A 72089-nucleotide genomic window follows, 5' to 3' on the forward strand; every position below is an offset into this window, starting at 1 on the left:
ATTGAGAATTTCGCAAAAAGGAGCTTAATTTGTGATCACTACTATTGGTAGAGGGTCTGAACCTCAAAATGGTATATAGATTGTGGGGTCTAGGTGCCAGGAAAATTTCAGATATTTCGAGGAATCAGGGGAAAAACTTTAAACGCTTATATCTCCGTTAATATTGAGAATTTCGCAAAAAGGAGCTTAATTTGTGATCACTACTATTGGTAGAGGGTCTGAACTTCAAAATGGTATATAGGTTGTGGGGTCTAGGTGCCAGGAAAATTTCAGATTTTTCGAGGAATCAGGGGAAAAACTTTAAACGCTTATATCTCCGTTAATATTGAGAATTTCGCAAAAAGGAGCTTAATTTGTGGTCACTACTGTTGGTAGAGGGTCTGAACTTCAAAATGGTACATACGTTGTGGGGTCTAGGTGCCAGGAAAATTTCAGATTTTTCGAGGAATCTGGGGAAAAACTTTAAACGCTTATATCTCCGTTAATATTGAGAATTTCGCAAAAAGGGGCTTAATTTGTGGTCACTACTGTTGGTAGAGGGTCCGAACTTCAAAATGGTACATACGTTGTGGGGTCTAGGTGCCAGGAAAATTTCAGATTTTTCGAGGAATCAGGGGAAAAACTTTAAACGCTTATATCTCCGTTAATATTGAGAATTTCGCAAAAAGGAGCTTAATTTGTGGTCACTACTGTTGGTAGAGGGTCTGAACTTCAAAATGGTACATACGTTGTGGGGTCTAGGTGCCAGGAAAATTTCAGATTTTTCGAGGAATCAGGGGAAAAACTTTAAACGCTTATATCTCCGTTAATATTGAGAATTTCGCAAAAAGGAGCTTAATTTGTGATCACTACTATTGGTAGAGGGTCTGAACTTCAAAATGGTATATAGGTTGTGGGGTCTAGGTGCCAGGAAAATTTCAGATTTTTCGAGGAATCAGGGGAAAAACTTTAAACGCTTATATCTCCGTTAATATTGAGAATTTCGCAAAAAGGAGCTTAATTTGTGATCACTACTATTGGTAGAGGGTCTGAACCTCAAAATGGTATATAGATTGTGGGGTCTAGGTGCCAGGAAAATTTCAGATATTTCGAGGAATCAGGGGAAAAACTTTAAACGCTTATATCTCCGTTAATATTGAGAATTTCGCAAAAAGGAGCTTAATTTGTGATCACTACTATTGGTAGAGGGTCTGAACTTCAAAATGGTATATAGGTTGTGGGGTCTAGGTGCCAGGAAAATTTCAGATTTTTCGAGGAATCAGGGGAAAAACTTTAAACGCTTATATCTCCGTTAATATTGAGAATTTCGCAAAAAGGAGCTTAATTTGTGATCACTACTATTGGTAGAGGGTCTGAACTTCAAAATGGTATATAGGTTGTGGGGTCTAGGTGCCAGGAAAATTTCAGATTTTTCGAGGAATCTGGGGAAAAACTTTAAACGCTTATATCTCCGTTAATATTGAGAATTTCGCAAAAAGGAGCTTAATTTGTGATCACTACTATTGGTAGAGGGTCTGAACTTCAAAATGGTATATAGGTTGTGGGGTCTAGGTGCCAGGAAAATTTCAGATTTTTCGAGGAATCTGGGGAAAAACTTTAAACGCTTATATCTCCGTTAATATTGAGAATTTCGCAAAAAGGAGCTTAATTTGTGATCACTACTATTGGTAGAGGGTCTGAACTTCAAAATGGTATATAGGTTGTGGGGTCTAGGTGCCAGGAAAATTTCAGATTTTTCGAGGAATCAGGAGAAAAACTTTAAACGCTTATATCTCCGTTAATATTGAGAATTTCGCAAAAAGGAGCTTAATTTGTGATCACTACTATTGGTAGAGGGTCTGAACTTCAAAATGGTATATAGGTTGTGGGGTCTAGGTGCCAGGAATATTTCAGATTTTTCGAGGAATCAGGGGAAAAACTTTAAACGCTTATATCTCCGGTAATATTGAGAATTTCGCAAAAAGGAGCTTAATTTGTGATCACTACTATTGGTAGAGGGTCTGAACTTCAAAATGGTATATAGGTTGTGGGGTCTAGGTGCCAGGAAAATTTCAGATTTTTCGAGGAATCAGGGGAAAAACTTTAAACGCTTATATCTCCGTTAATATTGAGAATTTCGCAAAAAGGAGCTTAATTTGTGATCACTACTATTGGTAGAGGGTCTGAACCTCAAAATGGTATATAGATTGTGGGGTCTAGGTGCCAGGAAAATTTCAGATATTTCGAGGAATCAGGGGAAAAACTTTAAACGCTTATATCTCCGTTAATATTGAGAATTTCGCAAAAAGGAGCTTAATTTGTGATCACTACTATTGGTAGAGGGTCTGAACTTCAAAATGGTATATAGGTTGTGGGGTCTAGGTGCCAGGAAAATTTCAGATTTTTCGAGGAATCAGGGGAAAAACTTTAAACGCTTATATCTCCGTTAATATTGAGAATTTCGCAAAAAGGAGCTTAATTTGTGATCACTACTATTGGTAGAGGGTCTGAACTTCAAAATGGTATATAGGTTGTGGGGTCTAGGTGCCAGGAAAATTTCAGATTTTTCGAGGAATCAGGGGAAAAACTTTAAACGCTTATATCTCCGTTAATATTGAGAATTTCGCAAAAAGGAGCTTAATTTGTGATCACTACTATTGGTAGAGGGTCTGAACTTCAAAATGGTATATAGGTTGTGGGGTCTAGGTGCCAGGAAAATTTCAGATTTTTCGAGGAATCAGGGGAAAAACTTTAAACGCTTATATCTCCGTTAATATTGAGAATTTCGCAAAAAGGAGCTTAATTTGTGATCACTACTATTGGTAGAGGGTCTGAACCTCAAAATGGTATATAGATTGTGGGGTCTAGGTGCCAGGAAAATTTCAGATATTTGGAGGAATCAGGGGAAAAACTTTAAACGCTTATATCTCCGTTAATATTGAGAATTTCGCAAAAAGGAGCTTAATTTGTGATCACTACTATTGGTAGAGGCTCTGAACTTCAAAATGGTATATAGGTTGTGGGGTCTAAGTGCCAGGAAAATTTCAGATTTTTCGAGGAATCAGGGGAAAAACTTTAAACGCTTATATCTCCGTTAATATTGAGAATTTCGCAAAAAGGAGCTTAATTTGTGATCACTACTATTGGTAGAGGGTCTGAACTTCAAAATGGTATATAGGTTGTGGGGTCTAGGTGCCAGGAATATTTCAGATTTTTCGAGGAATCTGGGGAAAAACTTTAAACGCTTATATCTCCGTTAATATTGAGAATTTCGCAAAAAGGAGCTTAATTTGTGATCACTACTATTGGTAGAGGGTCTGAACTTCAAAATGGTATATAGGTTGTGGGGTCTAGGTGCCAGGAAAATTTCAGATTTTTCGAGGAATCAGGGGAAAAACTTTAAACGCTTATATCTCCGTTAATATTGAGAATTTCGCAAAAAGGAGCTTAATTTGTGATCACTACTATTGGTAGAGGGTCTGAACCTCAAAATGGTATATAGATTGTGGGGTCTAGGTGCCAGGAAAATTTCAGATATTTCGAGGAATCAGGGGAAAAACTTTAAACGCTTATATCTCCGTTAATATTGAGAATTTCGCAAAAAGGAGCTTAATTTGTGATCACTACTATTGGTAGAGGGTCTGAGCTTCAAAATGGTATATAGGTTGTGGGGTCTAGGTGCCAGGAAAATTTCAGATTTTTCGAGGAATCAGGGGAAAAACTTTAAACGCTTATATCTCCGTTAATATTGAGAATTTCGCAAAAAGGAGCTTAATTTGTGATCACTACTATTGGTAGAGGGTCTGAACTTCAAAATGGTATATAGGTTGTGGGGTCTAGGTGCCAGGAAAATTTCAGATTTTTCGAGGAATCAGGGGAAAAACTTTAAACGCTTATATCTCCGTTAATATTGAGAATTTCGCAAAAAGGAGCTTAATTTGTGATCACTACTATTGGTAGAGGGTCTGAACTTCAAAATGGTATATAGGTTGTGGGGTCTAGGTGCCCGGAAAATTTCAGATTTTTCGAGGAATCAGGGGAAAAACTTTAAACGCTTATATCTCCGTTAATATTGAGAATTTCGCAAAAAGGAGCTTAATTTGTGATCACTACTATTGGTAGAGGGTCTGAACTTCAAAATGGTATATAGGTTGTGGGGTGCAATGCAACATACGCGAGGAACCAGCGGAGTTTTTTCAGATCACTCAACGAATCAAAACAGAGCGTCCAGACAGTACAGTTTTCGGTAAGCGAAAGAGTATTGGGGTGGACTATAGTGGTTATACGCCCAGCATGTTGAGTGAATCAACGCCGAAAGCACCCGCCGCGCCAAAACGCCTGGCATGAATTTTGCGGATGTTACCGATGAGGCAGTTTGACGAGTCATAAACAGTTCGAACATCTGGAGGGGCCCAGGTCGGGATCTGGTGCAGAATTTCTGGTATAAAAAATTTACAGCGCACACAGTCAGTTGGCACACAGCATAAATCAGATCATGAGGCGGCCGGAGGAATTTCCACTGCGAGCGTTACCTGCTTTTTCTCTAAGAAGGGCACAGTGCAGGACCCCGCAGACACAAGACCGATTACTTGCTTACCAACATTAGTGGAAGAGTCAATGCATATCTCGCAACCAACGACATTCTGTCCGAGGAGCAGAAGGGCTGCCGAGTTGGGTCAAGGGGCTGCAAAGAGCAACTCATTATCGACTCGGTAGTTGTGGGATAAGCAAATAAAATGCAAAGAAACCTCAGTAGTCGCAATATCAATTATGCCAAGGCTTTCGATACCATTCCGTATACCTGGCTAATCAATGTCCTACATCTGTATCGCATTGAGCACAAACTAATAAAGACAGTCATGAAAGGGTGGCTTATCGGTGCCTTCATCTGAGGGTGTCAATACTTCAGAGCCCATCCATATACGGAGGGGCATTTTGCAGGGGGATTCTTTGAGTCCCTTTGGTTTTGCACCCCCTATCATGGCTACTGAATGATACTAGAGGGCAGGGTTTCACAATAAAGTATGGCCTAAGTCTTAAGTGCGAACTGACGCACTTGATGTATAATACTTAGATGACATCAAGTTGTATGCTGGTACTGACGACCACATTGGAAGTCGGTTGCGAATAGTAGACATGTTCAGCCGTGATATTCGGATCGAGTTTGGATTAGACAAATGTCGAATCCAAACCCTCCGCAAAGGTCATCCCGAGCCGCATGCCGGACATAGCATTGATGATCTCCACATCGAAGCTATGACCGAGACAGACTTCTACAAGTTCCTAGGAATTCTGCAAGGAACCTATGCTCGAGTTGGTGAGCTAAAGGATATTCTGCTGTCCGAGTTTCTGCAACGTGTAAAGCTGGGACTGAAATCGTATCTATCAGGGAAGAATAAAATAAACGCGATAAATATATTCGCTATCCCTTCACTGGCTTATGCATTCGAAATATTGCCGTGGACGAAGATATATATTTAGGTACTTGAAAAAATATGTATTTCTCCTCCTCCTTTACCCCGCAAAACCTTATTAGAAACATCCTCCCAATAATGGTCTGAGAGTGTCAAGGATGGAAGGGAACTTCAAAGGCCGCACTTCAAGAGCTCCCGGTATTCCGAGTTGTTTTCCGTTGCCAGAGATTCGCAGCCCAAAGGGCTGCATTGGAAGCTACACCCGAGGAGCATTTTAGACCCGAAAATATAATTAAACGTATGGTGAAAGCAAAGGGGATATGGGCCAAGGTCGAAAAAGTGATTGCAGCCATCGCTAAGAAGCTTAAGCAGAAAGAAGTCATCCGCAGAATAAATTCTGATCCAGCTCCACGGCGTAATACCAAATGGGAGTCCCACGGGGAGAGTGAAAGGAGAAGGAGATGATTTTAGTAGGTAAGAGTCTCACATAACCGTGTGGCAGAAGCTTGCAGTAGCTTTTGAAGCAAACGGATAGACAGATATTGAATGGATTTTAATAAAGTTTTGTTTCACACAAAACCTTAAAAAAACGGCCGAACGAATCGCAATTATCCTAGTCCTAGTTAAGTGAATAAGTCGTGAAAATTTCGAAGAATTTCATAGCACAGATTTTGAGATTTTGCGCTACAGTTCCAGCAGATTTTCAACAAGCAGTTTCGAGAAAAACGCATTTAAAAATTAGAATGTGATTATTAGTCATGAAATCTTAACTGACCATTAATCCGCTATACCTAGTCAATAGTCCTTCGGTTTTTTAAAAAACCTATGTAAAGCCTTGACTTCCATTTTCGCTGGTTTAGCAAAGTTATTCAAACGTCATTCATAACCACCTTCTGCCGCAGTCAGTTATGTTAAAGCTTCAGTGCTAAGATTATTAACGTGACCCCACGTCCATGCGTGGAAAGAGCGTCTGCGCATCTGTCAGCTACCAATCGCTGGTTGTAGTTCAAACTAAACGGAAAATGGCATAATGCTAACTTAATATTATTCCGGTAAAAGTCAAAATTTGACAATTTTGTTGTTTATTAATTGCGCATTTCACAATATTTAGTAAGAGTGGTATTGGTATGTAAACGGCAATATATATATATACGCACGTTTCTATATTGCTGTACATTGTGGACGTACCGTGTTTATATCAGATTTAGGTTGGAAAGTTCTCCTACATTGACTAGTAACGTGGAGTTTTATATGTGCAACTAACTGTGCTCTAAACAGAATATTATTAAGTGGTAAATTCTGTGTTAATTCTAAAAGAAGGTAAGTGGATTTTTGCTAATTTATTAATTTTCTCTTAGTTCAGATGTGATTCAAAGTGTTATTTAAATTTAATTTTATTTATAACATTATTTTGTAACAGTTTATTTGCTTGCATTGCTTTAGAATTATAGAATTATTCACTAATGAATGCAAAGCATGTCTTTGAAAAGTAAACGGGAAAAAAGACCATTAATTCCAGCATAAATAGCCTTAAATTTGGGAAGGAAAACTTCAAACTAAACTGATATACCGCCTCCAATGAAGTGAAAAGTAAAGCAATTAATACTATATTGCGGGACATAATCTTCTCTTATATTCTGTTATTATGTTATTATTAGGAGGTTGTGTCTGGGCACAGTATTCAATCCATATGATTGATCCGTCCGGTAATCAAGGTGCTTCAGAGGAATATGATATCTATCAATGTGGATGGAATTTTTCTACTTCTTTAGCCCTCGTTCCGTTCAGAAGCAGGGTCGCCTCGTCTTGATCTGTTGTGCCATTTTATTCTGTCAAAGGCCTCATCTGAATTCAGTCGCGAGGCCAAAAGCCCAAAGTGAAGTCCACCAGTCAAGTTCTCTCCCTGATACTATTCCTTTTTGGGACATCCTTCAGGCGGCTTTTTCCGCAGGATGTGGAGAACTTGACTAGTCGACAACAATCCTTTAAACATCGCACTGTTAGCATCTACTCGCTCTTTTATTAAGTCATAGAACTCAGCAAAATAGCTAGCTTATCAAGGGAAGTGGCATCACGTCCTAAAAAGAAATGTTATTCCCCTTTAATGATTATAGTATACCCAAACTTTAGTATGTCGTTTAAACCTATCACCAACAGGAACTTTATTATTTTCCCTAATTCCAAGTGCTGTTTTTTTATGAGTGGAGGTGGAAATCTTAAAAGACGCTACTGCCCCAGGTTGCAGCAGTGCGTGGGATTCTCACCTAGTAAAACCACCCCCACCCACGAAGTATTACTTCGCGATTAGGGCTGTGGTTTACACCAGCAAAACTAAGTCACGGGTCCATCGCGCTTTCCGGGCTCGTTCCAGTTCCTGCAACTTTTCCAGTATCACAGTTACTGTTGCGTTTATTGCACTTCAATTTGCTTCGAACTTCAGCATCTCCTCCACGAAATTATGGGGTCCGATAACTGTGTTGAGGGCGTAGTTTAACTTCCCTCTTTCATTCGCGAAACTCGGACAATGGAATATAACATGCTACGGTTCTTCGGGTGTAGCGCCTAGTCTGAGGACTCATCCAATCCGAAGCGATGCAAGTACTTCCTATATACACCGTGGATCGATTTCACCACCCCTGCGATATTCTGATTTTGAGATTTTGGCCCTTCAATATTAGACATCATCCTTGCTTGAGATGAGCTAGCCTTTGCTGCCTTTTCGCGTGCATAGTCCAGGAGCCCCTTGAAGCTCAACTTGGCATCGACCATTACCCCCAGGTATCTAACGATTGATTTTGCAACGACTTCGTGGTTACCAACCCAGATTTTGACAGTAATAAGGACCGCCTCCATCTTATCTTCCGCCAGGCCCATTTGGGGCCATGCTTTGATAGTATGAATGATTTCGCTCTCATACAGTTCCACGTCCTGGTGGTGTTTCGCAACTACTACCACTGCCAGGTCATCTGCAAAACCAATCAATGTTGCTTCCTTTGGCACGCGAAGGTCGAGCACTCCATCATACATTATGATCCACAGCAGGGGTCCCAGCACAGAATCTTGGGGAACACCTGTTGTTACAACATACTCCTTCGACCCGTCGTCCGGCTGGTACCAAAAAAGTCTCTTCGAGAGGTAACTCTCGATTATCCGAACTAAGTAACCGGGGACACCCAGTTTAGCCAGGGCAACCTTTATACAACCCCAGTTGGCTGAGTTAAAGGCATTCCTGCCATCCAGCGTTACCACCGCGCAGCACTTACCAGCGGCTAATGCCTCCCGGGCCAGGTCTACGACCGTGGCAATGACATCGACTGTGGACCGCGCTCTGCAAAACCCGTACTGCCGCTCCGATAGACCACCAGCTAGTTCGCCGAACGGAAACAGCCTGTTGTACAGAGTGCGGCAGCATAACTTCCTTCTTTCAAAATTCAATAAAAACTATTGTATGCATCAGAAAATATTTATTTATTTTTTATAATGTAGGTACATGTCTAAAGTTTTTATTTACATTGTTTTGACGATCAAATCTGTTAGGTGACGTCCCCCATTCTCCATACATTGCGTAAACCGATTTCTGGCGTTTGTCATGGCTGTTGTTAGCATAGCAGGTGCTATGTTGGCAATTTCGTCTTGGATGTTGGTCTTCAAATCTTGTAGGGTTCTTGGACGGTTCACATAAACACGGGATTTCAAAAACCCCATAGAAAAAAATCACAAGGGGACAGATCGGGAGAGCGTGCCGGCCATTCCAAATAGCCTCTAATTGAGATAAGGCGCTCTGGAAAGTGTTCCCTCAAAACAGCCATCGATGCTCTTGAAGTGTGTGCTGTTGCACCGTCTTGTTGGAACCAAGTGTCCCCCAAATCCAAATTTTCTAGCCGTGGGAAAAAAAAATTCTGTAGCATGTTTACATACCGGTCCGAATTCACTGTCACTGTAACCTCATTTTCCTCAAAAAACCAGGGACCAATAATTCCAGCTGAGGAAATTGCACACCACACTGTGACTTTAAGTAAATGCAAACGCTTTTGATGCAATTCTCGAGGGTTGGTATCAGCCAAGTAGCCCATGTTTTCTTTGTTAACCGACCCACACAAATGAAAATGGGCTTCATCGCTAAAAAAACAATAGCACTCTCGGGAACAACTTCAACAAGAAGCTTACACGCGTTTATCCGAGAATTTAAGTCACGTTCTGAAAGTTCCTGCACTATCGCCATCTTATAGGGATGAAAATGAAGATCATCACCAAGAATTCTTCTCACAGAACGATCGAATAGTCCAAGGGCAGATGCGTGTTTGCGCGCAGAACGCGTGGCGATCGCAACATTGACGCTCTCACTGCTTCAATGTTCTCAAGTGATCTAACGGGCCGAGGGACTCCAGTTCTTCCTTCTGTCGCACTTGCAGTTTGTCTGAATGTAGAGACCCATGTAGCAATTGATTTGCGGTCTGGGACGGAAGCCAACGGGGCTAAATTAAAGCGATTCCGAAATGCACGCTGTGTTGCAATAACCGAACATCCGCTTGAAAAGTAAACCTCAACGACAGAGGCACGCTGCTCACTATTCCAACGCATGATAGCGACTGAACCGTGTCGGGACAAAACTTTACAGTATCCCCTCTTGAACGAGACCACTAGCGCTCCGCTATGACATCAACTAACTGAGTGGCGCGCATTTTAAAAAAGGAAGTTATGCTGTCGCACCCTGTATATCACCCTCTCCAACATCTTCTTCATAGTGTCTAAAATATAGATAGGGCGATATGAATAGGGTGCGCCAGGTGGTGTTTGGGGTTTCGGTAGCAGAACTAACTTCGCAGGAAACACTCTTTCCACCACGCACGATTTAAATGTGCTTATGAACCATCTTGCCTAATTGTTACTGCCAACTTCAGGGCTTTGTTCGGAATCCCATCCAATTCCGGAGCCATATTTTCCCATGTTCGTACACGTACACGATTGTGAAGACGTTCTGTTGCACCGTCCATTTTCCTCCTGTTGTTGGAAAAGGATTGCGATTACTTTAAACAAGAGTCGCGGCCGCGTCTTGTTCATTACAACCTTGTAAGCAGCGCCCCACGTATTCGTATTTGCATCAGGGCACAACTGCTTGCAGCAATTCCGCTTACTTTCCGGTATAGCCTTCTTAAGGCTTCTTCGGAGATGCCGGTATTCCTTCTCCGACTGCCGATGTTCTGGCTTCCATCTGGTCCTCCTCGCTTGCAGACACGATGCTCTCAATAGCGCAATGTCCTGGTTCTACCAGTAGTTTGGTTTCCTACTGTGATGGAACTTCCGTCGCGGCATTGTAGAGTCGCATGCCCCTATTACCCGTAGACATAACTGGCTCACCTTTTCCAGCGCTGTTCTTTTCGGGTCGTAACCACCTTCTAAATCCACCAGGAATGTCTCTTCCTCGAAAGCTCCAATAGACCACCCAGCTATCCTAGTTTTTTTGTTTCTGGTGCTCGCTCGACTGTCGCCCCCTCCGTTCCTGATATCGAGAAACATGGCTTGGTGGTCGCTGTGGGTGTAGTGTTCACTCGCCGACTAGGTACTGAGGTAGGTTAGATCGACGATTGAGCCTAGCCCTCTGCCTCGGAAGGTGGGCACGTATCGAACTTTGGCTAGTACAATATCCTGCTCCGCGAAGGTTTCAAGCAAGATTTGGTCCCTCTTGTTTGATACTCGGCTTCCCCAGTCTCAGGTACATGCGCTTAAATCGCTGGCAGGTGTGACAATGATTTTGGGGCTGTGGTCCCTAGCATCTAACACCAAGCTGTCTAGCATCTCCTCATATTGCGCTAATGTTGCATTTGGAGGAGCATAACAGCTGTATATATGGACACCGTTGACTTTTGCCCCTACAGATTAGAACAATATTGTACTTAGTATTTCTAACCTCTTTCATCAATGTGGCTACTTCCCCAGACCTCATGGTGGGCAGCCGAGAAGAAGTAGTAGCGTATTCCTCTTGCAGAACTTCGCCAGTCTAACTAATAATCCTAATAAGATTTGGACAATTACAAGGTCTCCAGTTAGAATCTCTAAAGGAAATATTTATCTTAAGTTTCTTTTAAGAATGATACAAGCTATTGGTTTTTCACAAAAGGGATCGCCAATTATCTACATGCTTCCTCATTGCAGACCGCGAATCTGCTCCCGGTGCATCCACAACTCTTGAGGCAGCACTATTTCAATGTTATAATTGGAACTTGCCCTTGCAATTACTGCAGATGCAACTTTTGCATGGTGGAGATTTACCTGGCCTATTTCAGTTCCAGCCATCGGCTCCATCGGTGCTTCGCGTCTTTATCCAATGCTGGAGTATTGTTCTTTTTTTACTCCGATATGGCACTTGAGTTTCGCTCGCCGACTTGAGAAGGTTTAGGACAAGGTCGTTCAGCTTCTCCTAGTTTGTAGGTACTACTCGGAGCAGCAATTTCAGACGGGGGAAGATAAGCTCCTTATTCCGTCCCTGACACATCACCATGACGATTAGGTCCTCAATTATTTCCTGCCTCCCCCCACCCACAAGTGAGTATTTGCTCAAGAAATACTCTCGGCAGTATATTCTGTCGAATGCTCTTTACCGCATTAGTATTGCTCCTTTCTCTTTTCTAGAGCTCGGGTTGAGGGCATCTCCCTCTTGCAAGCTGATTTCCTCTGCTTTGATGCTGAAGGTTTAGATCTGTCCTGTTGAAATTGTTTCCGACCGAGGCTTTGTCCAACACTAGAGGATAAGTACCAATGATTGGGTCTTCTAGTGGGGACTGAGCATCTCCTAGGCATGGGCGCATCACATGCTTTATGAGGCATGGAGAGCTCTATTCACATAGGTGCCTGCTTTGCTAGGCAGGTCTAACCACACCTCCATGAATGTTTGTTCATCCATCGCTTTTACGGACCATCCTGGTGTTCTTTTGGGTTTAAGCTTCTGGAGTGTGGGTCTCCTGCTCTGCGGCTCGGCCCTTGATACAAATTGTCTGGTGATCGTTGTACGTGAAGTCCTCGCTAACTTGCCAGGGGATATCACGTACCATCGCAGGGCTGAAAAAGTCAGATGTACAATTGAACCAGACCCCCTTCCCGATAAGCGTTTACGTCACGTTCGTTGGCTAGAACTACATCCAACTGGGCGAATGCATCTGATAAGCGCCGCTCCCTTGTGTTAGTCTCATTGCTGCCCATCTCGATGGCTTACGTATTAAGATCGTCTATCAGGTCTTCAAACTCAGACAGTATAAGGCACGGTGGGGCTGTATACGAACATACCGCTTATTTTTGCCCCCATATCACAGATCCACCAGTCGAGTCTGTGACTCATATACCATCGTCAAGGTTTATCTACGGTTCACTAATGATAGCTATCTCCACGCGAATTCGTAAATGGTCTGCGCAAGCAAATCCTGTGCGACCCTGCAATGATCGAGGTTTATTTGTATTAACCTCATTTTTTCACTGCTGTTAACGCCTTCCTAATTCCAGGCATTTACCACTTCCGGCAATATGCCGATTATCCCGTCCCTCCTCTCCTTCGCAGAAAATGCATTTGGGGTCGCTTTTGCACTCCTTGGAAATATGTCCTTTCTCCCCACACCTTCGACATAGATCAGACCGATCGATGCCGCTGGTGCATACCTTCACGAAGTGTCTAAACCTTAGGCATTTGAAGCACCTCTTTAAAAAGATCTGCTCCCTTAGTCGACAAACAACCCATCCAATCCAAACCTTCCTTACGGCCAACAACTTCTGCGCTGTCTCCACTGGCAGTGGCATTATGGTTGTTTGAGTACCGCCATAAGCTTTTCTTAGGCTCACGATAGATTTTTCCCTGAATTCCCCCATCTTGAATTGTTGCTTCAAGGCAGTGCAGATGTCTTTTCTGGATGTTACCTCATCAAGATCCTTGCATTGTATATAGACCTCATGTTTTTGTGGAAGAACTGCGACATTCTCCCCAAGTAAGTGTATAACTTTATTACCAAAGCCGTCAATTTTTCCTATGGTGGATTTTTTCAACCCAATCCCCTTTCTGGGTCCTCCGGATTTTGCTGATATTTCCGTCTAAGCCTTTTAGCTCAGGGTCAGGTTTCACCTTTTTCAGTATCTCCGCATACAATTGATTTTCTTTGCTGGAGTTTACAATAGCCCCCAGGCGAATTCATACCTTTAGTTTCTTGTTCCTTTTTTTGTTTACGACCTTAGTCCAACCACCGCTTTCATTTTCTTTCGGTTTCGCTTCGCTATCCTGCATTCCCACTTTGGGCACATGTTTTCTTTCTTCTGAACTTTTAGTTTCGTTTGTTGGACTGATCAAGACGCCTTGTTTTCTTTTTGGCACCTGTTGATTCCCTAAAGCTTCCCGCTGTTTGCCTCGTACTCTCTTACTTGATCGATGACCTTGTGCTTTGGTGTCACTTAGGTCGCTTGTGACACTGTTAGGGCTGGAATGTTCGACTTTTCCTTAGGTTTCCATTATTCTTGCTGCGACCTATTGTAAGCACCCTGATGGCTCTCACCACGCTCTTAATAGCTTGGTTCACGTTGTGCTTGTCCCTGATGAATTCGGAGAGATCAACTATTTTAGGTCCAAGCTGCATAAAAGGTAGTTCTTCTAGGGCAGGGCTCTGTGTTCGGTTAGTCTTGGCCAGATTACTCCTTTTACAGACTCCTTCACCTTTTTTGTAAGCTTTCTGTTTTCCGTCTTTGGTATTGGAGGAGATCGTAAAACTGATGAGCTTCTCCTGAATGGATCTATTTGCTGCTGTTGAAGTACCTCATGATCAAATCCGATGTGTGCCGAAATCGCCTTTTTTGGCCAACTATCTCCTTTTAGCCCATCATTCTTTGCCTTTGCAATTGGTGTTTTTGGCAGAGTTGTGCTTCATTTGAGAACCTCCTCCAAATCTGAAACACAGAAGGCCCAAAACGCCAAATTTGGTGTTTCTAACTTTAAGCTGCAAAAGGATACTGATTGCAAAATGGTGAATTGAATCTAATTTGTCTATTTAAGGTTTTGTGTAAAACTAAACCTTATCAAAAACCGTTTACAATCTGTCTGGTCTAGGTTGTCCAATTTTCAATGACTTCTTCCTTCATTTCAGTAATATACAGGAAATATCAACGGATTCAAATGGAAGTGGAATATCCAGCTACAACGTCAAAAAGGACCATATCATTTATTGATCTCAAAGATGATTGCATGATAAAGATATTTTCCTACCTCCATCTCTCCGAGATTCTTAAATTCGCTCTGTTCAGCGATGTCTGGGATCCACTAATAGAAAAGGTCATAGCCTCAGGACAATATCTAGATATCAAATTCCTCTACGAAACGTGCCCGAAAGACCAAGTAAGGCACATTTTAATGCAATTTGGTCCACGAATCAAGGAATTGGTGATACAACGAACTAGAATGGAGTTTTATGAGGAACTTCTACAAGTTGCCGATTATTTTAGCAGTCTTGAGTATCTACGATTTTGTGATATGGACCAACCCCGAATAATCACTCAAAATTTTACTGCGGCGGTACAAAATCTCAAAAGGTTAGACTACCTATTCACTCGATGTGATGACGATATCCTGTCTGACATATCAAAGTGGCAAACTTTGGAGGCTGTCAATTTCTCATGCAGCAAAACTGTCACTGGCAACCATGTGCACGCTCTGAAAAATGTGGTTGATTTAAACTTGAATAGCTGCAAAGGTATAACATCGAAGGCTTTCGTTGAAATATGCAACTCTTTAAAGCTGAAGGCATTGAATATTTTTGGATGTGACCAACTCGACGAGGCATCGTTTGAAGCTTTGGTCAATACACAAACAGAACTGGAATCTCTGAGCATAAGCCATATGTACGAAACCTCCAATATGGAAACTATCGCTCAAATAACGTCCTTAAAACATCTTCGCATTCACCAGGATCCTGAGTTTGACAACGAAATGCAGTTACTGACAGACTTCGCAGAGCAACAAAACGATTCTCTAGAGTTCCTAGAAATTTATGAAGATCCCTTTACTATGTTGGGATTTAATATCACCGACGAAAATCGCGATCAGATTATCCAACTTAAAAGTGTAAATAAACTGTCTTTATGCTTCCTCACGAGAGTGCCTACACGAATGATCACCGAGATTGCGGAGGGTCTCCCCAATTTGACTAGTTTAAATCTCATGGGTGTGTCTGTTATAGACCTAAGTGCTTTGCTGGATATTATCAGGGTTGCTAAAAATTTGGTAAAACTGAACATCTCACAAACCCGTGAATTCAGCAATTCAGACTATAAACCAATTTTGGATACTTTGGTGGAAAATAACTCCAAACCAATTCTAATGAATGTATCCTTCACCGGCTTTACGTGGAAGTTTCTTCAGGTAAGTGATACAATACACAGATTTACAGATTAAATTAAATTAATATATAAATTGGAAGTGTTCCCTGTTCGTTCCTGAGTGAAGCATAATCACAAAGTCAAAGAACAACATCCATGACCCAACTAGGATTCGAATCCGGAATACGAGGTGGACAGTTTGACACTAAACCAAGTCGGCCATGGTACCATGTTATTGAGAATTTTAGATATCTGGAGTCTCTACTGATTACCGTGTCACCGCTCCATGGATCGGGGCTTTCACTGTACTATTTCCTTAACTTAATGTCATAAGCCAACACGCTTTGGTCTATTCATTCATTTCAGTCGTTTATAAGGATCCGGTTAAGTCTCTTTTGAAGGTTTTATGTCTGTCTGTCTGCCTTTGTTTTTGTTTTTTAGGTGGTGGAAATCTTCAAAAGATACTAGTCTGGACACACCAGCGTGTCGGATTTTTACCCAATAAAACCACCCCCGACTCCCTCTCTGTTCCGCGGAACCACCACAAGGTATCACATCACGGAGCGGAGTCCCTTCTAGCTTAGTCACCTTTTTTCTATACGCAGCGTACGAGACCGCGCTTTTCTCCTCTCCTCTGCATTTCACAGTTTGTTTTGGGTAAATGCGATCGTGGAGTTGACCGCATCCAAATTCTCCATTTTCACCACCAGATTTTCTGGTATCAGCACCTCTCCCAGAGTCTTCTCTAGATTCCTCCTTTCTTCCACAAATCTCGTACAGCGGAAGAATACCTGCTCTCTGTCCTCTGGGACTCCATCGCAATTTGGACAGCCGAGTGAGGCCTCCAATTTAAACCTGTGCAGGTATTGGTGATATCCTCCGTACCCCGTGATAAACTGGATGAAATAATAATTAATCTCACCGTGTCGTCTCTCCAACCACTCCTTGAGCCTGGGAGTCCACCGACCTTTTCCTGAGCGTTCCCACCGCTCTTGCCATCTATGTAGGGATCTCTCGCTCTTAGCGCTCTTCATCTGCGATGGGAGAGATTGGCTTTGCATTGCATATGTTCGCCATCTCATCTGGCACAACGCCTCCCTCCAAACTGGGGTCGCATAGAGAATGATTGAGGTTACCACCCTGACGATAAGCAACCTAAAGGTATACCGTGACCCTGCTACGTTCGGCATCATTTTTGCCTGGCCCACACTTGCAGTGGATGATTTGTCACAAACATACTGCACGTGTTGCCTATAACTGAGCTTCCTGCCTATCACCACCACCAAGTATTTGATGATCGGCTTGAAAGTGAAGATATGATTTCCGATTCTAATACAAGCGTAGTTTCTCATCCAGGGCTTAGTGCTGAGGATCGCTTCCATTTTTTCTTTCGAAAGTGTCAGACCAGAGCTCTCTGGCCAACTTTTAACGGCACTGATTGTCTCACTTGAATACAACTCAGCATCTTCGAGATATTTGCGACAACAACTAGCACTATGTCATCAGCATAACCCACCACCCTGGTTTCCCCCGGAAGGGGAAGATTAAGTACATCGTTGTGCATGATGTTCCACAGTAGTGGGCCCAATACGAAGCCCTGCGGGAAACCCGTGGAAAGAACGTACTCCTGAGGTCCATCATCTGTCTCTTACCGGAGCCTCCTTTCAACTAAATTACTATCAACGACAGCAGCGAGATAGGCGGGAATACAAACCTGCGCTAAGGATTTGCGTATCAGATTCCAATTGGCCGAATTGAATGTATTTTTCACGTCCAGGGTTACTAACACGCAATATTTACTGATCCTACCCTTCCCGTGAATTGCATCTTCAGCCAAGCAAGTAACCAATTTGATGATCTGGCTCTACGGAACCCATACTGCCGATTTGAAGGGCTGCCTTGGCCCTAAACAACTGGGAGTAGTCTATAGGTTACCCGCTCTAATGTTTTCCCCACAGTCTCCAAAATACATATGAGTCTGTACGATTATGGTTCACCTGGACATTTACCAGGTTTGGGAAGAAGTACCAACTTCTGCCGCTTCAATGCCGGTGAAAATATTCCCTTCGACAGGCACGCTTCGAACCACTCTAAAATGTCTAAATTCACGGCAAGAAGTGCATACCATTTACACTGACTTCGCTAAAGCCTTCGACACTGTAAATCACAACCTACCTCTATCCAAACCTTCATCTTTAAACGTTCCCATACCACTTGTTTTATGACTTGCCTCTTTCCTTTCCAACCGATCCTATCGCGTCTCTTTTAATGGCTTCCCGCTCCTTCTCCCCCTCTTCTGGCGTCCCACACGGATCTATTCTGGATCCTTTGTTATTTTTGTTTTTTATTAACGATCTTCCACCCCTCCTTGCTTGTCCCTGTTTGCTCTATGCAGACGACCTTAAGCCATTTTTCGCTATATCGTCGCCTATGGACTGTGCTTCCCTTCAATCTAACCTGGACACTCTGGTTCGTTGGTGCTCGACTAATGGTTTAGCGCTAAACGTCAGAAAGTATCACTCTATTTGCTACTCCCTAAAATCCTTACCCACTTCCTTCTCCTACTCTCTTAACGGGCATTCCTCATCCTGCTTAAGTTCCACTCAAGACCTTGGAGTAACTTTTAACAATAAGCTCCGCTTTGACACCCATTGCCTCGATGTCATCAATCGGGCAGCAAAATTGTCAGGCTTTCTACTTCGCTCCTCCTCTGATTTTGACTCCATCCAACCCTCCTTAGCTCTCTTCAATTCCCTCGTAAAGAATACCTTCGAAAACTGCTCCGTGATATGGTCACCCTGCCGTAACTGTGATTGTCTTGCCCTTGAAAATGTGCAACGTAAATTCACCCGTTCTCTCTTCTTTGAGAAAAGCTTCCCTCGTGTGGAGTACCCCTCCCGCCTCCGCTTTCTGAACCTTCCCTATGCAAATTTTTAAACTTTCCTCTGGTCTGATGGACTACTCCGCCGCTGACGACACCACCTGCCGCCCCGCGTCTTATAATACACGTAGCGCAGACATTTTCAACATGCCCTTCACAGAGCTCGAAGTCTACTTTCGTTCCCCGATTCCTAGGCTTTGCGGAAATTACAACATGGAACAACTTGGTCCTTTTATCCTCTCTAATTTAAGTACTTTTAAAGTAGTAAGTAGGACAAGATTTTTGCTTTTTCCTCCTCCTGAGGACAATAATTGATTGAGTTTACTCTGCTTGTTGTCCGTTAAATTAAATTAAGTAAATAAATAAACTCAGGAAAAATGTTCTCTCTGGATTTCACGGCAAGCTTAAGGACCTTATTCGGTACTACTTCCAGGCCTGGCGCTTTATTTTCTCCTATTCTATCACAGAGGTCCAACAGCTCGTCTCCGGTGAATGGCAGAGTTGCTGCCACATTCAGAGGTGGTTGGAATGTGTCGGCGCCCTCCTTTTGCTGGGGGCTAACCCGTGGAATGATTTTCAGCAAGAGGGTAGGACACGTGATCTGCGGAGATGAACGGATTCTGAAACGTCCCATCACGATTCTATAAGCACTGCCCCAAGGGTTTACGTCCGCTTTTCAGCAGAGCTCCTCAAAGCATTTTCACTTGCTTTGCTGGATGACGAGCTTGAGAGTTTTACGGGCTATCTTATAGGCGCACTCTTTTTGCCCCTGATTGACACTACTAACGGCCCACTGAGCCGCTCTTCTGGCTCGGCGGCGGACTGCTCGAAGGCCGGTTCACCATTCCACCAGTAGTTTGGTCTTCTGCTGGGGAACCATGAGATTGCCTTGTAGTTTTTGCAACGGAGACGACCCTTTTGATCCCTGTCTGTACACTGCACAAATTACCCTTTCATCCAATCGCGAGGTATTTGTACGGCTGTCCAGATTCTGCTGATTAGTTTGTAGATTCAACTGGTGAGCTCTGCTTCCTCTTCCTTTATGATTCCAGGAGCTTCAGGTGAGTTAACTTCAAATAGAGCTATCTCTACTTCGTATAAATTCGGGGGTGTGGGAATTTGTTCTTTTGTGGTCGTCCTGGGAATGACAAAGTCGTAGGAATGTGTAGTCATTGGGTTCAGGGGGTCTTGAAAATACTGACCCTATTTGGCATTTATTTGTGTCGCGTCGTTGATGATATTGTCATCCTGATCTCTACACAATGCGGTACGCGGTTTAAAACTTATCCTCCTTATTGTCAAATGTTAAAATTCTTTTGTTATTGAACTTTCGTTGTTCTCGTCTGCAGATCTTTTCAGTGTATCGGCTTATCTCGTGATATATATCTTTTCTGGCTCGAGTTCGTCTTTCGGTTAATAGTCCGTGAGCTTCGTTTTTCTCGTGAATCGCTTCTAGGCAGGCCTCAACGAGTGTAGTTGCAGTTCCTCCGTTCTACCATCCAAAATGTTTGGCCTTATTTCGTCACTACTTTCCTTAGGACCAGCATGAGGTAGTGCTTCGAAATGTGCTTTGATTGTGCACATGAACCATGACCTTATCGTCTTTCAGCTTTTCCACTGTGATTTTAGGAACTCAGCTCCTGTGGTTGTGGCCCTCTAACCAGTAAACGGTCTGAGTCACAGTTAGCACCTCATAGCGTCCTCACGTCCAATATGTTTGGAGCGACAAGGACGTAACCGATTTGATTGAATGTCTGCCCGTCTGGTGATGCCAACGTCATTTTATATATGTTCTTATGGGGGAAGCAGCAATAATACTTTGATGTCACTGGAGGAAAACCCTTTAAAAATTCTCTCCAGATGGGTGTAGAATTCGTCTTTAATGTCTTCATCTTTGTCCTCAGTTGGTGCATGACAGTTGGTATACCACATATTGAAAAACTTCATCTTGAAGCGGATTAAGCAGATTCGCTCATTAATCCGTTTGAAACCAGTTACCAGCTGGCTAAATGTGAGGCTCTGTTTCCTTGCTCTTTGCCACCTGCAAAGATTGTCTTAAGTCCGCAATCGGTCCCGAGCCATTTCGTTTCTTAGAGCGCGAGGATGCTAATGTTACGAGGTATTTCCTGGAGAAGCTCTCGCATTGCACCCGTTCGGAAAAGGGATCGCAAATTCCAAGACCCAAAAGAGTTGTCACTTTTACGTTGCCGTAGTTTTTGCTGCTTTATCTGTATAATTCGAGGCTGTATCCTGGGTTCCTGGACATGGTAATATTTTCCGAGAAAGCGTTGTAGGCGCTTCGCTCAACGCTCTACCAGGGGGGCCGGTCTGGGTTGGGTTTTTCCCGGTTTAAGGCGGGGAAAGCTTGTCTCCATTCTCGTTCCTTTGTTTTTTTGATGGCAGTGGTCATCAAGTGGACGTGGAAGCAGGATTCGATAGCAGAGCTATCGATGTTGAAATACATTAAATGATTCGCAGGATTTGTGACTTTCGTGTGACCTAGTTTTATCATCCTCCGCCACACTTTGACAGCTCTGATCCCTTCTGGTCTAGCAATTTAAGAACTATCGTTCTGAGCCATTCCACCGTGTCCTCCGTCGCGTAGTCTACCAGTATATCGTATGCCGCCGGAAACCCAGTTGCCCAAAGATAAGGGTTCCCATTATTTTTTACCCCTCACGAATGAATGTTTGCTCCGAAAATAATGCGGATAAAATTACCAATCTAATGTCTTTGACTACGGTAGCATGACTACCCCCTAACGATAACCTACTCAAGGTTTCCTCGCTCTCGGATTCGAGGTTGGGTCCCTTCGGCTCTGCTATTGAACACCTGGGTTTATTTTGGACCTCAAGAAGACTTTTTCGGCTTGGCTCCTGCGCCATTGACATACTTCTGTTGATCCATGAATTCTAGTCAGAGATCTTTTCTGGTTATAGTCTTCGCTGCAAGCCAATATTGAGTTGGGCTTTGCAGCATGGTTCCTTCCTTATTGAGTATTATCAGTTGGTTATCAGTGTTTTGGAGATATACTTCTGGGTCACATACTAACAGTCTTAGTAAACGATAAAGGAACATATATTGAAGGGAATACATGACCGTCAAGAATGACACCCCTTCTAAAACTGAGAAAACCTTAGTAATCATATCTAGGATTATTTAACTTGAGAAGTAGGTAGATTTCATGGGCAAAGGATCAGAAGGACCCCAATTAGCTTACTGCCACTTCTAGCGCAAGTTGTTTTAATCCTTTTTAATTTTTCGGTCTGAACTTGCTTTTTCCTTATTTTCTTGAATGGAAGTTGGGAGAGATACGGCAAGGATATCACAAAAATGTAGAATGGGTTGTGGTTAAGTAAAACTGGTCGAAATTGTTGTCGGATAGTGACTTTGGTTTCGATTTAATTTTCAGAATCTTTAAATACTTTGACAGTCATGGAATAAACCCCAATTCTGTTGTTGATTGAAAGTTTTTCACACGACACTTATTCGGTCCTTCTAAGGATATACTGAATGGAAGTTTCGGCCTCCCATGGCTAGGACCAAAGTGTCACTTTGCTGGAGACAGTTAAACTGCAAAGCTTGAAGTTTTTCATCACCTAGACATGGTATATTTTATAAATTTTTCGAAACTCTGGATAAAAATTAAATGAAAAGTTTTATTTGGTGATATCTGAGAAACTTTTTCGATTTGACATTTCAAAAACTACCACTTCCTTCCCATCTTTTATCTCTTTCGTAAAATTCATTATGCTCTGTGTATCTTCGAGGCAACAAATTCTATTACGTCTACCTCCTTCCTCGGGACCTAATTGGAATATGGAGCCAACATCAAGCTTCTCCTTTCGGGTTTGCCCTATTCTATCGCGAGGATATTTATCCAATTTTCATACTCCATTATCAACCCTGACTTTTTAAATGGGATACGGCTTACTGACATTTCTTTTTACCGTCTGATTGTCAGTTTGGTACCTACTTTGTTATTTTGGTTACTGGCCTTCACAGAGTGTATCAAATATATTTGGGTCTTGCAATTAAGACTGGCGTCGGTAACTCCTCTAGGTCTTCTCCTAGCCACTGATTTTTTCACTTTAGCCTGTTTAGCTACCGCTCGAAAGGGTCTATTGTAGATAGTTGAATAATCTGAATTCTTTTCTATAGTTTTGTTGCGACTCAAACTTTAACCAAATAGAGTCAAAATAACGAATATGGAGGACCACCTTCCATCACGATATTTATTTCTTCAAATACAAGTATACATACTCTTAAGGTAAATTTAAAGATAAAAGGCTACAACTTTGAGATCGTTGATAACTTCTCCCATCTAGGGTCGAAAATAACGAGCTATGACTATGAAATCCGAGCACGGTTGTTGGCAGCCAACAGAGCCTATTTCAACTTACAAAAACTGTTCCGAAACGTCTGACTATATGGTCAAAACTCTTACTGTACAAGACTACGATCCTGCCAGGCCTTATGTATTCCTTGGAGACCTGGGTTCTTAGCACGAAAGATTGTGAACTCTTGGCCACGTTCGAGAGAAGAATCCGAAGAATCTTTGATCTCCTACATGAGGAGGACGATTCCGTAGCCTACATAACGACGAAATCTATGAGTGATACCACGACCATCTGGTTGTGGATAAAATCCGGCTCAACAGGTTGCGGTGGGCGGGTGACATAATCTGTATGGATGAGGATGCTCCAGTCCGGAAAGTTTATAAAGGCAGTATTTACGGTAGAAGTAGAAGGCGAGGCAGACCCTGATGAAATGAAGCGATGGCATAGGTCAAGACGTCCGGCAGATTTTAGGGACATCGAATTGATAGACTTCGGCATAAAACCGGGGTGTCTGGAGTTCCTTACTAAGGCAGGCCTAGACCGGATACCGGTTGTTGCGCTGTTGACAATGATGATGATGATACATACTCTTGAGACGATATTCCCCTTTTCGAATTGAAAAGATATAAAAAATGACTGAATTATTAACAAAACTTTTTAATATTGATTTATTTATAAGCACCAGGAATTTTACTCATATTTTCATGTTGAATATTTTATTTTTGTGATTTCAGAGTCCGGAATACCAAGAAGGTCAACATATGTTGAAGTTATCATTTGGAGCAGGGCATCTATTTTGAAAAAAAAACGAACTGAGAAACGATGTACGATGATATTTGAAGGGAGCTTCCTCAACTTGTATTGTCATTTTATATTTATTTTTCCATTTTAATTAAATATCTACGTCACGTCGCATATAATGATTAGAAATATTTATGGAATTACTTTTAAAGAGAATAAAAATGTTTTTCCCAAATTCACAAAATAAGATTATTACTTTCTCCTTCAGCCTAGGGATTCCTTTGATTTTAAATCCCTCCCTTTCCAGCTGCACAACTTGTTTTCAACCCCTAGTTAGTAAGCGATAAAATAACTTCAAATAAATATAAAACTTTCAAGCTATAAATTTTCTAGTAAAACAGATACGTCCGGGGCCGAAGAACGGCGAACGAAATAGTAGCTAGCGTACAGTACTCGCTGATTATACTGTCGCCTCGCTGTCAATTCGCCAAACTCATATTGCTTTGTCTCCACGTTACTCCCCTCCGACTGAGTTTAGAGATGCGAGGGTGCTCTCGTCGATGCTTTGAATATTGATGCTGCTGGGAAGGTTACTTTTTTAACCTACCTAGGTACGTCTTCTTTAGGGGCCCGCTCGAACCCAAGCCGGCTGATCAACCTCGAAGTGGACCAGTACTTCCAATTATGAGGAATTCAATCGTTCGACGTTAACCTTGATGTCTTTTCCACGCAAATCTATAATGAAAACTCGTTTCGATAACTTCACACCACTCGAATGGCTCTAAGGGATACGTGCGAACAGGTCCTCAGCTAATCGTGAACATTATAGGCATCAGACAGTCTTACGTATTTGCATTCTGAATTTTCCCAGGGGCAGCTGAAGGGGTGACAGTGCGAACTTCCGTAAGCAAATTTTGGTGACAATACCCTTAATCTCCCCGGACGGCATTTTTGAGTCCCAGAAGTATCGTCAAGAGATTGTTGGACCTGTCATGACTTCTACCGTAACACATTATCGCTGCTGCGACCTGTACCCATTGGAAGATGGGTGGTACGCTATTTTTCGAGCCTCCTCACATGCAACCAGCCTCGTAAACACGCCTTGAATAGCGATACTTTGGTACCCGCCAGTTTTGTCAATTGACTTGACAAGCAACACCGCACCCACCTGTTAATGTCTTTTAACATGGCTGGCCAGACATATTTACCTTGAATTTGGCTTTGCTGGGCTGAGTCGTGTCGAGCACTTATTTCCTCAGACTAGCGGGAACGTAAGGACGTACCTTGTCCGCCTAGGTGTCACACTAAACAAAAACCCTATCTGTCAGCTGAATTTTGTGTAACTGAAACTACTTGGCATCCATGATCCCCGGAAGCTCCAGGTTCTCCCATTGGACTGTACCGCGTTTGGATTTTTCCGAATTCCCTCAAAAAGTGAGCCAGCGACTCCTATTGTTCTCCATTTAATTGTCCTCAAGCACAATCACTATCATCGGACTCAACCACGGGTGGTTTAGCGCCTTTAAGTCCTTCAACTGGCGCTCGCCCGCTTCAAACCCCTACTCTAACTCTTGCGTCGATTTGAATGAAGTCGTGTCGTTCCTGCTGGTTCCTAACAAAAGGTTATATAACAGTGCTTTCACGCCCGCTGCATTTGAGTCCTACCAAAAGGTGGTAAAACAACCCTTTCGCGCAGGCAGCATTTGACAGGCAACACCTGTAGAAATTTATAAAGCCCAAGAACCTTCTTAGTTGGTCAATTGAGGTTGCTATGCTAAAATTCTGTACCGCCGCTACCCCTACGCGTCAATTTTAATTCATCTTTAACTCACATCGACCGAACAGAGTGATCACCGGAGTGTCACTGGGATCTTATAATAAGCTGGGACTAAATCCAGCGTCGTGATACCTCGTACTTCTAGTTATTGTTGTTTTCTCATCGACTAGTTGACGCCTACCCAGATCGTCCAACAAACCGTGATTTTTTAAAAAAATCTGCTCCTGGAATAAGTTGTTCTATATCTATATGATGAATCTCCAATGAAAGAGTTACTTTAGAACGAAGTCAAGAACTAAGAGTCTGCACCGATAAGTGATGATCCGATAGCGATGGTGGTGTCCTCGCAAAGAAGCGCGGAATTAGCGACACATCTGCTCCCGTATCTACTAAAAACTGATAACGACTTCCTGCTATGAAAAGTTGTCCTGGCCGCCTTAACCTCGGGCGATCTTCCTAGTTTTTCTGCCGGCGTCTCTTTCTCCCCTTCGCAGGACGCTTTACTCAATATTTTTATTAATGATATTCTTAGATGCAGGTCTGATATAGTTAGCTAGAAGAAAGTGGCCCTTATGTGAAAAACCACAACTAACGGAGTGTTTTGATGTTTTGGTGATTCAACCTTCGATATCATTGCCCTCCAATGGATTTTGAATCTTAAATCCAACCCCCAGAATTCAGAAAAGTTACCACCCAATCCGCCTTAGAGTTAAAGGTTTCCATACGCTCGCCAAAGAACAGTATACCTTGCGTCCGTTGTCTAGCTCTAAGTAGACATGGACGCTCCCAGAGAAAGTACTTGTGGTTCTTACTTTCCTATCCACATCTTCATCAGAGCGTATTATGAGGTATGTTAGGTCAGCCAACATGGCCTTCTATTAGCCAGTGCCCGATATTGAACATAGTAATCGTCCATGGATTCGCACGAGTGTAGCTCCTGTGTGCGGGCTTTGTCGAAAGGACTAAATATTCCTCGATTTGGTATAAGTAGTGAGTCTGCGTTTTCTGGAATGAGCAACCGCCAAGTATTATCTGTAAGCTCCGCTCTACAGCATAACCAGCAAGACGCAGGCTGTAGCCTTCGAGAAGCCGCCAGCAGCAGAAGTCTATTTAGCCAGTGTGGCCACACTGTGAACATATCTTAAGTGAAGACATTCATAACAGATATGCTTGGCACTCATCTAGAGAAGTTGCAAGAAAGACATCATCAAAATATAGTCATGAAGTTCGCATTGAGAACAACGAGCTAGCTAAGATTGGCCAGTACATCAAAGTGGATGTGAAACGGAAAGTCAATTCAAACGGCGACCTCACTCAAACCTAGCTTAGGACCAAAAGAAAATCTTGAGGTCTTGATTCCGCGTCCGAATTTGTTTTCTTTCTGTTACCTCGTGGTTTTGGCCAGTACCTAACCTTGCAGTGTATTAAACAGTATTGAAAAGAGCTAGAGAACATCCTCATTTGACTCCTGTGTTCAGTAGTAACGACCCACTTGCCATTGTACAATAAGACTTAACTCTTTCCTCGGTCTCAACTTTCACTACCAAAGCTTGGTATATCGAGATTAAAACGTTGCGAAAGCTTACTCGAATTCCACAAATGTAGTGCACAGAGAAAAGTTCAATTTCACAGACTGTTCTATTCTATTCAATTGGTCCAAGGGTTGATTGAAGGATTCTACCTGTCATATTGGTACCCACTTCGAGTAACTCTATTGGGATTCCTTCAGCGATCTCCGCTTTTTGATCCTTAACTTTACAAATGGTATCTGATATCTTACTATTTATTGGAACCTTACATAATACTACTACTGTTAATACTCCCAATATTTCCCGAGCAAATACTCACTCGTGAGCAGCAGGGAACCATTGAAGACCTTGTAGTCAAGCAGATGTGCAAGGGATGAACTTCGAAACTTTTGTTCACTGGGATACGATTTCGACTAGGTCTTATACTGGTGGACTGTGCGACGGAAGACACTGCACAATGAATTAGGACTATAGTTCCTGAATTGCCAAGCTGGGAAGGGGCAGAACTGTCAACATGTGCTGGGGATGATATACCAGGAGCACACATGGTGACAGCTTTTCTCCCAAAAGCCGCGACAATAGAGACGGAAGATCTCATGGGCCTCCTAATCGCTCAGAATGAGGATCTCCATACGCGATTATGGAGAGTCTTCTGAAGCAAGGTGGAGGGAAAGAGTACACTCCTCACGATCAGGGTGGATGACCGATTCCTGGAGGCAGCCAAACGTCGTAGTTGCCGTATCAACTATCGATTTGGCAACATACGTGTTCATGTTCATGTTCAATCACCTGCGAGGAGACGGGAAAAAGCATACCGACGTACCCGAAGAAATCTCGACAGCCATAGAGGCGGAAAGGACTGGATCAACCAGGGAAGTAGACCTGCTCCCCAGTGAAGAGCAGAAGCTGGAATCAGGGTGGACAGCGACGCTCAGGAAAGCGCCATGCCGGAGGAGGAGAACTATACTCCGACAGTGGAGAAGAGCTACAAACAATAACGGAGCCAACGGTCAGCACTAAGATAACCCAGATAAACCTCCCCCATGCAAGTTCCGAGGAGAACATTGGAATAGTGCTGGCTCAGGAGCCCTGGGTATACCGGGGTTCGCGGTCTGCAAGAATGAATCATGCGGGTAATTTGGGGCTCCTCTTGTGAAAAACCAACAGCTTGTGTAATTCTTAAACTTAATTTAAAATATATATGTCTTTCAGAGTTCCTGATCGGAGACCTTGCGGCTATCCAAGTCTCATTAGAAGACGGGAGGAGCACTCGAGAGGCAGTCGTTGCATCGGGATACTTCCCATGGGACGAAATCCGGGTTCCACCGAAACAAGTCGCTAAAACTGGTGAAGCACTGTGAGAAGAGGGCGTCACTACTTCTCCTCGGCTGCGATGCTAACGCCCATCACGAAGTCTGGGGAAGCAGCTACACCAACCGAACAGGTGAGTACCTTATTGAATTTATTCTTAGCAATAGGTTAGAAATATATAACTTAGTAAACACTCCAGCATTTGTGACTAGCACTAGACAGGAGGTACTAGACATAACTCTAGGAAATGCTATAATGAACGGGATGGTCAGTAATTGGAGGGTGTCGGATGAGCCCTCTATGTCTGATGGCAGAACCAGATTCGACATTGAGGGTAACTCCGAAATAAAAAGAATAATAAGGAATCCCAAGAAAACGGATTGGGAATCCTAGGCAACGCACTTGAGCGACAACATGCAACACCTTCAAGGGGGCGGTGACATCAGGAGCGAACTGGAACTCGAAACAGTGGTGGAAAACCTCAACACAGTCATCATTGACGCTTATGAGGCCAGCTGTCCGGCTAAGATAGTTAAGTCATTAAAGTATGTAACATAGTGGAATAGGAACCTGGCCAGAATGAGAACAAAGGCACGAAAACTCTTCAACCGGGCAAAACAAACCGGGGACTGGCAGAGGTAAAAAATGCACTGACTGCGTATAGTAACACCATCATTGAAGTAACATGGGACAGATTCAGGGAATTTTGTGGAAGAAAGGAGAACTGGAAACTAACAAAACTTTTAAACCACTGTAATCACCCGAAGAAACAAAAGAAATAGCACTGTGCCCGTTTTTGGATATTGAAGGAATATTCGACAACACATCACACACAGAGATACAAGAGGGAGGGAAACACCCTGGCATTGTGGATGGGCAAAATGCTAGAAAACAGGCAAATAGAAGTACCGACAGATACAAATTCTATTGTCATGAACACTATTCAAGGTTGTCCACAGGACGGTCTACTATAGCCGCTTATGTGGAGTATGGTAGTGGACGAACTCCTGGACGTGCTAACAAACACTGGAATACAGGCCCAGGGTTACGAAGACGACATTGTTTTAATCTGTAGGGGCAAATATGAAGATAGTCTATGTGATAGAATCCAAACTGGACTAAGGGTTACTAGTGCCTGGGACTGCGGATCAATCCAGCCAAAATCACCATAGTGCCATTCACTAGGAGACGTAAGCTTGATCATCTGAGAGCCATAAGGCTACATGACATGGAGGTGAAACGAGAAACAGAGGTCAAATATTTGGGAATTACGCTAGATTAATAATTACTCTGGAAGACACATGTCGAAAACACTTGTCGGAAAGCCACGAGGCTCTGATGACTTGTAGGTCCATAGCAGGAAAAAAATGGGGTTGCAGGCTGAAGATACTACTTTAGATATATAGGCAATAGTAAGGCCAATGATTACCTATGGAGCGGTAATCTGGGCAGAAAGAACCGAACTCAGCACACAAGACAGGGAATTACACAAACTCCAAACACTGACTTGCGTGTGTATCAGTAGGGCGATGAGGACATGCCCAACGGCATCCCTGGAGGTCCTTATGGGACTAACCCCTCTCCATCTGCACATACAGATGCAGGCCAAAAGGGCAATATTCGGGATATTTTTTCTAGGCGGTATCCCGAATTTCTAATACCAAGGGATCACATGACAACAAGCCTTTACTTTGCTAAGAAGCTGGAAACACGATGCAACTGAATTCTTAGTACACTGACGGATCCCTCACAGCAGAGGGAATGAGTGCCGGTGTCATTGGTCCAAGGAAAATGTACTTGGACCCAATGGGTAGTTACACTAGCATATTCCAGGTGGAAATATACGCCATAGGCAGATGTGCCTCCTTTAATCCCTAAAGGAACTACGACAACCAAGCAGCGATCAAGGCACTTAGGTCCACCCAGGTGAACTCTAAACTAACCTCGCGATTATAGTCTTGTTTGAGATACTATCATTGATAGATAGACTATAACCAGCAAAATGGGCACAATAGTTCTTTAAGAACGTGGCGCGACTTTCCCTTGATAGAATAATAATAATATATTCAAAAATTAAGAGACACCCTCTGCAACTGTCCACAATTTTTTTTTTCAATTTAACATTACCAGCTAACAACAAGCAATGGCTGACTTCCATCCATCGCTAACTTTTCCTGGTAATTCTTTATTTACTTTTCGCACACGCATTTCCCTGAAAGAAGGCCCCACCATGTCTCAATGGACGACATCATCCGTCTGCATTTCCTCTTGGATGGAACACCCTCAGGACGTCCTTGTTGATTATGAAACCATTTTCAGTCGACTCTACTCATCTAATTTTCTGATGTATTTTACTTGAGCATGTAATTTTCTTTTTTATTTCCTTTATTTTCCCCAGACATAATTTCATTCAATTTCGTCTATCCTTACACTCTATTCACATTACATTTTCTTGGTGCTTTTCTTTAATTTTTTCGCTCTTTTATCCAATGGTTAGCGATAGAAATATCATTCCACGAGATTTCGCGAACAAGTTGAATTACACTCATGGTCCTTTTTGTGGAAGCTGTTTGAGTTTTTGTGTACTTATTGCGTGGAAGTGGATCTGAACAACACTTTCCTTCCGAACTACCAGCCTGCATTAAAAATCCTGCTGGCATTATTGAGATTTTAACTGCTACCTTTCTAGGAACCAAGTGAATCAAGATTTTTTATATTTTTGAGGCAATATATTCTGATAGTCAAACCATGCAGGATCGCTTTGTATTAATAGGCGCACCAGAAATGAAAACGAAAGCTGCGTCCTATGCAGGGATCGCGGCACGTCTGATGAGAACGTTGTGCAGACTGCGGGCTCGGGGCGATGTTCAGTCTCCATAGCAGAACTGGAAAGACATAGGACGCGGTCAACATGATTCGTATCCTACAAATTGATATGCACTGGGGTGCAACCGCTCACGAGTTGCTAGCGCAGTTCGCTGCGGAGCTGATTCAGTGTTTATCAGTGAGCAGTACCGAAACAAAGAACCAGTTTCATGGCATCCTGACATATCAGATACTCTTGCTATATGGGCTCGGGATGACACCCTCCTTAGAGTTCTTGCCCAAAGTCGCTGTCTGGATTGGGTGTTCAGCGATAACGTTTCTCAGTGTCTATCCTACGACGAATGAGACGTTGCAGGACTGTCGACGCAAGCTTCATGCTTTGAAAGACGCTACTTCAGACGTAGATGGGCGGATCCTGGTCGGGATGACTTCAATGCCTCACTTGGACTCCAGAGGGAAACGAATTCTCGAAATGACGGCAAGAACAGGACTGATAGTTCTAAACACCGGATCCACCCCAACGTTCCGACACCCAGGCTGCGGGGAAAACGTTCCAGACGTTACCTTCCCGTCGGAGTCGCTGGTATCACTGGTGGACGAATGCGGAGTTCTGGACGACTTTTCATAAACTACCATTAATACATTGCCTTCGAAGTAATGGACAAAAACTCTCGGTGTGCGCCACCCTGTCGCTCTTTCTCTGCATGGAACGTTGCAAAATTGAACACCGGGAGGTTTGTCGAAACTCATGAAACGTTGCCTAATACAACGCCTAACTACAATAATAACGGAGTACAGATCAGCCATAAGGAGACTCTGCAGCGCAATAAATAATGGTCGTCGAGGTGAATGGGAACCCGTTAAGACTCGGTTATAAACTGATAACCGAAAAAATCGGGGCTCTGCGAAAACCCTCTTCACTTAAAGCCGAATAGATGAACTGCATTGTACGGTCACTATTCCCTGCGAACCCCGTACAGGATGATGACGTCGGCGCAGAAAACGCCGAGGACTGTCCAATTTTCTCTATGAACGAATTGGAATAAGCAGTCCTCTCTATAAAAAGCAAGAAGGCGCCAGGACCAACACCGGCCAAACCTACTGCCCGGCGCATTCAACGCTTGCCTGAAAGAGAGCATTTACTCTGCTCGTTGGAAGGTGGAGAGGCTTGCGCTGATCAGCGAAAGGAAAGGCGACCTTGAGTTACCATCTTCATACCTCCCACTTTGTATGCTCGACATTGCTACAAAAGCTCATCAGAAGTAGACTCGGTGAAGTGAAACACGTTACCGGAGACTTGTCCCCACGGCAGTTCGATTTTAGACCAGGGAGATCCACAGTTTGATGGTATCACGCAAGTCGTGGATGCCGTTCGATGAGCGGAGTCGAACTCGTCGGGTGGTGGTCCTCATAACGCTTGACATGAGAAACGCCTTTAATTCCGTAAGATTGAAAAACCTAGAATGCACACTAGATAATACTTTTCACGTGCCGAACCATCTCTTACGAATATTGAGGGATTATCGGAGGAACCGCTCCCTGCTCTATGAAACGCCAGAGGGTCAGAAGAGGATGGAGGTCACGTTGGGGATAATACTAGGGCCAGAACTCTGGTACGCTACCTATTATTATAGGTTATAGGTCTTTTTTGTTGAGGATAATGGGAGTCCTGAGTCCGCACCCACTTAGTGACGAACCGAACTACTTGGGAAGCAACTTACTCCCTCTTTAGTAGTTCACGGACTCCTCTTTTTTGAGTTAAACCCAAGTTTACAAAAAAGCAAAAAAAGTTTACTGACAGCGTCTGGTGAGTTGTTTTTGTAAACTTGATTTTAACTCAAAAAAGAAGAGTCCGTGAACTACCAAAGAAGAAAAAAAGAAGTACCTCGGGCAGACTCTTGACTGTTTTGAGCAAATCAAAGCAACAGCGAACAAGACTGCAGCTGTAGTTTCCGCTTTAATTAGGCTAATGGCAAGTATAAGGGACCCTACGTTTAGCAGGCGACGTCTCCTGATAAGTTCCACGCAGGTAAGGGCTGAAGCTCTTGGCAAGGATGTATATCGTAAACGTCTCGTGCAAGTACAGAGGCGGAGAGCTTTCCGGGTGGCGTCTGCGTACCGCACTGTCTCTGAGCCTGCCGTGATGGTGATCGCGGGAATGATCCTCGTTGCCCTTCTTGGAGGGAGGTGAATGAGTGGCAACTCTTTTGGAAGAATGAAACTAAGAGCAGATGGAATTCGCAGCTCATTGAAAACTTAGGTGCGTGGCTGAATCAGAAGCATGGTGCGACTGACTATTTCCTAACCCAGTTCTTAAGGGGGCATGGAGGTTTCCAGTCTTACCTGCACAAGATTGCAATGGAGATGTGGATGACATCCACCACACTTTGTGAAAGACAGGATGGGATTCGTCAACAGCTCTATTTAAACACAGGGGATCTCTCCCCAGACAACATTTTCGAGGAGATGTTGAGGAGCACTTACAGGTGGAGTCGTGTTGCCCATTCCGTTCGGGTTCTTCTCGTTGCAAAAAAGATAGAACTCGACCGGTGAAGGGCCGGATGGCAGGGCGTTCCTTAAACTGATAGTTCCCCTCCTCCTCTCCGATCCGTTAGTGAAAGAAGTTCCCTGATTTGAAGGCTCCATAAGGCGAATGAGTTCGGGGACTAGCCGGAAGTAATGTGGCAAACGGTTCCAGGATATTTCTCTGACGATGTGAGTGGGGTGTTTAGCTGATAGTCCTCTGCGGGAGCCCAACACTCTGTGCGTAAATGCACCTACCACACCCCCTCCCCCCTCCCAAACAAAAGGGGATTATTCAGACCAACCACCATGTAATTTTGCTCCAGCTATGAGGGAGCCATGCTGGAAATCTGCAGGACTAAAAAAGGGAAGACTGTCATGGAAGCCAGTGAAAGTAATGGTCCATCAATGTTTTTTTTCCCCCAGTTGCCATTGAGCCGAGCAATTGCCCAAACAGTAAGAGGTAAAATTTACTAAGAAGGGAGGTAAGGAGTGAAAAAACTTACAAAGAATCTTAAGTTAGGGAGGCCCCACGCCTCAGGGAGAAAGCAGGGAAAATCCGGGGATATGTGGAAACGAAACTTTGGACCTGATAGGGAAACCTAATAAAGCCTTCAAGTTTGCGGTAAAAATGAAGCCATACACGTTTGTTAAGTTGTGTGGACCATCCACTCCAAAGGATATCTCCCTAACATTAGGGGAATGACAGAAATATGCGCTGGTACCTAAAGCTGATAAACCATTCAGGTGAGCCATCCCTTTATTGGGGGATTTTTTACTGGGCCTGGAATAAGTTAACGAAATAACTGAAGGATAATATATGGGCGTTTAACACCCTGAATCCGTTATTCTGTAAGAAACTTGGGCCTCTACACGTTACCAAAGAAGTTCTCGGAAGAAAGGAAATCCACTTTTTACTTTTTCCTACTTTAAGCTCCAAAAGAAACTGAGAACGAAGCAACTGGTGAATTTAAACAAAACTCGTTCAGCGTGAACTACCTTGCGCCCTTGAAAAACATACCCGCCAGAAACTTCGCCTCCCCCTTCCACTACTACAAGAAACCCTCTGTTTTCACTTGTCTTGAAATCTTTCCTTTAGCTGCTTTGGCGTTTATTGTAACAAAGCATTCTGGAATGTTGGTGATTCGTTGACGGAAGAAAATGAAAAGATTATTCCGCTTGTGAGCAAAGGATCTGAGAGAAAAAAAAGGACATGAAAACGAGGAAATATGTTTGTAGGTAAATACAACTCAGGCATTTTGTTCCACAGTGCTTTTGACATTGTTCGAAATTTGTTTAGAGAAATCCACGTTAAATCGCCTGCGGTTGGCGCGGAAAAGAATGGATTTAAAGAATAAACGGAAGTCTATGAAATCGTTTAATATTTACAGAAATGGCCTCCTTCGCTGAGGCAGGATACAATTCACAATGAAACAGATGATCTGGTTGGGGGTTTACTCAAGCAGTTTTGTTTAGTCAAGTGGAAGATAGCTGGCAGGATACTTGAGAAGTTTCACCTTTATGCAGTTTGACAGTCTGGTTCTCTAGAACTATCTTTTGAGTGAAATGGAAATATCTGCAAAGCAAATTTCGTTATCTTTATTCGAATCATACGTCATGACAGCATGAACGGAAAATGAAAGGCAATCGTCAGAGACATACGAAGAAAATCCGGGCTCAGGTTAAAAATTACACAATCAACCTAAAGGCCCCAAGAAAACCCTGGATGCTCTCCCTCTCGGTGGTCCTTGCTTTCGTTAATAGTAGCTAAGGATTCTATATCCTTTTTGCAATCGCTCACCTACAAGCGATGTGCAACTATTTCGCTAGGTAGTTCCAGCTTCCATCCCCTACGAACAATACTGTGCTTTGTTAGGATTTCTGGAAATGCAGGCACTCCCTTCCAGAATTCGAAAGCAGAGAGGCTGCCTGCATCCACCGGTGTATCTATCTTCGACTATACAATTGAAGGTGGCAATATTTAATGCAATTAGAGCAAATAACATTCAGACAATCTGAAATGTCTCTGACTGAATAGCCCGTAAATGGGTTCAATTATGAGAAACCTCTATGTGTGGTTTGGTTTATGATATTAATAATTCAGTGCATAGACTCGACCTATTGATTTCCCCCATTCACTGCATTCCAACGTGTAGACAATTCGTGATTTATAGAGATATATTGTCTTTTCAGCTCTGCCTGAAACTATCAGCCATAATGAAGATATCATCTAATGAAATTTCATGTCAAGGAAAGGAATTTTTCATGATAGTATCGCTGGATATATGTTACCCTTCGTATGAAAGAGAATGAATAATGTCCTTTTGGAACGTAAAGCAACAATTAAATTTATAAGCATCTGGGAAATGTTATTTCAGAATATGAGTGCACGTCAGTATGTCAACTCCAATGAGTTGGGCCTATCTAAGAAAATAGGTAGGTAGGTATCAGTAGCCCAATTAGCGCTGGGGGCGCCGTTTTGATGCCACAAACTCCTAGACCATGACTGTTATTTAGAGAGCAAGGAGGCAGAATCCAGCCAACTTAGATATTCAGAGCCAGCCCGTAGCTATCACAAAGAAAAGCAGCTCTTCCACTCTGTAGCTATGGGTCTCTCTGAGGTCCTCAAGGAAGGGTTTACCTAGTGTCCATAGACTGTCTCCTGCTAAACCTGGCCAATCGCAAAGGAAATGCCTGACGGTTTCCACTCTTCTTTGTAGCTTCGGCAATGCGTAGTGTAGGGTATGCCGAGTCTGCCGACGTGGTCCCCTTTAGGCCAGTGCCCTGTGCAGACCGCCGTAATCTTATATGTACGCGTTTGGCCCAAGAGCTCTCGTCATCGGATCTTGTTTTAGGCAGCCAAATCCTCCTCGGCTTGGAACAGGTGGGGCGCCTACGCCATCTGAGGTCGTGGCTGCTAAGTAGTGGGAGCAGATTCCACCCTTGGCAGTTGCCAACGGGACACAGCCTGTGCCCGTCGAAGAAGTGTCAAGAGCAGCGCCCTGCATGACTGGTCCGTCAGCCCGCTCATTCCCCTCTATGTTCATATGGCTAGGAACCCAGAGGAGGGTGACCTTGAGGGCATCGCCCGGGCTGTTCAGCACGTCTTTGCACTGTCGCACCAGCTTAGAGGCTGTTGTTGCTGAATACAAGACCTCAATGACCTCTTGGACGTCGGCCAGAGTGACTACATTACGCTTGGGCTTCCAGTATCGCCAACAGCTCCACTTGGAATAATAATAATCATTTGCACCGTAGCCGGTTCCAAGCCCTGTTGTGAAAGAAGGAGGGATGGGTAGCTTCGGTCTGAATGGCTGTACGCCATCGCAGCGTCTCAGGGGGTAGGTGATGAAAGTGCAGGCAGTTTGTAGTCTTGCAAATTACTCACTGAGGAAGCTATCACCACATCTCGCAGCTAGGGATAAAATGCAAATCCATTTAATGAGAAGAACGAGAAACTTGAGGTCCGGTGCGGATAACCGGCGGGAGTCGTCTGACATGGTGACTGGGTGGGACTCCCGTAATGGACAGCACGGCGTTGAAACCGCTAATCGTGAATATGTTCGACGTCTAGGCGCCACGACGACCAAGAGCATTGCTCCGCCTGCTACAACTGTTTCGCCACATTCTGTGGCGACCACTTCAGCAGGTTCGCGTAGGCAGCGGATGAAATGGACTGAAGAAATGAACCTCTTCATTATCCGCTCCTACTACGAAATAACGGCGGGGCGGGTACAACTTCTTACCGCGCGTGACTGTACAGCAAGTCGCAGACCCCACACCACGCCGCACTGCGGCAATAGGTTCAGTACTCGCCGAAGCATTCTTCTCCACTGTCCAGCTGAGCTTTCCGTTGAGATTCGGGACGAATTCTAAAGAGCGTGTATAGAATTTCCGGATATGGATCCTTTGCATAGACCAGGTATTCCCAGGCTCTATGCATCTCCATCAACTCCAGGAATTCTATCTCAAATTAATGATGGGACTGCATCTCGGCTGTGTGCTGATATGTCGCTGCAGCAACTACAATCACTTGTGTATTGCGGTGTAGTTGCGGCTATCAGATTCGCTTTCGTGTTATTGGTTTGAGTGACTAAAGAGATCCCCCATGGAAAATTCGTCTGGAACGTCGGCGGGGCTCACTAAGGCAGGACATTACTAAGCTGACTCAAATCAGCACTGGTTTGGATCGAGTGCAGAATTTACACATTCGATTGGCACACAGCATAACTCAGGTCATGAGTCGCCCGGAGGAATTTCCACCCTTCCTCATTGCGGGGATTACCTACCTTATCCCTAAGAAGGACACAGTGTTGACCCCGCCAAGACAAGACCGATTACTTGTTTACCAACCTTCTACAAACTCATTACGTCGATTATTAGTGGAAGGATCAATGCGTACCTCGAAAGCAGCAACATTCTGTCCGAGGAGCAGAAGGGCTGCCGAGTTGGGTCAACGGGTTGGAAAGAGCAACTCATTATCGACTCGGCAGTTGTAGGACAAGCAACTAGAGGCCAAAGAAACCTCCTTAGTTGTTATATCGATTATGTCAACGCTTTCAGTAGTATCCCGCATACCTGGCTAATCGATGTCCTACATCTGTATCGCATTGATCCGAAACTAATAAAGTTTTTGGCGACAGTCATGCGTATATCTGAGGGTGGTAATACCTCAGAGCCCATCCGAATACGGAAGGCATCTTCCGGGGGATTCGTTGAGTCCCCTTTGGTTGGTTTTGGCACTGAACACCCTTTCATGGCTACTGACTTATGCTAGAGGGCATGGTTTTGCAATAAAGTATGTCCTACGTGCTAAGCGCGAATTGACACACTTGATGTACTTAGATGACATTCAGCTGTATGCTGGTACTGACGACCATCTTAGAAGTTTGTTGCGAATAGTAGATTTGTTCAGCCGTGATATTCGGATTTAGTTTAAATTAGACAAGTGTTGAATCAAAGCCATCCGCAAAGGTCATCATGAGCTGCATATCGGACATAGCATTGGTGCTGACATCGGAGGTAGGGGCGTGGTTGACGTGGCGGCACAGTATCATCACCAAGTCGACTCGTTGCGCGCTTATTTTTACAGCAAAAAGCAGGCGAGTACCTTGCATGCGGCTGTCTGTAAGGCAGACTGTGGGCTGACTCCACTTAATTTGAAGGATCGATCTTTCAATCCTCTGAGTGGGGTGACGTCGGACCAAGAACGAATCGATGAATGGAAGTCGAAGGCAATGCACAGTAAACAAGTGAATTGTCTTTCGTAGCCATTTGTCGATTTGCATTTGTCGAACAGATGGTTGTCTGCTGGGGAGCTCTTTGCTGAGACGGAGGGATTCATGTGTGCCATTTAGAACGGCGCGGTCGCAAGGCTGGCCCTGAAAGTATGATTTACAGGGAGAAAAAGGGCGACAACTGACGGCATTCCACGGACAACAACAGGAACCCATTGTTTCGGAGAGCCTTGGATTCAATGATAAAATGAGGTTGATATAAATCATTCCCAACCATTGCGCGGCAACGCAAAACCTACTTTCAGAAGCAATCTTTGAGAAGGAAGTCAAAAACGTAACGAAGTTTTCTTGAGATGGAAGTCAAAGAAGTAACGGAGTTTTCCTCTTGCTTCATCAAACGCGACGATGGTACCATTTAAAGAAATGCTAGGTATGTTAGTCTTAGATAGGCTATAGATTGGGGCAGTCCAAATGCTAAAATCAGGGGACATATTTTGCTGGAAACTTTTGGGAGATAGATTTGGAAACGTCTGAAATTTATTCATTTTTCAACGGACAAGCTCGGGCTCAGTAATCGATTAGACATATTTGGGCCCACATAGACAAGGAGAATATTGTGGTCTATCAGTGAGTACTACACTTATAATGACCATCAGACAATTTTTCTCCAAGTTGGAAATGGCCTATGCAGGTTGGAAATGGCCTATGAGTGGTCCCACGGATGAAGAGCTGGGAACCAAAGCTGGTCCGTGAAAACATTTGACAGGGACGAATTCACAAAAATACTAGTGAGAGATCATGATTCTGATGGTGTAACTTCCGAAAGAGTAACACAAATGGTGAGAATCATAACGAGAGTGGTGTTGTTGGTTGGTTGGTTTGTGGCGCTGACGTTGCCACCATGCCTTCATTGACATGCAACCTAAGATCTCGCGCGCCTGCTCGATCTAGATTAAGACAGTTTGTACGTCTCGGGTTGTTCTTCCCATGTTGTCGATATCGTCAGCGTAAGCCAGTAGTCTAGCCACTACTACAAGAGCCTTGGGTCGGAGCCGACCGAACCACCAAAGGACTCTAGAACAAATGTTACAATTTATTCTACGGGACAAGAGACGCTGATCAGGGCCGACCGCGCAAAAAGGAGTCTGCACACTTTTCTATGTTTAGACCTGACTTCCAGCGGAGCAGACGCGGGTAGAGGACGTGTATATTTCCTCGGCTTACATGGCTCACGACCAATCAGCGCCGCCAGAAGAACTACATGATTTGACGAGCACCATAGCAACAAAGAAGGTCAACCTGTTGATAGACTGCGAGGCCAATGCAAGGCATACGCTTTGGAGCAGCTAGGAAATAGGTAGTAGCAACGTATGCTGAAGACTTGATGGTATTAGCATCAGGGATGTTTCCGACCATTATGAGCGATATCATGGAAGGAACGTTGTGAAAGGTGTGCCTGTTGCCCGCAAGATGCGGGCTCGGCGTAAAACCCAACCAAAACGGAACTGATGCTATTTAGCACTAAGACAAGGGTACCAGAGTTCCACCTAGCACGGCTGGGTGTAACCTGAATCCAAAACTAAATTGGAGATTGATTATAGAACTGAGAGTTAAGGGGTCTGTATAACCTCCTGTGCCTACAAATGGCGTCTCCGGCCGAGGATGGTTGTCTGGATGTTCACTATTATGGTGCGTCCAATCTCAGGCAGGCTTTGAGCAAAAAGCACAATAGAACGAAGTTTAATAGGATTCAATGTACCGCGTATGCAGGTACTGCTGGGGTTCTACAGTCCTGCCTAGCAGATGCTTTCAATGTACTCCTGTATCTTCTCTGCTTAGACCTCCACATTAATTACGTTGTAGCGTGCAGTGCCGTCAAACTACGTGAAACCCTATCGCCACAGTAACATTCTAGACGAAGTACCTCCGGAAATCTGGGCATTCCTCATGGACTATGGCACACGCAAAACGAACTTCACGAAAAACTTTGTTGTGGACTTTCCAACCAGGGCAGAGTGGGAGACCGGCGACGTGTTGCAAGGTTGATAGAATATTCTTTGCCGATGGATCAAAGATGGTCTATGGAGTCGATGCGGGATTCTTCTCCAATACACACAGTGTTTACGAGTCATATGGTCTCCCAGGTCTCGCCAGTGTATTCTAAGCGGAAGTAGTGACGATACTGGAAGTCTGTCGATGGCCGGAGTATGATCCCAGCCGCAACCGTAACACAGCCACTCTGACCGACATTAAGGCCTTGTACTCAGCGATGACATCCTCCAGGTTGATAAGGCAGTGCAGAAACTCGCTAAATAGTCTAGGCGGTATGCTCAAAGTTACCCTCCTCTGGGTACCCGGCATAGGAAGATAGAGGAGAATGAGCGGGCTGACGGATTGGCCAGGTAGGGCTCTGCTCTTGGCAGTCCTTCGGTGGACACAGACTGTGTCACGCTGGCGACTGAAGAGTGGAATCTACTCGCACTACTTAGCAGCCGGCGGCGGTACTTCCTCTGCGATTGCCCAGCTCTAGCTAGAAGCAGGTTACGGACATTGCGTAAACCATTCTTTGGGGACCTCAGAAAGATTTCTAGCTGCTTTCCTTCGTGAATGCTACGGGCTCTGATGATCTGAGCCGGCTGGAATCTACCTCACTGCTCTCATAACACCAGTCATGGTTCCTGGCGTCAAAGCGGCGCACCACAGCACCAATTGGGCTCCTCAGAACCGCCACTGATACCTAACTACTTAAGCCAAGCACATGTGATGATGAACGAAGAGACAGTGAATGGATTTTAGCAAGCTTTTGTTTTCCACAATCCCTTAAAAACTGAGGACTAGCGGAAAAAGCTGGTGGAAGCACTAAAATTAGTCCAAGGTGGGCCTCGATTTGAGAATGTAGACCTTGAAAGGGTTATCTCTTTCCGATGGTGTTAGATAGTCTCGTATTTCAGATGAGCCTCTTGCAGACTCATATCTAATCACCATTCTCGAAGTTGGTAATACAACCCATGTTTGACGAGAATTTTACTTCTATTCGGAATTTCGGAAAACCAGTGCGATAAACGAGGTAATCGAAAGTCAGCCTCTCGATGCTCGTGCCCCGGCTCAATCCCAAATTAGTGAATTCTCATGAGAACAATAGGAAACTCAAAGCATTCGTAAGCAGGGTACACACCTTCAGCATCATACGGCCAACTCTGACCTCTCTCTTCGTCAGAGACTCATTCTGAATGGAGTCATCTTTATTTAGACCATCCCCCATGAGATGCCCATCACTCCCAAAATCACTTATTGCCCTCTACATCGTTACTTCCATTATCATTATACAACAATCGAAAATAAATCCGAAAATTATCTCCTCTTTCCGGTAAGTAGCCAATAAATATTGATGCAGGCCAAATAGAGGTACTCAGACATTCCATCGTTAAAATGCTGCTGAATGAGAAAATCGACCGATGAATGGTCTGGCACAACAATGGGAAGCAATATGAAGGCAATATGAAGGGATATCGGCCATCGTGTGGCTTTACTGCCATTTCTGTATGCCTTTCGATGCCAACTTTATCGAACCGTTTACATGAAAAGTATTTTCTTGTTGTTTGACGTAGACGATGACAAAAAGTGAGAAGAATGAGGAAGAAATTTTATGGCCATTGTCCTTCCTCCACGCCGGCTAGCATATTGGGTGAAAAAAAAATATGAACAGAAAAATGGAGTTATTGCCGGGGAAGGACATTCATACGTGAAATACATAAAATGGGGAGAGCTATATGGTGAAAAGATCTTTCCATGGGGGAATAAGTACTGCAGATATTTCGTTATAGGATTATTTCAGGAAATAAATATTAGAAAGGAATGTGATGTTGGTGCGAATGTAGACGTTATTTATTTTTCAAATGGCCAGATATTGACCTTTGATATTAAAGACATCTTAGAAAATGTTGTTTTAAAGATGCCACTCTTCGGATAAAGATATTTTGAGCATTTATCAAATACGGTTGCCAGAGACTTTTACTACTAGGGCGTCTGTAGGGGATGGATGCTCGCTTTTGTCAATGTCGTTTTTTGCAATAGGCTTCAACTGTTTCTGGCGGTTTCAGGCAGGAATCTTCACTGGAAGATTCTGGTGCAGATTAACAATAGTAATTGTTGGCGCGACAGTCCAATTGGATCTGGGCCTTGAAGGGTGAAGACACCGTAACAGTATATTAAAAGATTACAGATCCCATTTAAGAGGCCCCCCTGATTAGCTTCAAGTACTCATTCACAGCTGAGTCGACTAGTGTCCGTCGTCAAGTCACCATACAATTACCACTGGAACCAGAGAAATTTAAACCATGGCCATCCGTAAGTCAGCCTAGCACTCTGTCCGATGAGCCATCCGGATAGCACCTAATTTGTCCAATGCTGCACACCATCACTAGCCTACTGCGAAGAACGCAGCCAACAAAGGTAGCTGCTCAAAAAGCATTAACCATCAAAAATACCTCCGAGATCAGTATATCAGACGACAAGAAAGAAACTGTCCTTAATGGTGCGGGTGTTACATGGTATTTGCGCTGTGAAGGAAAGCATGAAACCAGAAACGTAAAAAGGCTCAGAATAGACCAAAGCCTTCAACTTCGGAGCCAAGAAAATGGGAAGCAGCGGAGATTAGTCTATAGAAGGAATGTGCTCCAAAAAAAACCCAAGCCCAAACATGAAAGGAGGCAAATCTCGGGTAGGTTAGGGATGAAGACAGGCTAGAAGACCCACTGTTAGCTATGCTAGTTCGGCCAAGGGCATTCAATTGACCATACTGCCAAAAACATTTCCGGAGCAAACACTTATTCGTGACGAAATTATCAGGCAAGTGTGCAAGGGGTGGAGCCCGAAGCTCATATTCACCGACATACGCTTCCGATAAAGTCATATACTGGCGGACTGGGTGACGGAAGACACTGCGGTCTGGCTTAGAATCATAGTCATTAAATTTTCAGGCTAGGAACGAACAGAAGAAGCGGGAGCGCTTGGTGGTAAATATTTTAACGGTCCTGTGAAGGTCGTGATCGGTCTACTCCTCATCCACAATGACGAGTAGCTAAAGAACTCAACTCGTATGGAAACCTTAGGAATCCGAGACCTTTTTCATAGAGAGAAGTCAAAATTAAAGTAGCTAAAGTAGTCCTGGGACGCATCAAGGAACATTTCGAAAACTTCATCGATAAAGAGCAGGCCGGTTCCCGCTCCGGACCTCCTGCAATAACCACACCCTACCACGCGAACAGTGCACGGAGTTTAGATCCTCGCTTCACCGGCTCATCATCAATTTCGAAAAAGTTTTCGATAGCGTGAACAGGGAGTGAATCTGACATGCTCTTTGCAGGAGGGGCACGTATGATGGCACAAAATGTCACATGCCACACAGAGGTAAAATCTCAGAGAAATTTGAGGAGGATTGCAAAATTGCATCTTGTTACTGATGTTCTTTCTTCTTGTTATCGATTACGTTTTTCATGCTACTCTGTCCGGAGGGCACGCTCTCTCACCGAGTCATGGACCTTGGCCAAATGGCTCTAGATTGGGAAAGAGGGCCATGCAGAGTAAGACTTAAGATAAACACCGACAATGTGACGGGTCATCGTACTCTCCATATCTGCATTAATAGGCAGAGCAACCAAGGCGTCGACCGATTTGCATATCCAGAAAGCGTGATGGCAACGGTGGCACTGAACTGGATGCTACCCGACACATTAACAAGGCTAGATCCGCTTTCGCTGCCTTGTCTGAAATCTGGAAATACAGTTATCTCAACGGCCAGATTAAGTTGAGACTGTTTGCGCTAGTGTTCTTTCTATTTTGCTATATGGGAGCTGCCTTTGAAAGTGGCCTGCACTCTCATTCGAAGGCTCCTAGCTTTCGTATGCTGGCTTGATATTATTACAAATAAAGAACACTTCATGTGATCGTTTGCAATATAATCCGAGGGCGGAAGTTGCATTAGATATTAAAGTGGGGCGGCAATTACGTTGCTGCATGCAGCGGCAGCCACCTGAAAAAGTGACTCCAAGGGCACTTGGCACGGAACAAGGAATGCAGACGTCTCGGAAAATCGTGGAGGAAACTGTTGCGCATTTCAGATAATGGCAAGCGTCAACCACACCTACGAGCCACGCCCCACCAAGGGATAAATGGAAGCTAAATATATACATATTTTGATACTGTATTTTCCTAAAGTTGCGGCGTTAAAAGAAGAGGATCTTATGGCCCTCCCCATTGCTCAAAATAATGAACTCCATATGCAATTATTTCACGACTTCAGAAGCTAGAAAAGATACTTCGGAAAACCTACCGAGGTCCCAGAAAAAAGCCTGGAGGCCATAGAGGCTGAAAGGGCAGAACCAAGTTAGGATGTAGACTTGATGTCCAGTAAAGAGGAAAGGCTAGAACACCTAGACCTGGATTTTCTAAGGCTTAAGGTAAACAGCGTTATGCAGGGAAACGTCATGTTGGAGGAAAAGGATAGCTCTCCAACTTCTTTAAACACTAATGGAACCAATTGCTAGCACTAAGTGAACGCAGATAAATCTGCACCATACCAGAGCCACATCTGCAGTGATTGCAAGAGTAATCTCGGAGAACAAGATTGGAATGGACTAAAACTCACTGAGGAAGAGGACAACTGGTCCTCGACATACCGGCATGTGACAAATGAAAACTTTTTATGCGACATTTAAAAACAAATTTAGTCTTTTTCTTTTTAGTTTTTTTCCACTATATTGGAATAGTGCTTTTCGAATTTATTCTTAATAATAAGTTAGAAATGTGTGTCCTGATGGCTCCGGCTAAATAGTTAGAGCGCTGGGCTTTCTCTGGGGAAGGTGGCAGTTCAAATCTCGCTAGTGGCAGAGGAATTTATTGTCGTGACTGGACGTCGGATACTAGTCGGCTTAGCTGTGGTGACTACTTAAGTCAAATCAGGATAATAATCTCGGGCGAACGCAATGATGATCCTTCAGGGCCTCAAAGCTCCGCAGGTCGTCGTTATCGAGTTCTTAACTGAATTTACGACAAAGTCAGCAGCGCCCCATCTGTTTCTAGAAACCTCCTGGTATTCATCTTCGTGACATTCCACGCATAGAAATAGCGTCGGGGCACTATATCAGCTTTGGTCTCTGCAGCGAACTGCGCCAGCAACTCGTGAGCGGTTGCACTCCGGTGCATATTTATCTGTAGGATGCAGATCATCGCCTAGCTCCTTCCAGTTCTCTGAAGACTGAACACGGCCGCGAGCCCACAGTGTGCGCAACCTTCTCATCAGACGCGCCACGATCCCTGCATTTAACGTAACTCTTCTTTTCTATGTCGGTATTCGTCATATGGCCTGGCCGAACGCATCTGCGGGATGTTGCCCTCCTGTCAGGTATCCGGCAGGTTGCAGACGTGTGCCCATAATCTAAACATCTGTAACATTTGGTTGGTCGTCCGGATTCGTATCCTACAGATCACAAAACCAATTATTATTTTCCCACTGTTAAAAAGCTTCCTCCCATATTACTCCCCAACTTCCGCCACAGCGAGTTTTTTGGCACCGGGAGTTCGTAGAGGTGATACAAATTCGGCCATTGATTACCTCCGGGCATCAGCACTTGATGGCCTCTTCTACCTCGTTATTTTCCGTCAAGCAGTCAAGGTCTCGGATTACCAGAGAGCACGTGGGTTCTAGGCTAGAAACCAAAGCATTCTCTCCCAATAAAATTTTAACCGTACTTTTATTTGTTGTCCTGGGGTTTAATTCGACGAGGACTCCACCACTGTTCGTTTTTCAAATGAAAGACTTTTTCGCTCCGCAAGCATCTTCCCTTCCGTTGGCTTAATAAGCAGAGCAGGCGGTCTAGCCTTCCTTCGTCTCCCCGCTTTTTCTTTCGGTGCTCCACTCTTCGTATCCGCCTTAATTTTAGGCAAAGGATTTTCTATTGGCGCGGTGTGTTGTTGCATCTTGTATCTCTCCACCTTCTTTTTTTGAGTAGCTGAGTGGACTCTTCTTCAGATGCCCTTCCGTCCTTTCGTTTTATCTCCAGTTTGCTCAATCCGTTTGTCGTTTGACATGTTCTCAGCGTAGGCGCGGTTGTTTCTACTTTTCCCGTATGTTCTGTTACACTCCATGTCTGCCTGTAATACGAAATTCTGTCCAAGAGCTCCTCCAGCTCCATCAGTCGTTTTTCACCCCTTTACTGACGTTTTTCTAAAGGAACGTCGCAGACAACACGCGCTTCACCAATGGCGCGCATTTTTTGATAAGGTTTTCCTCTTCGGCTTTGCAAGAATAGTCGACAACGCTCAGGCTCGAATTACATTCGAAGCCATCTGCCCAGTTTCAGTAGTTTTCACTGTCTCCATCGCAGGAGCTGCATCACTCTGCGAGCCTTCTTCTCTGTTTTCGCATTCGGATGTCTCATCAGGTATTTGAGCCCCCGCTGCGTCCCTCGCTGGGCGTATCTTTGTGCTGCGTACAAACACAGCTGACCCATTCTCCACTCCCACTACATTTTCTTTATTAGCCATGTAAGTTATTACCTGCGCATAGTGTGCAAGGGAGCAATAGTGAGGAATGGGTATACCTTTTCGAAGTCCCTAACTCAGTTCCCTGAGGCCCGGCCTACGCTTAGATGATCGCAGAACTCCGGAACGGATCAGCGTTCGCTCGGTGCAACGCTGTCTACTAATACCGGTTCAATGCACACTACCCGACCAGGATTCCGAAGGGTACGGCTCCTGATACACGCCACAACTACCACCTTGGCAGAGCTAGGCTCACATCACCCCATCGACATCGACAAGAAGTTGCCGTCAGAGGATTCCCAGTGTGTCCCGGCGAGAAAGTTTCGCGAGAAAGTTTCGCCAGGCTGCTACCTAGGACGCAGGTATTCTGCAAGCTTACTTACTCAGGCACCTCGGGGATTCCAACTCCCGTATCATAAGCGACCCACTTAAGGATCACTGACGACCTCTGACTTAAGCGCATATCCTTGGATGTATACCATGAAATCGAACAAAAGTGATCCGATTCCGAAAGGATTCATTCACACCAATATGCTTATCCTGGTCCTCTAGATGAGCAAACGCCAGATAAGAGATAAGCCGAACGTTCAGTATTTGGGAATTACAGTAGTAGGCGGCTACTCAGAACGCAGCTCAACTTGTACGTGTTTCGTGTACTTGGATTTGCTCGTTAGTTGGAACACCTCGAATGCATTTTTCAACTTTTCCTTGAGGCCGGTCTTGTGCTTAATATTAAAAAGCGCAAATTCCTTCAACGGCTGGTGAAGTTTTTAGGCCACTGGATTTTCCCTAAGGAAATTCAATCAGATCCAGACAAGAATCAGGCCATCACAGACTTCCCACAACCTAAAACGGTTAAACTTCTCGTCGTTTCATGCTGAAAGCCGCACAACATAAAGCGGTCATCAATCCCTACCTGTCAGGATCCAAGACCAAAGACGACACGTGGACCACACACGGAGGGCGTCCAGGGTTTTGAGTTAACCAATCGACAACTGGCGGATGCTACACTCCTAACATATTCGTCGATGCCAGACATCGCAGTAGATGCTGCCCCACACCAAAAGGTGAACCAAATCTGGTAGCCGTTGAGCTTATTTTCAAAGAAATTTAATACAACTCAACAGAACTACAGTGCCTATCATCGTGAGCTATTAGCCGCGTACATGGCAATAAAGTACTTCCAATACTTCCTAGAAGTCAGGCTGTTCACAGAGTTCACAGACGACAAGCCTCTTACCTTCGCTTTTAAGCAGCAGAAGCCCGACAAAACGTTCCCTCGCCAACTCCGGCACCTGAGCTTCATAAGCCAGTTTACTTCAGACATCCAGCACGTGTCCGGCAAGGAAAATATAGTTGTACACGTTTTGTCACGCGCTTTAGATTCCTGCTACGGTAGATTTTTCGTTAATTGCCGAGGCACAGAAGGATGACACGGTGCTTCAGAGCCTCAGGGACACCTCCAAATATAAATTTGCTCAACCTCGGAAGTATTCTTTGACACGTCAGAAAAGGGGTCTAGAAAAATATATTCCGGTTGCTTTTCGCCTGAAAGTATTCCAGGCATTCGAACAACGAATCGGCTTGTCTGGCTCTCAATGAATAAAAATGTTAACTCCTGGTCCAGGCAGTGCATCGCGTGCCAAAAGTGTAAAGTCACCAAACACACACAGAAAGAAGTAGCTTCATTCCCTCGGTCTACAAAATGTTTTCACATGATCCACATCGACATTATTGGCCCCTTGCGAGATTCGCATGGCTTGAAGTATTGCCTCACAATCATCGACAGGTTCACGCTGTGACCTGAAGTAAAACCCCTGGTCGACATTTCAGACCCTTTGTCTGGAATGGATCCCACACTTTGAAATCCCGGCCGAAGTCATTACTGACCAGGGAATTCAGTTCGAATCTACCCCGTTCTCCGATTTGGGCAAACTCCTGGACTTCAAAAGCCACCGGACGACTGTGTACCAACCGCAATCCAATTGGAATGTTGGCGTAGGACACTGAAGGCTGCTATAATGGCGCACGGTGACTCTTCGTGGTCGAGAGATCTATCTTTCGTTTTACGTGACCTACGTACAGCCCATTGTGAAGTATTCGCCGCCAGCTCCGCCGAAGTAGTATATGGAGAGAATTTGAGACTCCGCAGCGATCATGTGTTCGATAACAAGCCAGGCCCCCCGGGATACCGTGGTAACATTAAAGTCACCTCCGCCTTCCCGTCATTCTTCGTCGAGGGTTAACATCCCCAAGGATCCGGATGTCTGTACACACGTCTTGGTTCGCGTGGGTGCTTCTTGGAAACCCTTGCAGCCACCATATGAAGGCCCATGTGGAACCCTCCCTCCCTCCCCTCAAACCCTCCTCCTTTACCTGGGCTTGGGACCAGCATAGTATGTTAACAGCATCGCGGAGTTAATAAGGTAGGCAGAATTCCTGCAATATTAAAATCCCAAATGCATCCAAATTGCCCATACACATCCCAATACAGCTGAAAAGAAACAGAAATGGGGTTGAAACTCCCAACTGGAAGTTTCCAAATTTTCACCCCCTAACAAAAAATTCAATTAGTTTGATTGCGGCACGAGCTTTAGTATTCCATCAATTGATGATTTGTAGGAAGCCTTTTATTTTTTTGCTCAGCCACTATTCGCGATAGAAAATAAACATTTTGTTTCATTGGAATCCTTTCGTAACGTATTTTATTTGCTTATTGGATACGCATATATTTTTTCCATGAAAAGTTGGGTGAATAAAGGCAAATAAAGAAATTCTATATTCTATGTATAAAAAACGATCCTCTGAGTCCATTCAAAGAGAAAGCATGGATCCAATTCAATCTGAAACGGTTTAGAGCTGGTTCTACATATCAAAAACGGACTAATTTTTACTTCTCCTGTTAATGTTAATAGAAAGCAATCCTCGAAGTACAATCAGTTTTTGAGCCCTTTCTATATAAACCCTTGACTAGCGCAGCGTCCGAAATGAATGATTTTTTTTTTATTAAAATAAACTTAAAAATTTATTTACCGAAAGTGTAGTATGGCTTGCCTCTTGAAAACGCAGAACGGATGAAAGATGCGACCAAAACATTTTCGCGTTTTTCTGGATGGACTCACATTGCCATTTCATCAGTAAAACGAGCTAACAAAAGTGCCAGCGGAAAAGGCTGTCTGTCGGTATCCACTTTTAAAATTCATGTTTATGCTTTCCACAGCACGAAGAGAAGCATTGAAAAAAAATCCTTTTAACTAACATAACGCTTTCTATCAGTCGAATTGAAATGAATAAGCTTTAAAAAAATTATTTTCCATGAAATTGGCTTTTGCTGGCCGAAATAGAGAAGCAGCGCGTGGGGGTAGTCATATTTGTGGAGTAGTCGTACATGTCCGTATGAACACCAGCCTGAAGCAAAAGGGCCGTATACCCTCATGAAATTCATGGAGTCGATTCCGACTAGCTCTGTCTTTCAATTTCAGCGCGCTTCAGTGGATGCCCTTGCATTGCATATATATCAAAGGTATTCATGTTCGCAGCCCTGCATCGTGTGCAGCAGGGAACAACCAGCCCTGAATTACGGAGACATAAAGTTCCGCTTGAGCTAAGTAATTAGCCTCCTGCAACAGCTCTAATCAACTAATTTCAAACAGTGATTACAAATCAGAAACTTTGAGTTTTTCGTGGGTTGGCTTTTATTTGGAGAAGTTTCTCCGCTTTGAACTAAGGAGGGTGTAAAATACATTTCAATCAAAGTACCACAGAACAGAAACATGGGTAAGTTCATTATAGAATTTAACATTTCTCCTTCGTCCTATCAGAAACTTCTATGTGGAAACCGTAGAAATTCATCATTCACAATTATACATCCTCCCTTCAAGTCCTTTCTTATAACGAGAAATGGACTGTTGCAATAACTTAGTACTCTAACCACAAAACCTTAACTTCTTAGTCATGTCACCTCCAATCAGTTCCACAGTTCGTCCATCATCAGCATAGTCGAGGTATCCTCTGGACAAGGAGGCGTGAAAAATGCCACGGATAATAAAAAGAAATAATATCGGTAACAAGGTGCAGCTCTGGCGGACTCCGCTCTCGACCACAAGTTCGTCCGTGCAGCACGTGATATTTTGTGCCATCATATCTCGCACTGATAATAGTTATTAGCTTCTCCGGAATGCCAGCACGCCAGATAGAGTCACTGTTCACACCTTTTTTTTCCGATGGAAGGTGGAAAGCTTCAAAAGCTACCGCAGGCTCCTGCCACACGGTTATGTGGGACTCTTACCCACTAAAACCACCTCCTTCTCCTTCCACTCTCCCCGTGGGACTCCCATTTGGTATTACGTCGCGGGGCTGGATCAGAATTTATTCTACGCTCATGTCAACATTCGTGTTCCTCTCGCGTTCATTCTTTCGGATGACTTCCTCCTGCCTAAGCTTCTTTCAGATGGCTGTAATCACTTTTTCAACTTCGGTCCATATCCCCTTGGCTTTCACCATAACTTCCATGGTATTTTCGGGTGTAAAGTGCTCCCCGGTTGTAGCTTCTAATGTAGCCCTTTGGGTTTCGAATCTGAGGCAGTGAAAAAAGACGTGTTCTGCGTCCTCTGGAATGTTTGCACACTGTGAGCAATATGGCGAATCATCACGCCCAAGTCGATACAGATATGCTCGATAGCCTCCGTGTCAGCTCAAGAATTGAGTTAGGTCGAAACCTACTTCGCCGTGAGGTCGCTCGATCCATTTTCGGATATCCTATATGAATTTGTGATTCCAACGGCCTTTTTCTGACTGGTCCCACTTCTCTTGCCATTCCGCGGCAGTTTCAGCTCATGCGAACTGTCGCCGATGGGCAGGAGATTCTCCGGTGAGGTACGTTCGATCGTAAAGTCGTTGTATTTCTTTCGCCAGAATCTCAATCTGGACCATTCCTGCTATCACACAAGCTGCTTCATTGGAAATTGTCCTGTAAGCGCAACATGTTCGAAATACACTTACGCGATACGCAGCTCCAATCTTTCTCTTATTTATTACATTTTCCAGTGCATCTGCCCATTCTGGGGCTGCACACAGTGAAGTCCTCGGTGCTTAACGTAGGTACCTGTCGTGAGACTTAATCCTACGGTCCTCTTAAGACACGGATTGATTTTGTGACCTCAATCAGAGCCCCGCTGAGACAAGCAACAACGGTACCAGTCTATACCAAGTGCATGACTTAGCATTCATTCTGGTGGATGCAAGAATTACCTAAATCTGTACCGAACTAAAGAGTACGGCACCCGTGTTGATACACAACACCACGTCGAGGCCCGAAGGTCTCTTCTCGCTTGAGCATAACCACAACCACCATGAAACTCCCACTAGGAGGGCCAACCACAAATAACCGAGCTGTCCTCACATACAACGGGAGTTCACCCGAAGTATGTGAGTCCTGGGCTTTCCTGGTTTCCATGGTACCAGTATACCCCTGGTAAGGTTTCGTGACAAATTTGCCACTTCAGATGAGTCCCCGTACAGACTCGGGTCTGATCGTCCTGATTAGGCCTTTGGAGCATTCGCCTACTGAATCACGGCCGGCAAACCAAAGTGATTACAGCGTCTTCCGGTGCCACCACTATGGAGGTTCTCCTCGGCCACTGGGTTTGGTTTGGCCGATAGGGTTGCCGCCCCATCTTCCTCGCCGCTACCTCTGAGCAGCTGGGGCTGCACACAGTAGGATCGAACTGACCACCCCTGAAATAAGGATTCGACGGCTCGGTCTTGGGCCACCTATATTTGGTAGTATTCTCGCAACCAGCGCTCCGATGTTATATGCCTTGGTTGCTGCACCCTCCACATGCAATCTGAAATTCAACCTCTGGTTAATTATTACACCTAAGTACTTAAGTGCAGACTTGGAATGAATTGTTTGCATTCCAACTTTAATATTCATGGAAGTGCACTTTCTCCGCTTGGTAATAAGTACTACTTCCGTCTTATGCTCTGCGAGCTAGAGACCAGCATTCTCCAACCAGGATTTAATCTCATAGACTGCTTCATTTGCATAGAGCTCGACTTCTTCGAGAAGGCGTGCAACAACCGTCACACCAACATCGTCCGCGAAACTCATGGAGGCTACACCAGTAGGAAGGTCTACACAAGAGTGACCCTAGGACAGACCCTTGTGGAACTCCGCATGTCGTTTGGTAGGATTTCATTCCTTCATCTGATTCGCAGTACAGAATCCTATCGATTAGGAAGTCGGCAACGATACGCACCAGGTACTTCGCCACGCCTAAGTTCATTAGGGACTCAAGTATATTGCTCCATCTAGTGGAATTTAAAGCATTCTTCACATCAAGTGTAATCACTGCGCAACATTTGCCCACGTCAAGTGCGGTCTTAGCTCTGTTAGCTACTAGGACAAGTGCATTCGTTGTAGACCTCCCCTTTCGAAAACCGAACTGATTTTCGGAGAGACCGCCATCCTTTTCGGCAATTCGAACTAATCTCTTATAGATTACTCGTTCGAATAGTTTGCCAGTATTATTTAGGAGGCATATCGGCCTGTAGGACGAAGCTTCACCCAAAGGTTTGTTTGGCTTGGGGACTAGAATTAATTTCTGCTTCTTCCATTGTGTAGGAAATGCTCCTTCTTTAAGGCATGTGGTGAACGCCTCGGCAAACATATTTGGAACTATTTTGACTGCTGGCTTCAGAGCTTTATTGGGGATGCTATCCAAGCCAGCAAGTTTATCCGCAGCTTCGAGAACCTCCTTTTCGCTTACCATGGGAACTTCGGCGGTGTCTATCTCGACAGTGGGAAGGTTAGCGGTACTCACATTCTGTGTTCTGTGTTCTGTTCACATCTTGGAAAGCTTTTTCAAAGTCGGTGAACTATGGATGACGAGAAGATCTAAATTCCGCGCACTCCTCCAAAATGATCCGCAGGGTGTCGATGTATTTAATGCAGGAGGATATGTAGCAGGAACCAGCTTAATCTCCTTCGACCAAACCTTTGAGATGTTCTTTGATGCATGACATCATAGCTATTATCTTTGCGACGGGAAGGAGCACGCAAATACCCCCCCCCCCCCCCCATTGTCGCACTTTGGTTGCCCTTCTCTGGAATCTTAACGATCATCGCCTTCTGAGAAAGGTCTTCCATTCCCAGGATTTTTGTGCGAATGGAAGTAGCAAATCTACTGTAACTACAGATTCAGTGATCAAAAACTCTGCGGGGAGACCGTCAAGCGCAGCAGCTTTTCTACGCCTGGACACATCAGTTGGATCATCTCGGCCATGAATACAATGAAATAAAGAGGACAAATTTATTTTATCTGGAAGGTATGTTGGTATTAGTGGTCGCTCCGAAGAACCCAATTATTACTGCGGTGCGCCGTTTTCATGCCAGGAATTCCTTAGTCCTTGACTACTAAAGAAAGATAACGGGAACAGAATCCAGCCCCCTCTGGTCTACAGAACTAGCCTGTAGCATTTAGAAAGGAAATTGGCTCCCCCAACCTGCAGGTCCCCAAAGAATTTATGACCTAATGTTAGCAGCCCTTCTTGAAAACAAACTGCTTGAGGGTTTCTCCTTTCTTTTTGCAACTTCGACAATGCAAATTGTAGAGTATGCCGAGTTTGGTGGCGTAGTCCCCTATAGGCGAACGCCCAAGCAAACCGCCGTAATTTAGTACACATTTGAAAAGGGTCTGACGCAAAAGCTTTCACAACGGGATCTTGTTATAGGAGGGCCACATCTTTGGCGCAGGCGGTTGGTCTTGGCCGTTTTAAGTTAGAGACTCTTAAGTAGTGCGAATAGATACCATCGTTGGCAGTCGCCAACGGTACGTCAAGTGTGCCTACCGAGGGACTGTCAAAAAGAGATCTTCGCTTCGCCAGTCCGTTGGCCTGCTCATTTTCCTCAATGCTCCTATACTTGGGAGGGGGTTGAGTTTGAGTGTGTCGCCCAGTCTTTTCAGCTGCATTGCCCATCAACCTCAAGCATGTCGTCACCGAATACAATGCCTTAATGGCCGCTTGGCTGTCGGTCAAAATGACCTCATTACGCTTGAATTTCGAACCATACCCGAGCCACCGACAGGCTTCCAGTATCGGTAGTACTTCTTCCTATAATATATTGTCTTAGTTGGAAAGTTCAAAGCAAAATTTCTCTTGAAGTTCGGCTTCCGTATGGCGTGATCCGCTAGGAGAGATTCCCGAGGTACTTCATCTAAAATGTTCCTATGATCACGAGTCCCACATAGCCTGGCAGCATTGCACGTTTCATCCTATTTTATGATCCAAGGGGGAAAAACAGGAGTCTGTTGAGAACATCTGCCAAACAGGACCCCAAAACCCCAGTAGCACTTGCACATGCGATTTTTCGAATCTTATTAAGATTGGCTCTGGACGCACCACTGACGCATACATCCAGGGAACCATCTCTAGCCAAAGACGCCATTTTTTGTGCATATTGTCATGCATATTAACCACGGTTGGGGAAATTTGGGTATCTTTGTCTTGATGCTCGCTGCTTCCAATGCAAAGGCAATTTATCAGACGGTGCCTCTGAAACTGCATGTAGTCTATTTTTTTATTCTGACCTAGAACAGAGTGGTCAGTAGACGGAAAACCGGGAACCAAAATTTCTTCCCAATTGGTCCGGTCCAGCCGTGGTTACCTCCCGCATCAGATTGGATTTTATTGGTTCCTACCATGAAATCCATCCAATTCATAAAACATTCCGAAAATCCTATTCTGGCTAAAGCGTCCTTGGTGTCAACCTCGTTGGATGTCATCTATATCCAGGAAGGCAGCTAAGGCATATTGCGAGTGCTCAACTTTGCTAATTCCTTTGTAAAGAGCGCTTTCTGTGGATTTACTTTTGAGGTAGGCGTGCTAAGATTTCGAGAAGGGTGAGCTTTCCAGGATCGCCCACAAATGGACGTCCAAAATGCGCTCTAAGGTCCTCAACACAAAAGAGGTGAAGCTGATTCGTTAAAAATCCTTCACAAACTCATGACCACCTCCATTTGATCCCCCTGAAATGCAACCTGAAAGGGAACTCAACAACGAGATTCTGACTGGAAAATACTCAATTGTGATCGGAGAAGAATGTCTGATCAGACATGCTTAACTGTCCACCCTAAACGTTCAATCGAAGACCTCCTACCAATCGTCACAGTTCTCCCAGCTAAAGAAATGAAAAGTTAATTTACTGCTGTTACTACACACACGCCTTGCATTGGTGTTGCATCATATCAGCAGGTTGGCATTCCCCTCTGCAAAGATGGACATCAGATGTTGAGGTTCTTGTGGTTGAGCTGGTCGGTCGTGAACTATGTAAGCCGAAGAGATATCGTTTTCCACTTTCGGCTGCTACAGTTGATTCACTAGAACTTTTCCTAAGAGGATGACCAGCAGATTAGTTGCGTGCCACTTAGGAATCGTCAGTTCCCATGGGACCGTCCATGCTTATCTCCTTTAACAGCTCATTGACGGTGTCGAGTTTGTCCACACACTGTTTCCGGAACACTTTTGCCTTTGTAATCCGGACTCCAAGCGTGCTTTGTAGCTGTTTTTCCAGTGCCACCGGCCACTATCCATTTTTGTGAAGTAGAAAAGTTTGGCTCTTCACCTATGGTTCCTCCTCCTTGATCACTACAGAGTTGTTCATGGGAATTCTGGGGTTTTAGATATGCACGGATTGGACGAGTTTTTCCTTATCTTTGCGGATTTTTGGCAACCAGATGCGAGTTCCACCGGCTTCCTACAAACCTCATGCCGTAAGCTAATCTTCAGCTTCACGTCGTCCTAGACGACACTAATCTTGGCGACGCACAAACCGAGAATGACCCTGGAGGATTGGTCTTCGCGCGCTATAACCTGGTACCCCGCGATTACCTTTCGGGAATCAAAACTGGGAGAACATCCACCCTATTCTCCCTTGGCGTCTAGAAAATGCTTAATGTCAGTTACGTCTGGCCTCAACGGTGATCTCGCGCACATACGGCGAAAGTTTGCTGCTAGTAAATTTACCACCCACAAGCGCCAGACGTAAGTAACCCCGTGATCACCTCGTTACATCCAGTTTAACGCAGACCAAACAGGAAACCACTAACCTGTCCTTGAAATCCTTATAGAACTAGCATAGCGATGCTACGCCTGATAACGCCTGCGCTACGCTCGACGGCTATTGTCTCCTGACTGGATACCAGCAGTCCATCCCTCGATATTTTTACCTTTTATGGTAGGTTTATTAGTTTTTAAATTGGAATCCATACCTTGGTCCCACGAAATTCGAAGAAAACCTGGCTAGTACGGCGACCTGGGTAACGATCTTAGTTGAAAGTGAAGATGTCATGGTATTCATGGTCCACATACTAAAGACTAAGCTTCTAGTTGGCCACGCAATCGACGTATGCTGTCCTACCATGAGCTGGAGTCCTGTTAGCACCTTTTTCACAGGGCTTCGGTTGTTTCGGTTCATCTCCCACCAGATTCGCTTGCCCCTGAGGCATAACTAGCAGCCGGAGAGATCCTCAACGGCCGTCCCAGCCTGGCTCTTGGATAGTTCTAAAATGGTTACCAACGGCCCCAGTGGGAGGTAATGTTGGGACTTTGCCGAAATATGAAACCTTAGCGTGAAGCAAACTCAGGCCAGGCTATATTTCTCTTCAATTTCAGTGGGTTTCTATGGGTCCAGTGATCATTCACTAACTCATACACGTTTGCCAAATCGCGGTCTACATTGAAAGTATTCCGAATTTTAAGGGATTTTCAGTTTGAGTTGAGAAATTGGTTTTATTTTAGTTGGCCTATAAACCTAGATCCTTGATTCTTTGCACGTAAAGCGGATGTTAATTCTACTTCGCTGTGCTTAGGATGAACTAGGCGACCCCCGATCCGATGAGTTACTTTTCCTTGGACGTAACTACAATGTGCCTGTATTTTCTAAATTAGATACTTGGACCAAAAGGGGGTCCTTGCACCAACAAAACTCGGAGAACATTTCTCTCCAATTGTTCCACCGCTATCAAAGGAATGGAGGACTAAGGACTGCCTGACTCTTAAAACAAAAAATTGTTTTTTGGACCGTCTATGCTACGTACCTTAAATAGAAAAATATCTTTTATTTCATATTCCTTCTACATGCGCACCCTTAAGTTCTAACCAACCAGACAGAAGTCTTCATTGGGAATTCTGTTCTTTCTGATTAAGTATTCAGTTCCCGTTCTCTACACGCCGGACGTATAATGCCCAAAACACATTACCGACTGATTTTTATACACTTAAGGACGTCTGCGGGCATCTCATTTCCGATTCCTGATTCCAACTGTGTCGGAAAAATGGAATGTTCCCGGTCAGTTGTAGTGTTTTTCGTTGTTGAAAATAGTTGTTCGATGTGCATGGGGACGACTGTTTCTCTGGTGTTGCGAAATCCCCCACACGAATAAAAGATTTGTTGGTGAAATAGGGAGCAGGCGAGAGTTGGGAGTAGGATTGCAAGAGCAAGGACATTATTTTTAAGAGTTATTTAAGAATCATGTAACCGGACCTCACGTGACTCACACAATTCATATAATGTTGTGGATGCCTGCTACGTGACTGGACTTTGGTCCCAAGGATAATGTCGCGAAAGGAAGTGAACAGTATGTTATTAGGAAAGAGAAGGTGTAACTTTGGTTTATGTTAGCACAAAGTATGAAGAAAACCGGCATCTGGGTGGAACTGTGATTATCACAAGGTAATCATTCAGTAATTATGCTTAACATGTTGGTAGATAAGCTCTCTATTCTGGTGAACATCATAAGAGGTACCTGCGTAGAATCTGCTCGAGAAAATCGAGAAAAGATATCCCCAACTTTCACAAACGGTAGTTTAGACTACATTAACTACGCGTATTCGCAATACCTTCCTAAGGCTCTTCTTGATATGAGGTTTAAACAATCCTGTGAGCACTTTGCTTCATATTTTCCAATAAGTAATCTGAGCTCTTCCATTCCTGCCAAGTTCACCCAATATTGCTCTTCGACCATTGTTCTTCTTTTCTGAGTGCCATGGCCATAAACCCCTTGCCGATTACGAAGAAGGTTCCGGTCCATTTAGCGGTGCTTCTCCTCCTTTTCTGGCCAGCTCATCTACACCTTCATTGCCGCGTAATCAAAGATAGCCTTGAATCCAGAGTATCCAGACCTTATTGTACTTTATTTATAAGGACATTTTCATCCAAGTTAAGGGTTCAATTTGTTGGGCCTAAGTGCCTTGATAATCACCTGCTATGTCCTGGTCAAAATGAAACTTCAGCAATGTGAGATATCGCCCGGAAAGAATTTCAATCTGCCTTCGGTTTAGGCAGCTCTCCACCTCGCTTATACCCCAGAATTATCTGAAGATTATACTCCTCGCGTGTAGCTGAAGACATGACGCTGGAAAGAAGGCAATCCCAGAAGGTCCTGCAAGGATTCCATAATCCCAGTACGCAGTTCCAGATCTTTATTCCAGTGTTGGTTAGTTCCCCCAAGAGTTCGTCAACTATTATACTATTAGCGGGTAAATACGCTCCGAACCCTCTAATTAATATAGGGAAGTTTCAACACGCCCGCAGGTCTATCAGAGTAAGTAGGAGTTTGAGCCAAAGATAGGAAACTCCCTGAACTTGCATTTGGAGCTTGCCTTCTGGCTCTGCGTGGTCTTTCTGCGCCTCTATGATTGCCGTATAATTGATGGAGGCAGGGACCTCAGAAATTCGAGACAAAGGGTCTGCGAGGATGTTGTCTTTTCCAAACAGGTGTTGGATGTCAGAAGTAAACTGGCTAATGAAGCTCAGTTGCCGAATTTGACGAGGAGACGTTTTGTCTAAACGCGAAAGTAAGGGGCTTGTAGTCCGTGAACACTGTGAACGGCCACTAGAGAAGTGGAAGTATTTGATGGAAAGGTACGCGGGAGTTATCCACGATCGTAGGCACTGTAGTTACATTGTGTTGGGTGAAGTTGCTCCGAAAAGAAGCTCAACGGTTGCCAGATTTGATTCACCCTTTGGTGAAGAAGCGGCGCCTACCGCTGTCTGAGGCATCGACGAACACAGTTAGGGGTGGATTTAGCCGAGAAAATACCAGCAGTGTAGCATCAATAAGCTATTGTTTGATCGTTTCAAATGCCTAGACGGCCTCAAATTTTGACCCCAGATGAGTAAGCGTTGCGGATCGTTTGATGATGAGCGGCCTTGGGCAATGAACGACGATAGAAGTTGAACATGCCCAAGAACCTCCACAGATCCCTTACCGTAGTTGGCAGGGGAAAGTTTCTAATCGTTTCAACATTGTCGGGGTCTGGTTGAATTCCATCAGGGGTAATCATGCGGCCGAGAACTGTTACCTGCTTTTGTGAGAATTTGCATTTTTCAACGTTTAGAACGAGCCCAGTCTCAAGGAGACGTTGAAAAATGCACTCGAGATGGTCTAAATGCTCAGATTCGGAAGAAGAGGCGATCAAAACATCATCCATCTAAACTAAACAGAAGTTTAATTTTCGTAGGACAGAGTGGATGAATCTCTGAAATGTCTGCGCAGCAGCAGTTATTCTGATGAACTCGAAGAATCCAAAAGGCATACAGCTGTTTTCGTTATATCTTCTTGAGCAACAAGGATTTGGCGATACCCTGCTTCATAACATCGTCAAACTTGTTCCTCTATAGGCGAACTTGGAGAGCAGCGGAAGACGATTGGAGAGCAGAATGGGGCATGCCTCAGTCAGGCTCCAGAGGCAAACACATTCTGGAAATGGCGGCGAGAACCGGGCTCGTAGTTTTAAACACCGGATCCAAGCCAACATTTCGGCGCCCAGGCTGTGAAGGAAGCATTGACAGTACATTTGCGTCGTTGGCATCATCGGTGGACCGGTGGCGAATTCTAGAAGACTTCTCGGCAAGTGATCACCAATACATCGCGTTCAAAGTGATTGACGCTACTTGCCGGCGAGCACAAACACGACGCTCTTGTGGAACTTCGCGAGGGTGAACTTGTTCTGGAAGTTCGTCAAAGCTCTTGGAGCAGGCAGGACCGCACAGGAGAGCACTCCGGGGGGTGGTAGTGTCACAGCTGACACCGTCGCAAATTCAGTGATGAACCTGATAGCGACGACGTGTGAGGCTTCTATGCCCCGGAGGCGCCCCAGGCGCGACAAGTCTTCTATGTACTGGTGGACGGCAAAAATTGCCCACCTACGGAGGGAGTGTCATAAAATCCACCGTTTGGCACAACGTTTCCACGGCAACGAGGAGGCATTCGCCATAAAGGCAGAGTATATATCAGCAAAAAGGAAACTCCGCAGCACTATAAATAAAAGCAAAGCTTGCGGTTGACAGAACCTTGTCAACGAGGTGAATGAGGACCCATGGGGACTTGGCTATAAGCTTGTCACCCGAAAAATCGGGGCTTTGCGGAGACCCTGCAAACTAAGTATCGACCAGATAGAGTGCATTGTGCGGGCATTGTTCCCCAGATAACCTGTGCGGATTGATGTAAATAGCGCGAAACACGTCGAGGATTGCCCCTTTTCACAATGAGAGTGGTCGAGGAAGCGGTTCTCACTCAAGAAGGCGCCAGATTCTGATAGCATCGCGGCGGAAGTTTACAAACTGGTGTTCCACCAACCGCCAGAATTGCTGCTTGAGGCGTTCAACGCTTGCTTGAAGGAGGGCATTTTTCCTTGTCGCTGGAAAGTGGCTAAACTCGCGCTGATCAGCAAGGGTAAAGGAGACCGCCGTGTATGCTTGACATGGCCGGAAAAGTGCTCGAAAAGCTCATCAGGAGTAGAATAGCTGAAGCCCGTAATTTATCCCCAAGGCAATTTGGGTTCAGAACAGGGAGATCCACAGTAGATGCAATCATATTATGGAGGTTGTGGGTACGGTTCATCGAGCCGATGTACACAGCCGCGGATCTCGACGGATAGTGCTCCTCATAAGACTTAATGTCAGAAATGCCTTCAATTCTCACGTCGGGAGTAGCACAGGGATCCATCCTAGGGCCGTACCTCTGGAACGCTTCCTATGATAGTCTGCTGAGACTCGATATGCCCGAAGAGTCGTGCCTGGTCGGTTAAGGAGACAACGTTGCAGCACTTGTTGCCGGACGCATATTGGCATATTGATGCAACGGGTAAGCAGATGGATGACTGCTCACGGTTTCAGCCTTGTGTAGGAAAAAACCAAGACGACTGTCTTGGTCCCGACCCTGCGTCCCATATCGATCGGCGAGTTGACTATAGAGTCAAAACCAGCGGTTAAATACCTTGGTTTAATGCTCGACTTCAGGATGAGGTTCTTCGAGCAAATCAAAGCAGCAGCGGGCAGCGCTGCACCTGGAGTCGCGGCCTTGAGTCGGGTAATGGCTAATGTTGGGGGCCCTATATCTACTAGGAATCGCATCCTTATCGGAGCAACGCAGTCGCTTCTGCTCCATGGCGCGGCAGTATGTGCTGATGCCTTGACAAAGAGGTGCATCGTAAGCCCCTTGCTCAACTGCAGAGGCGGGGAGCTTTGCGAGTGGCGTCTGCTTATCGCACCGCCTCCCAACCGGTACTGATGGTGATCACGGGAATGATCCCCGTTGTCCTCTCTACCGCCCTAAGGGCGAGAACTTAAAAGCGGTGGTTATCCGTGAAGAACATCAACACACCCTTACCGAGTGACAACTTTCTTGGCAAAATGAGCCAAGGGGCAGATGGACTGCGCAGCTCATCGACAATTTAGACCCGTGGTTGAACCTAAGTGGGCATGGGGTTTTCAGTCTTACCTGCACAGGATTGGGAAGGCGCGATCTCCTGATTGTGTTTTCTGCAATGGAGTGTCAGACGACGCTGAAGACACCTTTTTCTCTCGCGAGAGGTGGGACGGCTTTCGTCAGCAGCTTTATGCAGACACAGGGGAGCTGGTAGCTTATCCTATCAAAGGTGCATCATATTTCTCTATATTTCTTCGGCCTTCTAATAATTATTCATAATCCTAGCCAAACGAATGCAAGGCTTTTCTCTGAACTATCAGAACTTCACTAAGACTATATTAAGTTCAAATCTCCCTTATAAGGACTTCATTTCTTTTCGGTTTATTTTCTAAGCAAACCCATCATCTTTCACCATCCACTAATCATCCACGCCATTACAATAATTTTCAAACCGATTACTAAGACCTATTGATTCACTTACTTCCGAATTATCCAACATCCAATCAAGTAAACAAAGGCAAAGGATTCACATCCTCTTAAAGGTCGAGGCATGACAACAATCAATCGAACTCAATGGAAATGTGCAAGCAATTATCGCAAAAACCGCATCCGACCTGTTTGCCTTCTACAGAATCACCGAAAGCCACAAATCGGAGCTCACTTCATCAAACAATGAGCACATAATAAACCGAAATCAGATATACATAGATTAGCTAATTCCTAGCGCAAATATTTGACCTTTTCATTTCAGATTTGCTGTGTGCCGTGAAGCCATGGTACCAGCCAGCGTGCATACCCCGGTAAGCAGCCAGAGTTTCAATTGTTCCGAGTAGTATGGGAATCCTCACAGAACATCAGTATCCCTTCCTCGGCGCTCCTTGTTTCCTTGTTCACCTGCTCCATGCCGTACTACTCCTGCTCAATAAAAGATAGCCTAACGGAAAGCAGTGGGAGGGCGCCCGTTCATACAGCAACATTTGAATTTGTCTGAGCAAACATTTTTCCCGAAAACTGCTGCTCCGTATTTGCCTTGATGGCTTACCCTTCAAGGGAGTCAGGACATCCCAGACTGTGAGAACGAGAATTATTTAAGGGATTGAGAACAGATCGGCATGACACATAGTATCCTTGTTAGAGACAATACGCTCATTTGCTACAGATACATGCGAGTGCCAAATGATTGTATCTATTCGTACGTAGTGGATTTAAGGATTCAAATGTTCGAGTTAATTCAAATATTTGTTGAAGAACGGATTGGGGAAACCATGTCGGTAAGTGGCATTGGTGATTATTATAGAAGGCAAATCAGGTCGGCGATCCTTTTTATGGGAACAGTTTAAGGAATGCAGTTTTAATCTTCCCAGTCTAACTTTGATAATATAAGTTGCTAACATACAAGTATCTACCTATCTCCGACACACGGCACAGCTGCACTTGGGAACTTCTTTGATCTTCCAAATATTATATATATTTCGAATGCATGGAAACATCCTTTGATTTTCAATACCTTTTCCTTCAAAGTTTACTCTCTCTTTGCAAGTTATCCTGGAAACTTTCGTATTCAATTCAGATCCATAAAAAAAATTATAAAAACTATTTCCGACTTAACGGAAACATTTTCCATAACTTTTCCTGCAGTTGCACTGAAGGAACGCGGTCCGGTAGATGTTAACTTTCCATCACATCACTTCAATGGGAAATAGAAAATTATTGAAAAGTTTCAGTTTCGTTAAATAACATAATGTTAACATTGATTACACCATTTGAAGGCAACTTGTGCGAGGATGACTAGATACCGTCCCTACTGTTTGCACTTTCTCCAGGAAGTTTTCAACTTTTCGCTTCTAGGGATGTCGTCCTAGTAAAGTTACTGACGTACAGGTCGGTTTCATAGTCTGCTGATATAAAGGGAAAAAACATCCCACGATTATGGATCGAAATGAAGTGGAAAGGATAGTGAATTTTGCTTCAGGATAAGGATAGAAGTAACTTTTTCAATAAGATTCAATTCATATCGATGTCCTTCGGTCCGAAATTCGGTGGACGAACAAGGTCAATAATTTATGCCAATTCTTTAAGTCCTTGATTGAATACATAAACTTTACCCCAATATTGGTACTTTGTCTCGATGTGCAATCTAGCCTTTTTCTAGTGAACAGTGAGTAATACATCTCCCTCCTCTCAGCATAATATCGAATGAAATTCCCGATGAATGCACCCTTCCATATATTTTTACGTCCCCTTTGTGTTTTTTGCTATGAGGTTGATGCTCGCTGAATACACTAATCTTCATTTCAAGATCTTCAATGACAAACTCCCTCTCAATTCACACGGCATCGTCAATTATGATTCCGGATCGTCAATCGTCCTTCCAGATTATCTAGTTTACTTCAGCTTCACCTCAGTGTAGCCCTCCTTACAACTTTCCAATTCCCTGAAAACATGCTTGGAAATGTGACTGACGGTTTTGTCCACGGCAGATGCAACTTACCAGATTCTGCCTCACCTCTGCCCTGGGAGCAGCGTGACCGAAAGTGGTTACAAGTGGTAATCGCTCCTTTATCTATAATCGCAAAGACGACGGGACTGCGAATTATATCCAAGTGAACTGCGCCTTAGACATTCTGACCTAAACTTGGCCGAAGTAAAATTATACTCAAACAAAAAATATCCTTGCAAATTTTTCTATAATTTGGCCTCTTTTCCGTGACTGATCTGCTTTTAAAGCAGTACCCCGTGGTTAGTTTAGTTTAGTTTAGTGAGGCCTTTTGGTAGGCCCATTATGCTATCCCTTAAAATCATCTATCCAATGGCCTGCCGCCTGCGTATTGGCAGGCTGTTGAGAATCTAGGTAGTTAGTTAGTTTAGTTAACTGGGGGGAGCCGCAGCTTCGAGCACTCAGGCCATTGTTAGGCCCATTGTACTATCCCCGTAAGTTTCCTATTCAATGGCTTCTCGCCTATGGTGTTCACAGGCTTTAGGGAATCTTAGAACATTCTCAAGAGGCAGAGAGTGTGCAGATTCTTCATTAAAGAAAACCTTGCCAAGGTGTCTTCGTCTGAGATCTGAGGATGCGGGCAGCTGCATAAAAAGTGCAGGGCCATCTCCTCCTCCTCCTCACATTAGCTGCACACAGCCGAAACCACCACCCCAATCTTTTCCATATGGTAGTTTAAGGGGCAGTGTCCCGTCAAAAGCCCTACTAGGGTTTTCATGTCCCACTTCTTAAGGGACAACAAAAATGCCGCTCTAGTGGCCCTAGGCTCTTTCACAAGGATTTTCGCTTGCCGGCAAGAGTCCAAATTTCTCCACTCGGTTGCGTGAATCCTTGCAATTTCACCCTGCAGAGTAGACTTGACAGTAAATGGTCGGATTACAAGAGCTGGTTCTGGCCCCACCATTGTGGATCCAGACCCTCGGCGAGCCAGTCTGTGAGCCTCCTCATTGCCGGCGATGTTAGAGTGCCCCGGCACCCACATCAGGAATGTTTCGTTCAGTCGGCCAAGTTTCAGCAGCACCTGATGACAACTCTACACCAACTGGCTTGATATGTTGTTGCCATTTAGTGCTGATAATGCCGCCCGACTGTCGAAACAGATTCGAATGGTGCGACCCCTTCATTTTTGTCGCAGACATTCTTCTGCTGGCAATGAAATGGCATATATCTCCGCCTGGAATATGGTCGTCATTTTTCCTAGGGGTCGGCCCAGTTCTATAATCGGATTCTCTGAGAACACCCCTGCGTCCGATCCATCCCCCATGACTGACCCGTCGGTGAAGATTATTAGGTCTGTAATCTGAAAAAACTCATGGCACTTGTCGACCATCCTTCTCTTTTGGTGATTACGACAGTGTATGTCTTTTCAAAAACGAATCTGGATACCATATGATCGGTCGGCATCAAGGCTACCGGATGTTTTTCAAGGAATTTCCAGATGGACGCATGACCGTTTGATTGGCCGCCTTTCCACGCCCCGATGGTATCGAGCCTATATGCGTCGTTGGCCGCTTTCCGTTTTACCTCCAAGTGAATGGGCGGTAAATTTAGGATAGCTTCAAGTGCCGCAGTCGAGTGTTGAGAATCTAACAACAATTTCCACAATCGAAGGGTGCGTAGATTCTTCGAGGAAGGAAGATTTAGCGCAGTATCCTCGTCTTAAGTGAGTGTGTGGCGGCACATCGGAGGCAAGAACCACGAGTACATTACCGGCGGAGTTGAGGTGATCTCAACTGACGCACTGAACTGCCGCCGACGCGGCCTGGCATGTGGACGGCGCGGGCGCTTCCTCTTCCTTCTTGTCCTGACCACCGGAGAGTGCGAACGCCGACCACATGCAGAGTAGAATCATCCTGCGGCAAAAATTTTAAGTAGAAAAAGAAAGTCCCGTTAAAGACCCTGCCAAGCCTTCGATATCTGACTTCTTATGGAACAATAAAAATGGCTTTCTAAAAACCCCGGTTCTTTCATAAAAAATTCTGCCTGCTAGCAAGAATTTAGTTAAGCAACCAATCCTTCGAATCTACACCAGCTGTGGCCTACTGTTAGCAAAGTTCAGTTTCGGCCACCAGAGTATGCGTGCATGCATCAAAATAAGCTTTATTATGGTTGTGTACACCCAATGAATCCCTTATGATAAAGATCACCAAGTCTTACCAATCATAGTGTCATAGAAACATAGCAATGGCAGGGTTCTGGGTTTTGTTCCTGAGCACGATACTTCCAGATTAACTTGAAGTGGAGATGTGCTCATATGTCCTCTAGGAGCCATAACATGGTGTTCATCACCAGAAACCAAAAAAGTAGAGAAACAACTCCTCCCTGTAGGCAGCCCTAAGACATTCAACCTCAATGGACTTCCGTTCAACCAATGTGAAATAAATTGAGTCACAAATCGCCATGAATGAGCTATAATTGAAGGCACCTTCGATGTCCATAAAAAGATCTAAGGCTTACTCCTTTTCGGATATCACCGTCTCAACTTTTGCCGTAAGCTTATGGAGTCCTGTCTCCGTGAATTTGTCTTTCTAGTAGGCATGTTTCCTACAGTGAAGTGGCCACTTAAGAATTAATTCATTAACCATGAATCGATCTATTAGATTTGTTTATTAGAAAGGAAGTTAGACTGACCATTGAAAGTTGTTGGGCCTGTGTTGGTAGGTTTCCCTGGTTTGGAAATAAATATCACCTTCAGATCACATCAGGCAAATGCAAGACCCAATGCAAGAATGTTCACGCTGCCATGCCGGGACCGAAAAAGAACGCGGAAAATTCAAGCCAGAAAGCCTGACCGAAATCGAGAAAAATTTTACATTTCCATGACCCCCAGTTCGCCAAAATACGCACAAATGCAAAATCCTCGGATTACTGTAGGCGATACCCGGTTTGACCAGGGAAACGGCCCAGATTCAAAAACAACAAAACTTTCAACTGTTCTATGCTAGGAACGCAGGATATCGCGGAAAATCTACAGCCAGAAGTTCGGACCGAAAATTGAAAATGATCGCGGCCCTCGGTTCTTAAATTTACTAAAAGTACCAAATCGTCATGCTGATGTCTTTGAAATGAAAAGCCTACCCAGATTAAGGAAATACAAGAATTTCCACTCTACAATGTCGGGAACGTGATATATCGCAAAAATCTGTGGGCAAAGGACCTGAGCAAAATTAAAAGAAAATGGAAATAGGAAATTCTGACCCTGTGCTTTCCAAAGCTTTCTGAGCTTCTTTGTACCGCATCCCCACTGCGAACTTCATCCCCGTCATTGGGAAAATAAGCAAAACACTATGGAATCTCCTTATCTCCCTGCTGACTTTTGATGGTTAATTTGACCGGAACACCACGAGATTCCCCATCGCATAAGTTATCAATCAAGCCTGCAGTTCCTTTGAAACCACCATGCAGAGGTGGGATCTACCACTTCCGTTAAAATACAACAGGTCAGCATGTCGGAAGTCAGAAGTGATTTCCCCACCAACCCATGGTTCTTGTATGAAGTATATAAATGTCTTGAAACTATTGATCCGATGCTTAATTAGTGCAGTAATCGCTTTTCATTGCTGAGGGCTGCACGTCTCCTTCACTGGGAGAACATAACATAACAGCTCCACCCCGTGGTAGAGTCGGTAGCCTGTTTGTTTCCAAACCTTATTAATATCCGACCCAAAAACGCCGATAATAAGGAAAGTTTTCGACCTATTAGCTCTCTTTCCTGGGACAGTATTTTCAAAACAAAAGGGTTAATCAGGTCACCTCCCATACATGGTTTAAGGAGGGGCAGTACTGTCTGAGTCAATCATTCGTTCTTTCGTCAGGAAAGTACAGCCGTAAAATTTTACTATACACAAACAAAGCAAGCATAGCGTGATACCTCGCAATGCATCATTGCAGTTGGGAGGAGTTTCCTTCTAAGCTGTTCATACCAATCATTATCGCAACTAGATGAATTGGTGTCATCCATCAGCTTCGATACTCTTGGCTGCAACTGAAAATTTAACTATTACTAACCAACCCCTTGCTACTCTATCGCCTGAGGGGGTGAGATAGTCAGAGAACCACTGCCACCTCAATCTGGGAGTTTGCTTTCAAGTGGGGAAGACTTCAGTCTCAGCAAGTAACGCCGGCTGAAGCCTGGGTCAAGAAAAGAACAGACTGCTTTGATTTTTTCGTTAAGGACTGGGTCTAATTAGATTGGTCTCCTATTGAATATGTGCTCAGGGTTGGGTTCGTCGTATTGCTTAGTATCATCTGGCCCATCTGTTCACAAAGGCGCTTGTCACATCCAAGTTTGTTTTTTTTTTTGAGTTTCTTCTTTCAAGTTCCGGGTGTGGACCCAGGCATTGGTTTAAGCACACATGATGTTTTGTACAATACCACGTGAAGGACTGAAGTGTTCAAGACTTCGGGAGCTTGACTAGCATACAGGCGTGCAAGCGCGTGTCTACGGTACACTTCAGAGAAGCTTCAACATTTGTAGGCCGACCATTATGGCCAATTTCGTCAAATTCTTAGGTTTATGGCTCTTTTCTCTTACTCGACTCCGACCACTTAGAATAGACCATCGCCCAATCACTTTAAGCCATTATAAGTTGAATCAGGAGTCAGAGTCAGAGGTCCGTCAGTGTACCAGTTAATCAGTTGCTGGTTTAAACCATCTCGTGGCTTTCCGATACAGGTCTCCAATGTGAGCCTTACAGAATAATTTTTTGTCTAGTGTAATTTCGAAATATTTGACCTCTTTTGCCCGTTTTACCTCCATGCCATGTATCCTAATTGCTGCCAGCTTCATCAAGCTTACGCTTTCTAGTGAAAGGTATTATGTTGGTTTTTGCTGAATTGGTGCGCCTTCCTACACCATGTACTAGTAATTCTTAGTCCAGAGAAGGCGCTTTATTCCCTCAGAAGAATAATCTTGTGTAGAGTATAAAGCTCTGTAGAGGAATTGAATACGATACTGAGAAAGGAGTTTGCTGAATGATACCCATAGCTTCGTCGCTTCACCAATCATAGCCACTTCCTTAACTGTCAACGGTCAATAAACTGGAATGCAATTTGACAGTCTCGGAAGTTCATCCCCTAAATTGTAATCCCTTTCAATTTCATGCTTCTTTGTGGTCCTTCCTCCTCTTTCCTCTCCTTACTTTTTCCATTTGTACTTTACTTAGTCACCATGGTCTCGTACGCAATATCTTACACTTTCTCCCATCTCCAATTACTACTACCTTCTTAGCAGCCGTCTGTCGCATAATAATCAAACTTATTAATTGATTAAAATGATTGATTCCACAAATCCGTTGATTTTTCAAAATCCAGATGATAATGATGATTTTCAATTTAAGTCAGTTAAGTTTCCAAACTGATTACAAAACACCAAAAGTTTGTTTATTAGTTTGTCCTTCGAGAATATCCCAAAGAGAAAATCCTCAAAGTGGGAAATGCTATAAACCCTGCTTATCCCTTAATTGATTCATTTCATCAATGAAGTGAAAGGGACAAAGTTTTTCCTTTTCCTTTTTGCCTTTTTTATTTATCCGCGAAGCAAAGTCTTCTCATCTTATTGAACCGAGAAAAATTCGTTTAGCACCAAGAGTCAAATGGTGGAGATATTAAGTTGTTGACAACACTTCGGAAATCGTATTTTAAGGGGAGGCATAAGTAGATTTTGGAAAAAGGGAATATGATTTCATTTAGAAAACGGATATCATCTCGTAATGTCATATTTTAGATCCTCTCCTCATTGAATGGTTGCAGTATTACGCTATTGGAGGGTTTGTTACCAATAATAGAAAGACCAGTTTTGTTGTCCTTACAAAGGTAAACGAGCATGGTTCGCATCAAGAGAAGCACACAAATGCAACTCCGCCTTCTTCAAGTGCATTCAATCCAACAAGGAGACAAAAAAAGGAGTCATGAGAGGTTCCCCTTGCTTCGATTGAAAAGAAGATACGACAATAATATGGGCCCCAAGTAGATACAGTAAAATTGAAGTAGAACCATAAAAACACATGGTGGGGAGCTGAGGAGTATGAGAGTGGTTGAAGAGAGAAAAAAATTTAAAAGGAAAAACTGTCATTGAAGGTGGAAACGAACCATAGTGTCTCATAGTTAGACATCAAACCACGCATTCAGTCAAAAGAAGGCCCCTTTCAAATCTGCGATCCGACGGCTGTATAGAGTCCTTCCCTCCGAACATGTCCTTAAGTGGTGGAATAGTCCCCTATAGTTCACTTAGAGTGTACTGTCTAAGTAATAAAAAGTCACCACATTCTTCGAATTCATCCGTGACTTTTAACAATTAAGTTGCGGCTAAAGCGCGGACTTCAGTACCCTCTCCAGCCATTCCTGAAATAGGAGACACTGGAAACATAACTAGAGTCGGCTTATCCCTATCATTATTGCACAAATCTTCGGCAGAAGAAAGCAATACCCACACATAAGG

General features: G+C 44.2%; 1 protein-coding gene across 1 annotated transcript; it reads left to right on the forward strand.

Annotated features, from left to right (window-relative positions):
* Window positions 1-6500: 6500 nt before the first annotated feature.
* On the forward strand, window positions 6501-23756 carry LOC119648794. Its single transcript, XM_038050639.1, has 3 exons — window positions 6501-6713; window positions 14507-15777; window positions 23690-23756. The coding sequence occupies exons 2-3, from the start codon at window positions 14536-14538 to the stop codon at window positions 23753-23755; spliced, it is 1308 nt and encodes a 435-aa protein (XP_037906567.1). The 5' UTR covers window positions 6501-6713; window positions 14507-14535; the 3' UTR covers window position 23756.
* The last annotated feature ends 48333 nt before the right edge of the window (window positions 23757-72089 follow it).

The sequence above is a fragment of the Hermetia illucens genome, chromosome 2 (assembly GCF_905115235.1).
Source record: "Hermetia illucens chromosome 2, iHerIll2.2.curated.20191125, whole genome shotgun sequence".
Taxonomy (NCBI): domain Eukaryota; kingdom Metazoa; phylum Arthropoda; class Insecta; order Diptera; family Stratiomyidae; genus Hermetia; species Hermetia illucens.

Coding starts and splice junctions, on each gene's coding strand:
- LOC119648794 (XM_038050639.1), top strand. CDS start 14,536: ATGGAAGTGGAATATCCAGCTACAACGTCAAAAAGGACCATATCATTT. Junction 15,778..23,689: donor TTACGTGGAAGTTTCTTCAG/GTAAGTGATACA, acceptor TTGTGATTTCAG/AGTCCGGAATACCAAGAAGG.